General features: G+C 34.6%; 1 pseudogene; it reads left to right on the top strand.

Moving 5' to 3' along the window:
• The first annotated feature begins 38,007 nt into the window (after positions 1 to 38,007).
• On the top strand, positions 38,008 to 39,354 carry LOC141485105 (puromycin-sensitive aminopeptidase pseudogene; annotated as a pseudogene).
• The last annotated feature ends 32,735 nt before the right edge of the window (positions 39,355 to 72,089 follow it).

Below are 72,089 nucleotides of genomic sequence, written 5' to 3'. Positions count from 1 at the left end.
CCAGAGCTGTGAGGCAATGGCTTAACGAACATTTTCCAAACCGATGGATAGGCCGTGGTAGTCCGTTTATAGAGTGGCCACCCACATCTCCAGACCTCACAGTTTTGGACTTTTTTCTCTGGGGATTTCTCACACAAAAGATTTACAAAAACCGCTCAAGAGATAGAAATGAACTTTGTGCAAGAATTCGACAGGTATGTGCAGATATTAGCCCTCAAGAACTAAGGAACGTAATCAGAAACATTCGTAAGCGCTACGACACATGTATCGAAATACGTGGTGGATTAGTAGAGGCTACTAGAATATGAGTTAGTATTAATTGTTGCACTGAATCGAAACATTTCAATAATTAGTTATTAGTTACGTTTATTAAAATGTTTTGCTTCATTGTTAGTTAAATTGTGTGAATGTAATTCCGTTATTTTCACTGAAAATATTTACACTATTTGTTTTTTTTATCTGGCGGCATTTTATTGTTAATAATGAATATTTTTCATGAAATTTTGATTACACCTATTTAGAGGCACCCTGCATCCAGTGGCGTAGTGATTTTTTCAATAAAAAAATCGCTAATAAAAAATCCAGATTTTCGACTAAGAGAAAATATCGTATTATACCCTGAAACTTTAATAAACATTTCAAATTTTGTCCCAAGTTAGATCTTTTAGTACTTGACTTTTAAAAAAAAATTACCAAAATCGTTTCAAAACTTCAAATTTTAGGGGGGTGTTCCCATTAAAAATGGGTTACACTGTATATACATATATATATATATATATATATATATATATATATATATATATATATATATATATATATATATGTATATATATATAAAATCTAGAAAGGTTAATGCAGTCAAGCTGCTGGAAAATAATTCCATGAAAATCAAAAAATAAATAGATAAGTACTTCTTGATCATTCCCATATTGATTCCAATTTAAGAGCCACCGGTATACAGCTGTTTCAGCCTATTGGGCATCGCCAGTACCGGGCAGGCGGTCCTCGATTGAAGACAAAATGAGAAAAAACCAAGAAACTTGATAAAAATAGCTGCGTAAACACAAGCGAAACATAAGTGGAACCACCTATTGGTGTGACACTCAAGTCAACTTGCCAAGTTTTTATGTCAGTGTTGGTGGTTTGACCAATCAACCGACAACTGCGGTAGCAGAAATTTGGGAAGCTAACCTGAAATGCCATCGGAAAACGAATCCACATGTTTCTAGAAATGATATGGAAAATAATTGCTGGAAAATAATTCCATGAAAATCAAAAAATAAATAAATATATATATATATATATATATATGTGTTGTTCTTCCGGGTGTTCATCCGTTGTGTACTATTCGATAGTGTACTATCGAATAGTACACAACGGATGAACACCCGGAAGAACAACACATCATATTCTACCATCCGTGAAAACCTACATTGTAATATATATATATATATATATATATATATATATATATATATATATATATATATATATATTATTTCTGTAGCAAAATCTAGATCAGGTTCATTGTAGACATCGTCCCATGTTTCATTCTCCAATGATTCTACTAGATTTTTTCCATCAGAATAGTCTTATAAATTACGGTGTTTGTTGAAGTTTCAATCTGTAGAATACAGGGAAAGTGATCAGTGATATTACTTTTCATGACTCCATGGGTAAGAAGATGGTAGCTTCCTGTTGTTTTGTTGGACAATTTGATGATACCGAGTTCAAAATCTAAGTGCCACACCGTCATTTTGATTTACATTGCCCTGATTATATACAATTTTATATGTGGGTATTTCTAATATGGTGAAATTAGAAACGATCCAAGTCTCTGTGAGTACTATCACTTCAAAGTCATTATCGAATTGGTTAAGAACAATTTTCAGTTCATCTTTATTCTTGATTATATACTCCCAATATTTGTGTGGATAGTACTTTCATGCATTCTGTGATATTATTTGCGAAATGGGTATGTATCATTACCGGTTCAAATTTTCTTATATATGGATCCATTTTTTCGAAAGTTAAAAGATACACAATATTGAAAAATAATAAAAAATATGTATTATAGATAATTCAGTTTATAAATATCAAGTAGGATGAAATCTATTTCAAAGACCGTAAACGAGGCTCATCTCTAAGATTAATATTAGAATTTGCTGTCGATGTCGGTGTTTTGGTGTTTTTTGAAAGTGTTCCTGTTCATTGGGAAAGAAAGTTTTTGGCTTTCTACTACTCATCTTGATACAAAAAAAAGGATAAGGGAATCTTCCAAAGAAAGCAAGGAAGTAATCAACTTGAAAATAAGTAACTCTATACATGGATGTGTAGATCATGCAAAGAAGTAAATTTCAGACACAAACTGAAAGAAAGTCTTTCGGAAACAGCTACTTTCATATAAACATTGAATTACACGGAAGAAAAAAATCTTTCGAAACAAATACTTTTATTTTTTTACAGAAGATACTTTTCTCTACTCAGTTTGTATTTCAAATATTCCTGTTTAGTTTTGCTTCTTTGATACTTTGAAAAACGACTTTTCTGTGATTTTTCTCTGAAGTTATTCGGCAGTTGGACCAATCTAAATACCTTCAGGTTCTTCTTTAGATAAGTTGTGATTGTTTTTTTGAATATTAGGGGTAGGTGGGGCACTGTTCGATTGTGCTTGTTCAGGGTCTTGTTTTTCTACGATTTCCTTCAGTTGCTCTACTGTATTCGGGATGATATTGACATAGAGAATATTTCCTTCAATATAAGCCTTCATACTTCTTGCGAATTGTAGATGTTTTCTTAGCAGTCTGTTCTCTTTTCTCTGTTGGTAAGTGAGGTCGTTCACAATTGTGACAGCTGTACCTCTCAACTTTTTGCAGTTTGACATCAATTTCTTGCAGTATGAGATGAATTCTATTTTCACGGTGTTCAAGGACAAATTCTTCAACGGATATATGTTGCTGATATCTGAATTTGTGAGATACTTATCGGTGAGTTCCTTAATTTTTCCCAAGAAACAAAAACTGTTTCAACCAAATAATATTGGTGTTAATTATGGAAAAAATCAGTTTCTTTTACGAAAAGTCACTAGGGTTGCTGAAAAAAAAATTTAAATTGGTGAAATTCAGTTGTGAAATTTCAATTAACTATACAGGGTGTAACATAAGTACATATGTTAAAATATTTGAGTGCCGTATTTCTGAGACAATTTAAAAAAAAAATGTTTCCTCAAGGATATTTTTGTAAAAAATGAGTTATTTGCACGAAATTTGATACCCGGGGTTCATTTGATGTGGAAAATCATAATTTTGAAATCATTGTCAGGTAATATCTAGAGGGTGCTTCGTACGCTGTGAGTGAGAAGTTGCTGAGAATAATACAACTAAGTATGTGGTGGATCTCGTCAAAAAAAAAACAAGTTCTTACTTTGACATGTTAATTGAAAAATCATTTGTTTTCGAGATACAAATAACTGAAATTGTCATAAACCTATGACAAAAACCAACCAAGTTCAGAAAAATTTCAATTTTGTTACAGTCTGTATATATGAAATTTTGAAAGATATTGAATCGACTTTTTCTAAATCGTTTACGATTATCAGGAGTTCTCGTTGAAGATTGGTGAAGGGAATAATTTTCGGAACTTCATTCAAACAATGTATATTTTGGTTAATATCAAATCTTGGAAATTTTGGAATTGATCATGTCTAGCCGTGAAATGTTTCATCGTTTTTATTCATCCTGAGAAATAGACATTATAAAGCTAACATGTTGAAGAAAACTCATCAATGGAACTAGGTAATCCAAACATCAACATTATATTATATAGAGGCATCGAATCTTCTGATTGACTTTGTATTATATGGAAAGATAATATCGCCGTTTCACTCTCACACATAAAATATATCCATTTAACGTCAACCGTAAATTGCGAGAAGGCTTTCAGACACTCATATCATAAAAATTATTTTGTATACCTTTCTAGAGTTCCGCTTTTATATTTCATTTCAGTCTTCTTGTTTTTGTGATTGGTGGAAGATAACCCGCCGTCATTTCCGAGAAAATCCTTTCAGATTCGAAATGTCGCTTTGAAGTTATTTATGGTACTAAGAATGTGCCATTAAAGGCATTGTCTTGACTTCTTTAAACATTTCCAACATCTGAGACCTATTCAAGCATCTTTATTCCATGATTGAGTTCAAAAAAATTATTATCTTCCTTCCTTGCATTTCTTTCTTCAAATAAATTGATGAAAAATTTTCAGTATTTCAAGAAATTCGAAACACTTCTTTTCTCCATTTGGTAGAAAAAACCTATAGACATATTTATTTCTGTTTGGGGTTCCTTTTTTTCTGTTTAGAGATTTAAAACTACCTCATTGAAGTTGAATGGCTGCATGCTCGAATGAAGATTATATTTTCAACATAGAAATATCTGAAATTGATTTAGAAACACCGGCAGTTCTTCCATAGATTCAATAAATTATTTCATAATTTGGAATTGGACACCCAAGGCAGCACTCAATCATTCTGAAAAGAAATGATACAATTTTTTTCATTTGTAGATACTTCATTGATGATGAACACGGCATCCACTGTATATCTCAAATAGAATCCCAACTAGAATCTCAAATATAATATTCACAATACCAATGAAATTTCAAGTGTCCATTTACGAACAGGTAATGCATATCTAGTGGCAAAGACGAACTAAAGTGAAATATTGCCCTCTTCGGTTTTTCCTGAACTTTTTGAAACATGTTTGTGTATACCCAAAGGTTTGTTACTTACTTTGCACCGAAACTTGCCAATCAAATTTCCATTGAACTCAGCTCAGGCGTTTCCTAAGAACTGAACACCACCACTTATTTATTGTAATTTATTTTTAATTTACTGTAATTATCATTTAAGATATACTAACATCTACTATAGACACGAATATGTATCTGAATTGAATAAATTCATTGATTGTAGGATATTACCAAATAGTATACTGGAAACACTCCCATTCATTTTTCAAAAACAATGAGCAAAACTATATGTATCATTATGTGTGCCAATAACAAATGACGGCAACGGAGATGCACATGGTCTTCTTTTCAATGCGTTCGACAATCAACTATGACCAGTATTATACAGTTTTAATTTCGAATGAAGAGGACTGGAGGCTCCACTGATAATTTCAGTGATAGTTAACTATTTGTTCACTCCAGGTTCGTCTGTGGGTGTTTACAGTGGAAAATCCAGAATAAACATATCAACTTGCTTAGGTTCCTCTGAGACCATATATCACGCGAACATCTACGTCACTGATTTATGTTTGGAGGGATTCCTGTGACCCAACTTAATAGGTACATCATTCCTAACTACACCTTCTGTCGAATTTGCACGGGAGCACGCTGCGAGATTCGTTGAATCAGAACCTATAATTGGCATCACTAGATTTTTTCAAACAATGAATACCTGTTTGAGTCTGTCTGTTTAAAATCTGTTTTTTCGTTAACCAGCTGTCGCACACCTACGAACGACAATCCTCAGAAGTCGAAACTTGTGCGAGCTAAGGATTAACGAGGTCTCGTCTTTTAACGCAACCCAAATGATGACAGTTTGAAAAGGAAGTACAAATCTATCGGAATAAATTGAACATTACTATAAAAAAGGCACGAATTACTTTTTATCGGAACGATATTGAAAAATATGAAAGTGAAAAAAACTCAAAATTGTGGGAAACTGTGGGAGAAATTTGTGGGAAGAAAGGCCAATGAAATGACACATATAATAATAATAATAATAATATTTATTTGTAGTTCCATATAAATACAATAAATATACAATCTATAAAAATGATAAAAAAAAATACAAATAAGGCTACAAACAACATATACCGGAAAGGTACTGTTGATCTTAGTTCTAGCCTTGAAGAGAAGAAAACTAAACGAGAGAAAAAACAATGAAAAACGAAGAGAAAAAAAAAGAGGAAGAAGAGAGATGGAAGAGAGAGAGGGAAGAGAGAGAGAGAGAGAAAACATGTCAAATTTATTACTGAAAATTTCTCAGAAGTATAAAATCTATGAAATCAATGGCTTTATAATTGAGCAGCGATGACATATTTTTTGTAACAGCACTTAAATGAAGAAACTTTACTAACTTTATATTTTTGTGGAATATTATTGTACAAAGTATATATATTATAACTGAAGGATCGTCGATACAAACTGGTTCGATGAGGCGGCGATATAAATATAGAAGGAAGATCCACGGATAATATTCCCGAAATTGCTGATAATTTTAATGATCACTACATTAATATAGGCAAAAAATTAGCAAGCGAAATAAAAGTCGACCCAAAATGTCAATGTTTTCAGTTCCTACCGATTCCACCGAAATGAAATTATTTCGAGATTGTTATAGATGACCAACTCAAATGAGAATCCCACATAACCTATGTAATAAAAAAACTCCAATTTCTAATGCACCGTTTCAAGGTCCTAAGAGACATGTTAGACAACAAAACACTCAAAACGTTATATTTCGCTCTCATCCAAACGCATATAACTTACGGGATACTGGCATGGTGATCAAGTGTAGAGACCACTATGAATAACCTGATAATAACACAAAAAAGAATCTTAAAATAATTTTCAAAAAAAAAGAGGAATCAAATAGTGTTTCGTTATTATATAAATATATTTTTAATTCGAAAAATAAACTGTCTATATATATAACAGAATATATAGTGACTGGATTAACTATAAATCGGTTCAATTTGTGAGGTTGCAGTCAATAGCTGGGCTGTTACAAAGAAAACTCTTTGTTATATGTCAAGCTTTCGGTATATTTCACACCTTCGTCAGAACAACTACAATAATAAGATTATATATCTTGTGAAAAATATATAAATATGGAGAACTTTCTAACGTGAGAATAAAATATGAAATGGTTCAAAAACAGATAGAAAAACATTAAATAATGACAGTTGATAAAAATTTTTGGCTGACAATGTCAAGTGAGAAAATTCTGAATGATACTCGAATTACTAGATCTTTTATTTTCTTTATCATATTTCAGTAGGTACGTGTAAATTTAGCTAAGACTATCAATATCAGTTCGTTTATTCATTGAATGTTCTTCGTTATTAATATGTATCATTTCCAAAAATATTCTTTTAGTTGTATTGGTTTCTCTATCTAAAATATTTGGATTTTCAAAATTTATTTTATTAACAGAACATGTTAATTCGGAGCAAAATTTACATGTACCTACTGAAATATGATAAAGAAAATAAAAGATCTAGTAATTCGAGTATCATTCAGAATTTTTCCACTTGACATTGTTAGCGGAAAATTTTTATCAACTGTCATTATTTAATGTTTTTCCATCTGTTTTTGAACCATTTTATATTTTATTCTCACGTTAGAAAGTTCTCCATATTTATATATTTTTTGTCAGTTGTCCTGACGAAGGTGTGAAATATATATATTATATATATTTCACACCTTCAACTGCAACTAATTTTCCTTTATTTTCAGTATTTAAATATTAAATTTCACAAAAAAGATTTGAAGCTTTATATCTACTATTAATTATCTGCGAGCGCTTTCGACAGCTGGTCGTACTGTCATCTTCTAGGCACTCCTCAAACTGAACTTGTCATCCTGTCGTCTGTCTCTTTATACGGTTCGAACGTCTCAACTCAGGTATTTCAGGTACTTTAGGTAAATTTGCCTGTGTATGGTTTTGTTCAATATATTGTAATAATTAATGTAAGTGTATATAAGATTATATCTAGGGTTGAATATGAATGTTGTATTTTTATTATATTATTAGTATTGTTTACGTGATTTTAACTTTCTGATTGTAATTCTCACAGTCACACACAAACTGGAAACAGTTTATGTGACTTCCTCGTTTATTAACTTAACTTATTTTTACTATGACTTCATTTTATATTTTATATTGTACCTGAAGTTAATGAATAATAATAAGAAATAAAAAAAAACCGTGTGATTCCTAACACGAGTTGGATGATAGCGAGTGAAAATCTACCGTTCAGACTAGGGTTTGAACCACCGACCAACACGGCAGTCAATTCGAGTGATGAAATCTATCAGCTCTGGCTGATGAACTACGTCATCCAACAGGCCCGCTTGCAAATCATTTTCGTCTGAATAACCTCTTGAGAACAATAGGAATACCGGAGCGATCTCTGGCTCTGGCGAGCTATCTCTGTTTGGAAGACGATGAAACATTGGAGCACAAAGTTTGTGTCGGACACGCCACAAGCTGAATCAGGTTCTAAATCTTTAGTACAGTTCAATTTTGATCGAGCAGCATGTTCGATGTGCCCTAAATTCTCTTGAATGTGTGATAATTGAGTTTCGAGCGACGGTTTTAATCCATTTCAAACTTTGGTAATGATTTTCACATTGAATTAGTTGATGAGATCACCTTGTGTGATTCTGTTTCCCTTTCATTATTATGTTTCTTCAATATATGCACAGACCATCTGATCAGCAAATATTGAAGATACGGAGGAGGTGTTCATGAGCACTATCAGGTAGATATTTTAGGAAGATCATGGAAATTATCTGCACCTGGACTCAAAAACTTGATAGTTTCCAATAACGTTGACTCATGACTGACCTCACGAGTGTAACAACTAGACTTACTCTTATTTATTTGTCACCCTTTGAACTCCTCTGGCTATTGCCGTGTTTGTTCAATTTGAATTATTTTGGCAGCTTGTGTCACCAGATGCTGATTTTTCCACATCAAATTTTGAATATTGAGGTAATTCCGAAAAAGGCACGAAGACCTCCTGCACGAAGAGAAGGTCTTCAGTTGCAATGAAGAAGGTCTTCAAAAATTCGCAAACACTTCTTCCAGAAATGTTAATCTCTTAGATTTTGCAATAAATGCAAAACTACTGCAAATGCAAAACAATTCACCGTGTTAGGAATCACACGTTAAAAGGTAAGACCTCGTTAGTCCTTAGCTCACACAAGTTTTTCAACTTCTGAGAGTTGTAGTTCGTATGGAGGCGACAGCTGATTACCGGAAAAACAGATTTAAATCAGATTTTTTTCAATGATGAAGGAAATGAAGGAAACTGATACACTGAAATTGACAAAGTAAAACACCAGAAAGAATATAACAATTTTCATGTGTTCAATTGTACCTAAATGATTCAGACCTCTAATAAAGCTCTTGAAAACCAAAATATTAACCAGAATGGATAACTTGAAGCCACTTGGTGATCTTGCACAGCAGGTGAAATGAAGTTATATTTTCAGATGTTCAATCAACATAAGGAGAAGTACTTTACCTATTGCGAATGCTTTCCTCATTCAAGATACCAGTTGACCCCATTGTACATTTTCAAAGAGGATCCAACAAGGATTTTCCGAGTCTGCAAAATGAAAGTATTTGTAAAACCATAAAAAAATTGTCATAGGTTTGATATTTTGAGCATCCAATGTGGATTTCGGTTATCAACTGACCTTAAAAGTTTCCTGATGAAACTCTCCGATGAAACTAAATTTCCTTTATTTTCAGTATTTTATTATTTGATATATTGATTATTATTGAGTTATAACAAGGATTTAAAGCTTTATAACTCCTATTTAATTATATGCGAGCGCTGTCGACAGCTGGTTGTGCTGTCATCATCAAGGCTCCATTGAGTAGAGCCATACTGTTAGGTTTCAGACATTTGACAATTCAATTTGTGATTATAAAATCAATCAACTGATCGACCGTGGATTCGTAGAGTTCAAGAGTGCGTTCCGATATTCAGATAACGATAGCTTTCGGAAACTCTGTCCTAGAAAGGTGCCGTTGCCTCATGTAAATAGTGCTTACCTAAAATGGAGAGTTGATAAATATTATTTTCGAAATTTAAAGTTTCCATATATCATTTCAACCATCTAACTCACCGCGGTGTGTCTATCTCGTCCTGGCTAATCTTGCAGGTTACCCAAAAATATATCGTAGCAAAACTTCACCACAATTATAACTCGTTAATACACGGTTTCGGCCTACTAAATTATTATCTTATTTAATTTAGGCACTATACTGCTCGATTTTGTCTCGAATCTTACAGACATCTTTATTTTAACGACATAATGAATGCAAAATCGCGTCAACCGCCTCTCATCCTCTCAACTCTTCAAAGATTCAACCCAGGTAAACTATCTCCCAAAATAAAATAAAAATACTGCTCGTGACCGACTCTCAACTGCAACCGACCGTCGAAAAAAGCCTTCAAACTCCAAGTGCTTGTACCTTCCTCAAAGTTTAGGAAAAGCTACTTCCAAAAAATTCCTCGCACAATTGACTTTCCCCAGATTCTGGACTGTGGCGTCGCCTCAGTAAGATGGTCGCTAATTTTTATTTCGTTACCATCAAAATGGACCAATGCGCGACGAAGATTCAACAGGAAAGCCTAACTTGATTGCCTAACTTGCAATCTATAGATTTCACGATTCGTAAACTGATATGTTTGTCTGCCAGTGTGTTTGAATTCCGATGAGTATTTTCCATGACGGTGTATCTAGCCAATAAACAAGCAAATTAATTTTTCATAAACACTCTCACAGTCTGGGCGAAATGTTACATTGTATGAGTCACAGGACCGTCGTTTGATTTCTGAATTGAGAATTACTCTATCTATTCCGGAGCTAGAAAATACTCACATCCCTAGTTTGCTTTCTTGCTAGATATTACATCTTCCATTCAAAGGAGCATCGTCTTTGACGGTAATAAGAACATTATAACCTTCTTCGTTTTGTTTTTTATAGTCATTATCACTAGAGTTACTTTCGTATGTTTCATCGTATGAATAATCTGTGATCACGTAAGGTGAGGTTCGAAACAGATGTTTTTATGAATGGTCGTTGAACCTAGTCTTTATTTCAGTCTACTGTTGAAGTTGAAGTCTACTGTCATGATAGGAGAGAAAGTACTTGATCAGCCTGTTTCCTTTGATGATTTAAGAAAGATCCGCTAGAGGCAGCACTAGTGCGGGTAGATATGTCTTGATTTCTCTATTGACAGTTACGTTCAACAATATCTCATCATTGAAATAAATAAATTCATGAAACGAATCAAAACTATGAAAAATATTATGTCCATTGAACATCATCGTGCATTCGCGAATTGCACTTCTAACAGTCGATATATGCAAGATGGTACTGGATTTGCGCTGTTTATTAAACCTCAAGTGAATACGGAAAAGTGTTTGTAGTGAAGTCATTTATCGCAAAGAACCGATTCAGTAACTGAAAAAACAAAAAAAAAATATTTATGTATCTACTAAACATTCCATAAATCCAAATGGTACAACAACAGAAAATCGATTAGTAACTAGTCATATCGTGAGGTTACACTCTACATGTCTATCTATTAATATATAATGATATAATTGATAGGAATATGATCCAATATATATGGCTTATTCAATTAATTGTGATTTTTTCGAATCCAGAAGATCGTATAAAATGGGAGAGATGTATTAAAGTCTGTAATACGTGAACGTGACTTGTCAGACCTACTGATGAATCATGTATTGAAATAATGTGAATGATGTAAATAATGTAGATATGTTTAAAAATCTGTTCAAAATCTGTTTTTCCGTTAATCAGTTAATCTAAATAATCTAAATAATGTGAATAATTTAGCTCTATGTCCTCTGAACATTCATCACCATTGATTCCTATAAAAAAATTCATCATTACCATTTGCAACACATCCTTCAATTCTCAAGTTGAAAATGGAATTTTTCTATTTACACAATGTACGTCTACGTTACCTACAGGATGTCATCTTGAGTCATTTGTGTATTGGGAGAAAAGTAAACGTTTCAAATGTTCAAGTTGGATTTCCCCAAAATAGAAACGGCTATGGTTTCAAGACTAGATTCAGTTGGTAGGACTCTGGTAGTGAGGTTAGGTTAGGTTAGGTTAGGTTAGGTTAGGTTAGGTTAGGTTAGGTTAGGTTAGGTTAGGTTAGGTTAGGTTAGGTTAGGTTTGGTTTGAGTATTGCTTTAGTTTTTATCGAAGTATCGTCGATAGGTCGGTAGCCGGGCAGTTCAACGTGGGTGCTCTGTTCACGCTCTCAATCGACCGGTGTGTGAGTCGATGGTTCAAGTCGCAGGCTGAACGAATGATTTTCACTTGCTATCGTCCAACCCGTATTAGGAATTACACGAAGCTGATATTATTAGTCTTCTGTATGCAGACTTCGTTCTGAAACTTTGATTTTCAAGCATGGAATATTATGCTCCAATGGAGTTTGAAATTGATTATTGCATGAGAAGATGAGAAAAAAATGTATTATTATTTTACGTGTTGTTAAGAATCACTTTCGATCTCAGTAGAGACGTCTTCAGTTTTCAACATTTAATTTTTCTGCTTTTTTCTTCGAAATTAACGCTGAGAATTGTGGTTTCTATCACGTTCAGAGAGTCTGCAGATTTATAAATGATCAAAAATAATTTTCATTTCCTTTCATAGTTCAAGACTATCCATTTTTTGTGTTTCTTGTTCCATTTCTTTGTGGATTTTTCCATTTGTTCAAAGGGTGTAGCGAATATATCGAATATTGGATCTTCTATTCTTTTTTTTCATAGGAGTGGAAAGTTTGTCAATTGATAGGTCAGTCAATGATTCCGGTAAAGATGCGAGAGAATGGTGGATAACTGCAAATGTTTCTAACGCTACGATTATTTTTGTTTTTTTTTATTTGAAAATAACCGCATCAACCTTATGGTTATTAGCGGCGAAAAAGATATTTACAAGCAGTAACTATATTGATTTCAATATTATATTTTGTTAGATAAGTTCAGAGCACTTAAATGATTCAAAATCTTGCTAGCAATAAAATAACCGAAGTTTTCTGCGAATCCGTCGATATTTTGCACATTTCCCTTTTCAATTGAAACACGACACTGCACTATGATGTGATGTATGGTTAGTGCAACTTCACAAATGTGGCACTGTGGTTGATCTGCTAGAGATATCAAGTATTCGTGGGTTAGTTTGGTGTGTCCTAATCGAAGACGGGTGATTTTAACTTGTTCCCTTCTTTTCTCTGGCTATCACGGGAAAGAAAAACACGATAAGAAACATCATCGTGGAAAATTTCGATTGATTCTGGGATTTCAGAATGTTCTGGTGGTGTAATATACATTTGTCGCCTGAAAATGTGGCCATATTCTGGGTTCTGAGAATATCATGTGGAATTGTAGGACTGATATTGGAAATGACCAATCGGTCTGAAGGAGATATTAGTCTACAGGCTCTAATAATCTCTCCGCTTATGTTCATACATCCGTGTTCCTTGAGAAATCTATCGACGATGTTTTTGCTAGACAGGTAAATGAAAATTCTATTGTTGGAAATTCTAGATGAGAAGATAACATTTTTTGGATGAACGATAGGTCCTAACTTAAGAAGGTATTCATGTAGTTTGATATTATCGATGGCATTGAAGACGATAGCTTGGTCCTTCGTAGGGAAATCAATAGGTGATGGTTTACTCACTGCCGATGAGTATGAATGAACATTGGAATTTATGCTAGTTGGAGAGTTTTCTGCAGTGGTTGAGTTGTTAGGTGGAAGTTTGTGGGTGGACAAAACACCCGTCGTATCATCGATCATCTTATTCCCAAAATAAAGAGCATCTTTTTGGGGATAAGGATTCAAAGCCTTGTTTTATATAGTTGATTTCCGCTATTTATAGTTTTGAAGATGATTTTGTACTCACAAAATTATTAGGCAGTTGGCTTCTATGATTATATCACACACAGGTTAATATCATTAATATATATTACTTTTAAATCAGAGATACTCGGACATGAACGTACTAGCTGTTAAGCGTGTCGCAGTCAGGACCGAACTTCCCAGATTGTTTTTGTTGTATCTGAATAACTTTTTTCGAGATAAATTGCCCTAACACCAAACTGATATTTTTGCACTCGACGCGCGTTTCGTCAACAAAGTTAGTATCCTCAGGAGAAGGTTCCAATCTCATCGTTATTTGTTGTATCTGTTAATTTGTGACTTGAGGCAATTTGTTTGTTTTTCTACAATTTTAACAGATGATGTTATTTTGGAATAGGAATCTATGGTGAGGTATGAATAAGAAGCGAATATGGAATTTTCACTTCACTCACATTAATGTGTGAGTGAAACAAAGTTTTGATTATATTGTGCTTGTGTTGAGCTGATTCCTAGGAATATCATTGAAACAGCTGGAATGGTGACGTAACAGAAGATCACGGGGATGGTTGAACAAACGTTTAAAAAAGCTAACTCATATGGTCCATAAGGACTAGTTCTATTAAAATCGAAGTTCAAAAAAAACACACGGAATGTAATTGATTGAAAGAATTTCTTATGTGTTTTCCGAAATTGCGAAAATATCATATGTGTTTCATTGATGGTGAATCTTGCTTTTCATGTTACAGTCTATTTGTTTCAATTCCTCATTCATTAATTGATTGAGACCTGCTTGGAAACAGGTTAATTTTTCATTCATATTTCACGACGCTTCATGAGTGTGTTATATAGGTAGACAGTTTTGTAATTGTAATTTATGAAATTGATAAATTTTATAGTTTTCAAAAGTATCAATTCCCAAACTAATTCAACATTTCGTGTTCCAGATGGGGCCAATTTTTCCAAGGGAACTTTTTCAAGGAAATGAGGTAAGATTATATTAATTTTCGAGAACTGTAATATGAATATTTCGCATGTTGTTACTATTCCATTACAACTTCAACTATAACTCCGTTTTTCATTTCGTCATGCTGCAAATTTGTGATGAAAATCATCACACAGGCTTACACAAAAAAAAATTTTTCGAATCTATTCCTGCAAAAATTATATATTTCCGTTCACCTCTACGATACGCTACTGATATCAACCAGAAAAGCACCCCGTCACGTTATTTATAGACCTTATTACCTTCATGATTTTATTTCTTTTTATGAACCGAGTGAAAAACTCACTGTTCTGAGGGATTATTTTAACACACTCTGAGATCTCTTGATCTACAAGTCTACACTACTGAACCTCCTCGACTGAAAGTCGAGGATTGATTTTGTGTTTGGAAAATTAGTGATATTCGTTAAGATGAACCAATCAATTGTTTAATTTTTTCACTGGACCTCATATATGGTAGATTTTACTCTTGCCCTTTTGGGAAATATCATTTTCACTGTGTAAAATGAATAGAACATTATATTACGTAATATTTCTATTGGGTGCCCGTTTCTGATACCAAAGTACCAACAATGTAAACTTATAAACAACATTTGAATACTTCTCGATGATTCATTTCATACAGTGGCTCAATGTTCATCCTCCACTTTGTATAAAATAATGAATCGATGTTAAATCGTTGGAGCTGGAATTATTCAAATATATGTCTCTGAAATGAATTGAATTTGGTTGATGGCAAAGTAGTTACAACAAAATCTCTCAGACTATTCCACATCTTCTTCTAAGGAAGACTCTTCCTAATTAAATTGGATTCAGCTCATCAGTCATCAGTCATCATCAGGATATTCAGACCAATATTCAGAAAACTGTGGATTATAACCCATGGTGAAAAACAAATCACGTGATTTATGCTGGTCAACAATGTCAGATTGGATTCAGGAAAGTCCAGCTGGTAACCGAACAATAATAACAGTAGCAAAGGAAATTTGCCAAAAATGGCACAAGAGTGAAGTCAGACTCAAATGCGATTGTCTCCTTTCTTCTCCTAGAATCAAAGACAAGGTATCTGGATCAAAAGTTAATCCAATTAGTATGCCGAAGATTTTTCACAAAGAAACACTTTTGCTGAGTAACAGGACCTTGTGCTCATATTTCTGTTTTAATTTATTTGTTATTTGCTGATATATGCACTAAAACAAATATCTATCTACATAGCTACTATTGAAGTCGGCCACATATGAGATTTTTTTAATAAAATCTCAAATGAAATTGGACTTTGGCACTAGTTTATGCTTCAAATAGGACTAGGATTGTCAGTCAGTATCTATCAAAAGTGAATAATGAAAAATTCATCAAGATTATCTTTTCTTCACGGAATTCCAGAAAAAATGCATTTGAAAGAGTTGTTTTTTCACAGATTATACACTAAATTTTAACCTATGTATGATTTTGAATGATTAACGCGTTCATTTGGACAAAATCGATATATTCATTTCATGATTACTCATTCGTAAACATGTCATGTGGTTTGATTTCAAGTCAATTCACATCATTTGGGAGTCAGTTTTGAAAAAAAGTAGAATGATAATAAAAATAATCTAGCAGAAGTGTCACAAATCCATGACAGTTCCACCATTCTTTGAAAAGGTATGACTAGAAAATTGAAAATTCGTCAAATGAAGTGATGAATTTCAAGTGACAATATGACTGAAAATGGAATTTGGTACCTGATTGAATAACACAATATATGTATTGTTCTGGAAAATGCACTGCCTATTTTTCAATATGTCATTCTTCAGGCCTAATACGACGATTGTTCTGCATACGTCTTCAATGGGAATCCTTATAAATTTGGGTTTCATATTTGTATACCACTGTTTGATTGTATTCTCCAAAAATTCTGAACGTCAGTAAATGGTCTACTTTTATGAAATTTCTTCTTCATATAACCTCATATGAAAATCCAATGCTGTTGAATCGGGATAGCAAGTAATGATCCCTATGCTATAACTTTACATCAGAACATTTGACTTATGCATTACTTCACAGCGACAGCTCGATATATTGGTGCACAATGAAGCTGGTACCATAAACTTTGAAGACATACAATTGGATTGTCAAGACTCCACAACAGTCGTTGGTTTTCAATGACTACTGATTTCGGCATTCGAAAACAAAAACTAGAATTTTCTTAGGACCACCATCGGCAGTTTGGATAATTCATTTGTACTATTTGAAAAGAAGGTTGCTTAATTTGTTCACAAAGTGTTACTTGAAACTCAATTTTTTTTTCTCTTCTTGAAACCAAGAAAAAACCATAATTGGAAATCTGAATTACGTTCTTTCTGAGTATTCATGAATTTAGATTTGTACCTAACCCCTATTTTTTTTTGAATAAAATTTTCCTAATACCCTCCTTCTTATAAGTGATTCAATCAAAATTTAATATTTTGTCTGGGAGAAAATATGATATTACGGGTTGATATGATGTGATGATACATATCCCCAATCGATTTGATTGGGGATATATATCAAAAGTTCCAGTACCTCAGTAATTTAACCAAGTAGTATTTAATTTTCTTCAAGATAGAGCAATACAGTTGAGATTAAGGTTATTTTTTTAGTTCTTTTCAATTCTCCTGAGTTTTTCAGTTATATGCACTTAAGGAAAAATTAGGACTTTGCTATAAAAAAACATAAAGTTATTCAGACTTGACACAGTTGTACTCTTATTTATGAATTCCAATACAAATATTTTTTCAAATCACAATTTTCTTGTGAATCATATTTCAAATAATAGAAATTCACATTTAAAATGACTCGCTCAATATGTTGCCTACGAATAAATTAATTTGAACTGAATATATCGATGTTTTTTCTAAATGATTCATCATAAATCGATGAACTTTGGTATACTGCCATAAAATTGTAGAAGCAATAACTTTTTTGAATGACTTTTTTTGAAATTGTGTGAAGGAATAACATTTCTGAATTGTCTTCGAAAAAAATTTTAATTCTGACATGTACTGACTAGTCTAATTTTGAGCACAAACCAACACCAAAATACAGTTTTATGTGAGTTTGATGATAAAAAATTCCCATATGTTGCAGATTTCAATGGTGACACTGTGTTATTTTCAGAAGGCTGGGTAGCAGGTATATTAAAACGCTTTCTATGACTGAACAGATATTCTGTTAGGTTCTTATACAAACAAAAAACGCCCTTTGTGTTTGTCCAGAACAAAAAATGCCGATTGTAAAAAATGCATATCTTCAATCAAAAACAATGAATATCTATGATGGAATTGGCCGATGAAAATCCATAGCTAACGTATTCAAAAAACACTTTATTGTGAGATTCCACTATAGTGAAGACATGTCCGAAGAAGCCATTGTATGGCGAAACACGTGTTGCGTTTTTGTAAAACCGTTTAGTTAAAATCTCACAATGAAGTGTTTTTTGAATACTATGAATATCCAGCAACAAAATCGAAAATGAAGAATATAGTTTTCTTCATGTCCTGAAGACACCAACTTGGTTGGTGATATGCATTTCGAGAAGCGTGTTGCATTTCTGGTTTTTTACCTATCATGAGATGAGCAAAATTGAATAATAGCAACTACATATACTTATGAATAATGAACAAACTATTGAATTCGTTTGAATATTTAATTCGCTTCCTCGGATGTGCCAAGCAGTTTCAGAACAGATATCGTAGAAATGAATGACTGGAGTGTACGACGTAATGCAGGAAACTCATCGTGATTGTTCAGTATAAACTGTATATGACTTCATTGCGAGATTTTCACAAAACCGTTTGACAAAAACGCAACACGAGTTTCGCAATACAATATCGTCTTCACTTCAAAGACACGCCTGAAGTAGCCACTGTATGACAAAACACGTGTTGTATTTCGATGTGAAACATCTAAAGCTCCACGAGAAACCGATTGCCTGCGTAGCGACGCATGCCGTGGCGACGGGTCGTCATGAGCAAGCAATTGTGCGATTATCTTCCCACTGGTTCGGCGTTACGCTATCTCCCTTGCCACACTAAACTCAGATACCTATACTGTATACTGTGACAAATTAAAGAATTCACTGTCTTTAACAAATTTATTTCTAACAATATTTCACTATCACAAACTAATTTATATTCAACACTTAGCAACTAACGTTTGATTTATTTCCACTAATTGAATTTTATTTAAACTTTATTTAACAGCTCGATTCACTTTCTGAATTCAACTGGCCACTCTGAACGAGAACCGGCCTTGTATATTGGTAGAGATCCATGGTAGAATTCTGTAGTCTGTTCGGTACTCGCCTAGAATTTTCCTGCGGTTTCAGACTGCATTCTTTCGCGGTGGGTCATGTATTTATCCGATGAATCGGTTGGCGTATGGGTCACAAGTGGCTTCAAATTCGTTATATTGCCCCCTTCTTAAAAGCGATTCGCCCCGAAATGTCATCCTTGTCTTGTGTCGATACCTGCAAGACTCTCCATATCTGCACTGTGAAGTTTGATGGAAGTAACACTCCACAGTATTCATGCTCGGTCGTGGAAGATGGTTACATAACATCACAATCTTGATGCCGCTGGATCTGAATATGGTTTCCAACATGCTTCTCACAATTTTCCAATCCAGCCCGTCAAGCCCAGAGGCTAATTTCGTGATCGCCAAGTCCACGAGATTCTGGTCGAACATCGTGTCTTTCAGTTTGGTAAGACTCTTTCAGACATCTTCATAGGACAGTTTTGTTTCGAGAATGCTTTTTGGTCACCAAGTAGAAGATGTTTCTCTGACCCTTCTTCAACTGTAGCACTCCTCCGACTTCAGGATTCTGTTCTCGTAATGTTTGGAGCTGACCGAATTTCTTGTTGAATACCACAGCGATACTTCTGGACATTTGGAGATCATCTGCCATGCAGTGAGCTAGTGCTCAATCAACTGAAACCTTGAAAAGGTCTCATGGCTCTTCTTGAGTTACCCCATTTACGACCTTCTGTCCGTTCGAGTATAATGACATGAACTTCTGAAACGTCATTTCATCCTTTGGTGGTCTGAGGGCGCGAACTTGGTCGTGATTTCCAGCATAAGGAGCCAGTCTATTGAAATGGACAACCCTAGGCTTTCCTCGAGGTGGCTTATGGATTCGGTAGACGAGGTCATTTTTCATCTTCGGTGATAAACCACGGCGTCGCTTAGGGTTGTACAGTCAAACAGGGTCACCGGTTTCGAATCCTTCAACATTCGCCTTGATGTCATAGGATTTCTTCATCCTATCGCTAACATTCCGGACTCGTTCATGGATGTAGTCCATTCTCTGCCGAAGCCGGCTGACGTACTCTTCCCCCGCAGTGTCTTGTTCTGGCGGCGACCCAAATTTCAGATCGCAAGGAAGCCGCAGCTCTCGGCCCATTATAATACTGGCAGGGGTTTGGCCGGTTGACTCGAATGATAGGCCAACAGTCTCTTTGATGGTCAGAGACTACCTTGGACAAGTGGCGGTTTATGGTCTTATTCATTCGTTCCACCATCCCATCGGACTGTTTATGTAAGGCTGTGGTTCTGGTTTTTCGAATGTCCAACAGTTTACATATTTCTTGGAACAGGTTGGACTTGAACTTTCTGCCCCGGTACGAATGTAGCTCCAATGGGACACCGAATCGACATATCAATTCCTTCACCAGCACGTCAGCGACGGTGAAGGCTTCCTGGTTGGGCAGTGCATAAGCTTCTGACCACTTACCGAAGTAGTCCATGGCTACCCACATTACACTGGCGCATTGGAACTTTCGGTCGAATCCGAGGTCCGTTACTGGCAGCACATGCAGCACATTTTCTGCACCAGTCCTTGACGTCGGCTTGATGATTACCCCAGTACAACTGTTGTTTTACTTTCTGGAGGGTCTTCGTTACTCCCAGATGTTCTTCAATGACTCCATCATGGATTTCTTTGAGCACCTTCCGTCGTCTGTTTCTGGGTACCACTGTCTGGCGCCTTTCTTCTCCACCGTCTTCAGACTCTAACACCCGCTTCAGAATTCCGTTTTTCAAGTTAAGGGGATTCCATTGTGCCCAGTAGGACTTAACCGCTGGCGAATAGCCTGCTAACTCCTGCCACGATGATCTACGATTACTTTTCTTCCATCCGAGGACTAAACCAAGATTTGGGTCATTCCCTTGGTCTTTCTTGGTCTAATTGTCCTACCAGTGGTCGTCTACAGCTTCTTTGTTTTCTGCTCGTTTGTAGTGTGAGCAGTCATCGAGGCATATTCTCCGTGACAGGGCATCTGCGTTTTTATGGCAGATGTTCGATTTCGAAGTCGAATTCTTGAAGTATTTCAATCCAGCGCGCTACTTGGCCCTCATGATTCTTGAACTGCAGAAGCTATTTGAGTGCTGCATGTTCCGTTATCAACAGAAATTTTCTTCCATACACGTATTTGTAGAAATGTTCTACACCTTTGACAACGGCCAACAGCTTTCGTCTTCTGACATAATAATTGCGCTTTGGTTTACTGAACGTTCTGCTGAAGTAGCCAATAACTTTCTCCTGTCCATCTGAAGAAGGACTGCTACAAGTCCCACGTTGCTGGCGACCGTGTCAAAAATGAACTTTACGTCCGGTAGGGGATAACTCAAAACAGGGGCGTTGATCAAAGCTCTATTCAACTTCTTAATTGAGTCTTGGACCACTGGAACGGGATCTGTCCTTCTGTAAGGCGAGTCAATGGTTTGGCGATGTTGGCAAACCCCAACACTTATAAGCGGTAGTAGGTGCACAAATCAAGGAATATCCGGAGCTGATGTATGTCTTTCAGAATGGGCCAATTCTCAACTGTGTTTCAATCCAGAACTTCTCAGACGCATGAAAATCTCCTCCAGATTTTTTAAGTGATCGTCGAACGATTTTCCGATCACGACTATATCGTCGAAGTGCATTACAAAGCCCAAATGGCATAACCGTGAACTGCCACAATCCTGAGCCGATGGTGAAAGCTGTCTTTTCTCGATCTTCTGAGGTCAATTCAACTTGCCAGTATCCACACTTCAAATTCAAAGTCGAGGAAATTGTGGAGCCGGCTAGCGTGTCTAGGGTGTCGTCGATTCTTGGAAAAAGGTAGCTGTCTTTCTTCGTCACGTTATTTAGTTGGCGATAATCCACGCAGAACCTTGTCGAGCCGTCCTTCTCCTTCGATAATATGACTGGAGAAGACCAGGGGCTGTCAGAAGGTTCGATGACTCCTTTTTTTCCATATCGCTGACTATCTCGTCTGCCTCTTCTTCCTTGGCAAGAAGGAATCTTCTAGGTAATTGCCGGATTGGTCGGGCATTTGGTCATTTTTGTGCTGAACCACATTCGTTCTGCTGCCTTTTTCTTCTCCAGTATCGAAGATTTCCTAGTACTTCTTGTCTAACTCCCTTAATTTGTATCGGTGATTTGGTGGTATGACTTTGGAGGAAATGTCAATCAACTTCTCTAACTTTTTAGGCAAGTGGTTGGCTTGGCTAACCGAACTGCGAACACTCCGTATCACAGAGGAAATGGACGAACAATTCCCCAGCATTGTTTCTTCCTTCCAGGTCACGGGAAAGTAGTTGACATTCATGACCCTGACACCTTCATCAACACGCAACAGAGTCTTTCCCAGCGCGATTCCTCGTCCAATTTTCTCATCATGTATCTTAGGCTCGAAAATTAACACCTTGCCACTGCTCGCACTTCCGTCAAAGAGAGCCTCCAGGATGGTTTCATCCCTCTCAGGTACGCATACGTGTTCTGCCAGCAGGACCGTGATCATCTCTCCGCTTCTTCCATGAAGCACCAGCTCTTCTCAGCCGACACGTAGGACGCCGACTTAAAAATTCAGCTTGAACTCTCTGGAATTCATTATGTCCATTCCAATAATCGCATCGTCCTCGATGTCCGCCACCAATGCACGATGGTTCAATTTAGTGCTGCCCAACACCACTTCAATTGGTAGTTTTCCAAGTACAGTGACTGGCTCCCCTGTTGCGGTGCGTAGCTTCCAACTTGACAGTTCCATTCAGCCGGTGTTTTGGCAAAAGTTGGCCCAAGAATGGTTCTCGTCCCACCTGTATCTAGTAGCATGGTGCAAGGTTCGTTGTTGATGAAGTCATCTACGAAAACGCTTTCGTTTTGTCGTTGGAGAATGGCAATATATGCGTTTTTCACGGGGGCTTGCTGGGTTCAGGCCGACCGTTGCCCCTTCTCATCGACCCCCTCTAGTTTTTCTGTTTTGTTGTTGGTTCTTTGAGAGCTGAACATTTGCTACGCACATGCCAAATTTTCCTACAGTAGCAAATCTTCATGTCAGTAGAGTGGACCCAAAGTGTAGAAACACACTTTCAGAAGTCAAATGTGAAACTTTGAATCCTAAGTATCCCAACAGTTATTATTCATTCAAAGTCAGCATTTTTGAAGATAACTTCGAAAAGCGATGAATCCTGATGTTTGGCCCTATGGAGCTTGCTTTAGTCGATATTTTCAGAGGAAGGAGCAAGAACAAGTGATACGGTAACGTTCAAACCTGATCTTCTGTTGAATAATATAAACACCATGAACAATGACAAAATCAGTCATTAACTGACTGATATTAATGAACTTGAACATATAAAATTTCTTTGCTTAGTAGAAACAGGCATTGAACAGAAAGTTGTGAATGATTTTTATATTTATGGGTTCAAACTTGTCAGTTCTTATTGTAGATCTGCGTTACAATGTGGAGGTGTAGGAATTTGGGCTCGTTCAGACCTAGTAATTGATAGTATTGACTTGTCAGATTTTTGTCCAGAGCAACATTTTGAAATATGTGCATGTATCTATAAATGTGGTGGAACAACTTTTTGTATCTTGAATTGCTATAGGTCACCTTCAGCAGACAAAAACATATTCTCCACAAAAATATCAGATGTGTTGGATGTTTTATATAAACTAAATAACAATTTCGTTTCATGTGGGGATTTTGATTTTGATGGATTTAAAAATACGAACTTCAACAATTTGTTATTGATTTTGTCGTCATATCACCTTGCACCAATGGTAGCGTGGCCTACACGTGTCACAGACACATCCTTTACCTCAATCGAATAAATATTTTCAGATGTGAATTATGGAACATATTGTGTGATAGACAATGTATACTGTGACCACAGAACAGTACTTTTTGACTTTCTGCAAAACACAAAAAATTAAATAAATTATTCAGATACGAGAAGACACTTTAGTGAACAAAACATTGGTAATTTTAAAAATGCATTGATGAAAGAGGATTGGAAAGATCTTCGCGAAATTTCAAATTTTAATGCTAGTTTTGAATATTTCTACACTATATTTTCATATTATTTCGATTTGAATATAAACTAAATATAAAAGTAATAAATGTCCAGTAGCAAATCTTCATGTCAGTAGAGTGGACCCAAAGTGTAGAAACACACTTTCAGAAGTCAAATGTGAAACTTTGAATCCTAAGTATCCCAACAGTTATTATTCATTCAAAGTCAGCATTTTTGAAGATAACTTTCGAAAAGCGATGGATCCTGATGTTTGGCCCTATGGAGCTTGCTTTAGTCGATATTTTCAGAGGAAGGAGCAAGAACAAGTGATACGGTAACGTTTAAACCTGATCTTCTGTTGAATAATATAAACACCATGAACAATGACAAAATCAGTCATTAACTGACTGATATTAATGAACTTGAAAATATAAAATTTCTTTGCTTAGTAGAAACAGGCATTGAACAGAAAGTTGTGAATGATTTTCATATTTATGGGTTCAAACTTGTCAGTTCTTATTGTAGATCTGCGTTACAATGTGGAGGTGTAGGAATTTGGGCTCGTTCAGACCTAGTAATTGATAGTATTGACTTGTCAGATTTTTGTCTAGAGCAACATTTTGAAATATGTGGATGTATCTATAAATGTGGTGGAACAACTTTTTGTATCTTGAATTGCTATAGGTCACCTTCAGCAGACAAAAACATATTCTCCACAAAAATATCAGATGTGTTGGATGTTTTATATAAACTAAATAACAATTTCGTTTCATGTGGGGATTTTGATTTTGATGGATTTAAAAATACGAACTTCAACAATTTGTTATTGATTTTGTCGTCATATCACCTTGCACCAATGGTAGCGTGTCCTACACGTGTCATAAACACATCCTTTACCTCAATCGATCAAATATTTTCAGATGTGAATTATGGAACATATTGTGTGATAGACAATGTATACTGTGACCACAGAACAGTACTTTTTGACTTTCTGCAAAACACAAAAAATTAAATAAATTATTCAGACACGAGAAGACACTTTAGTGAACAAAACATTGGTAATTTTAAAAATGCATTGATGAAAGAGGATTGGAAAGACCTTCGCGAAATTTCAAATTTTAATGCTGGTTTCGAATATTTCTACACTATATTTTTATATTATCAATAATTATTTATGAAATTATTACAATGTGTTAAAACAACGATAAAAATTAAATAAATACAACAATAAAAATTAATTGGCGCTCCGGGGCGACTTCATTGATTCCAGTGGCGCATTTGCTTTTTCAGCTGCAGGAAAACCCGGAAAAACCTGCAGCACCACATCATCTGAAGATCTTGATCTAACAATGTCCTCTCTCATATTATTTCGATTTGAATATAAACTAAATATAAAAGTAATAAATGTCCCTCCAAGAATTGGGTTACCGAGGAAGTGAAAATATCTAGTCAAAAATTGAAAGACCTTTTTGTCCTAGAAAAGAACTGTGCTAAAATTATCCATATTTATAACCAAAAAGAAAGAGAACATAATAAATTAGTGAAAAAAACAGAAAAATATTACTATAAAAAAAAATTGTTAACTCTGAAAATCAGTCAAAAGCAAGTAAGCAAGTTGGCAAGTCATTTCTGAATCAATCAATAAACTGAAGGAATCTACTAATGTTACATTAAATATTGAAGGTAGAGTAGTAGAACACCCAGAGGAGGTTGCTTCAATTTTTAATGACTTTTTCATTAATTCAACAAAAAATTTGATTGGTCAAATGCCTAACTCAAAGGTATATATAGCTCAAAGTTCGTTGAATATTAATTCAAGTACTTTACATCTCAATCCATTTTGTGAACCAGAATTACTGAACTTATTGTTGAGGAGAATGAAAAATAAGTATTCTTCAGGCTTTGATGATGTGCCAATTTTTATTCTTAAAAAGGTCTTATCATGTATCATAAAACCTATTACATATTCGATAAATTATTCATTCACTTCAGGAACTTTTCCAGAGAGTATCAAAATCGGAAAAATTATGCCAATTTTTAAAAAGGGTAACGTTAATTCTCCTGAAAATTACAGACCAGTCACAATCCCATGTAGTTTTGAAAAAGTATTTAAATATGCTTATTTAGATCGATTCATGAAATTCATAGACAAATTTTCAATTTTGAATGATAAACAGCGTGGCTTCCAGAAGAATAGGTCGACAATAACAGCTGGTCTGGATTTTTTTAAAAAAATTGTAAACCTGATTGAGGCAGGCGAGAGCCCTGTTGGAGTCTTTCGCGAAATCAGTAGGGCTTTCAATTGTGTCAATCATAATAAGTTATAAATGAAATTAGAGACATATGGAGTCAGGGGTGTTGCACTTCAATGGATTTCAAGTTTTTTACAGGATAGAACTCAGTATGTGAGCATAAAATATAAATGTGATGATGGGATAATAACAAAAAATTCAGCTAAAATCATACTCGATATGGGAGTGCCGCAGGGATTAATTTAAGGTCCAATCCTCTTCATTCTCTACATTAATGATATAGAGAATGTTTTAGGGAATGAAATGTACACAGCATACGTAGACGATTTTACGTTCATTCTATCAGATTTTGATGATGATCGCCTTGAAGAAAAATGCAATGTATATATGGAAAAGTTAATTGCCTACTATAATAGTGATAATGACCTAAATTTCAACCAGTCGAAAACACAAATCGTAAGGTTTCATACTAGGCAAAAAACGTTTCAGCAAAAACTCACTTTCAGAACTGATAATGAACCGAATGGCAGTACTGCAGGAACCGTTAATTTTTTAGGTGTATATGTTGATGAATTTCTCAGCTGGAAATCTCATTGTAAACAGTTAGTGTCAAAGTTAGGTAGCATTACATTTCTTTTTAGGAATTTAAAAGAGGTACTGGAACAAAATCAGTTGATAACTTTCTATAACGCTCAAGTATATTCAAGACTGAGGTATGGGTTGTATCTTTGGGGTAATAGTATCCACGCACGGGATGTTTTCATTAGCCTAAAGGAAATTTTGAGACTAATGGCAGGAGTTTCCTATGATCATTCATGTAGAAATATTTTTCCTTCTTATAAAATTTTTTCTCTAGCAAGCTTATATATTCTTGAAGTATGCGTCTATATATTTATGAATATTGACAAATTTTATAAAAATTACAACATTCATACATTGAACACAAGGCAAAAAAATTATATTCACGTTCCATATGCGAGACTCAATATTACTCCAAATTCTCCTAATTGTATTGGATCTAGGATATATAACCATCTTCCTGAAATTATAAAAGCAACAAAGACATTGTTTTGCTTCAAAAAAGCTTCAAATGACTTCCTTTTGGAGAAATGTTTTTACTCACTAAATGAGTATTTCAAAGAAAATTTTTGATTAACTTGTTTGTGCTTGTTCAATGTATTTTCAAGCACTTTTATTGTGTCACCCAGTTTTTGTGGTATTTTGTTTCGTTTTGTAACCACTTTATTTTATTGTATTTCATTAATTCTAGATGTCAAAAGGAAAATAAATATTATTATTATTATACAAGTGTTATCATTCGTATATTTAGTCAATATATTTGTGAAAAATGTTTTTACTGAAGTAAAATGAAAGAGTTACAATTTTTATCCTTCCTACTATTGATAGAAATCATTGATCAATACAAATGCCACTTATAATTTCATTACACGGTGATAACCACAATTTCTGCATCATAGCTCGATGTTCAAAGTCATAAATAGTGAACGAAACTCTATGCATCACATCAACCTACTTCTATAATTTGATTTTCTAATGAGGAAAGTTATATTATATTATGGAATTATTGTTGTGGGTTATAACAAATTTGATAATTTCGGCAATCAAATTATGATTACATAATTTCAAATACTGCTCTAATTGAAGCAATGCTCTGATGGGGAGAACCGTGAGATACTTTCAGGGATAGAAAAGTATAGTTTCATTGATAAATGTTCACGTGAAGATCATGACGAAGGCCAACATTTCCATTTTTGATAACTACATAATTGGATCAAGGTTATTGGAAGAAAAAATGTGTCTGTAAGTTCGAATTTCAATTCTGCAGAAAATCATTACAAGATATGTTACGTTTTCACCAGCCTCCAGAAGTATTTGTATGTGTGGAGTACCTTCTGCAGAAGATCCAAGGAACTAGACGAACTCAAATACGCCCTTGGCCAAAACGACGCGACGATCTGAAGTACCAAATTCAAAGATCCATTCATCTTCAGCAAATCGTACCCCTACATCTCAAACAATCCGATAAATAAACGGACCAACGCGATTTTTTTTTTATTATTTTCACGGTGTTACCAAAAAGGGTGCCAAATTCTGAAGAAGCCCTTAAATTGATATCAAATTGCTAATGATCAGAATAGTTCTCATCTATTCATTTTGATTTGTTCAATCAAAAGTATAGAGAAAGTAGTGCAAAAAAGCTCAAGTAAGTATGGCCGGTGTCAATAGATTGACAACTTTTGAAATTCTTAAGGAACTTTGAGGAAACAACAGTTTTTTGGAGCCGAAAGTATCCACTGACAGAAAGTGTTTATCGATGAAGAAGTCTAGATTTTTATTAGGAGAACAGTACACTCTTTTTACGTAAAAAACGAAATACCGACAATAAATAAAGTTTTGTCACGATCAGAACATCAAAACTCTGAAGTGTGTCTCTAAGTACAACCACACTTTTCTACTTCTTGAAAATAGCTTTAAAGTCGAAGCTGAAACTTCGAACAATGCAAAACTTTGAGCGCAGTTCAACCCGAAATTCAGATGTTTAAATTTCTAACCGCGTATACTTATCTGGTGACGTTTCGAAGACTTTATCCATCTTCATTATCAAATCAGTGTCACTAATAATAATAACTAACTGATTCACATCAAAAGATGGATTATACCTACAAATTATAATGTTTTGATTTGAATAGGTTCAAATAAGAAAATGGATAGTCTTCAAACCGTCATAAGATTATACATATTCATTTTCATATGTGAAATTTTATAAATTCAACTCAATAACAAAATAGTTTTCTTCCAAAAAACATTTTTATCAATTTTTTGCCCATTCTACATTTGAATTCATTTTTAAATTTAATATTCTGATTATTTTATAGATCTGTAGAAGGCAACAAACCTAAATAAATAACGATTTCAAATGTTTATTGTCCTTCTTAAAATAAAATATTCAAAATAATAAATCATTGGAAAACTTATATTGATACCCCTAGTTCGACGTCTATTAATACTACTTTTAACGCAATACGATAAACACTATCGGCCGCCTCTTTTGAAGTTCTTTGTGGAGGTCACTTTTCTGATGGCTCCTTAGCGGCGTCCACAAGGGGCATAGTGGATAGAAATGTCTTAGTGATTTTGTGGATGAATTGCAATGAATTGCTTGAGACAACTATGTTGTTTTCTTAGATGTACCGGCAAGTTTGCATTCTTGAACTTCTTTCACTCTCAGTTGATACCGAATGGACTATAAAAAACTTAAACTATTTGCAATATTCCCACCCAAAGCATTCGTTATCTAAATCAACAGTTGATTGGCGTATTATGATACATTAGATAATTCGAGAATCGAGGTAAAAGTGTCCAGTACGACGGCAAGGAAAATCGATACGTACCTTAGAGCGGAGACGGAAATTTGCCGGATTTTAGATGTATAACTTCGCTGTGTCCCGAGGGAAGAAATACAACTTGGGAAGCAGCTGCGTTCACTTTGCAAACAGCAAACGAAGTCGAGTCCGCAAAGCAGTTCATCTTGCGTTTATGTTCGGCAAAGGTACGGATATTGGATGAATATGAGTGAATCATTCGATCTTTCCGTTTTCTGTACCGACCTCTCCGTAAGTGTGCTACTGGAACGGTTTCGTTCGCACATCATGAATTTCGTCTCTGTGAGTGACGATATAGGTCGTATCCTGACGAACCTTCCAGAGAATTGAAAATATCATTATAGGTTGTTACCAAAGCAACTTCTCATACTTCATAAATATCACAACATAGAGCTCTTTCTCCAAAGCTGGTCTGCTACATAAGCTCAGTTTACTTTGATCCATATTTCTCAAGGAAAACTTCCTGATGAATATAATCATTAGCAATTCAAATGCATTTTAGAGTGTTTTAAGAATCAAATTGATTTCAGGAGCTTCAAAGGTATAAAATTTCAATGTTTGATTTTCAAATGGAAAAGTTGAAAGGCATTTTTTGTGAAAGTGTCATTGCTTTTCACAATTATTTGTGTCCTTAACTTTTCACAATCTTCAGTAAGAAGCATTGAGTTGAAATATGTAGGTCATTCGGAGATGTTTGTATCATATGAAAACGTACATAATAATTAAAATGTGTACATTCTTTAGAAAAAAAAAGTGACGACATAAAAACCACCCACAAAGATCACACTCGAACTGGACCAGAGTGTGAGGTGGAAACAGTCGTTTTCAATTACATATCAACAATATTCCGAAAAGATGAAGAAACAGAAAGGCAAAAGTATTTTCTTGTAGTGCGATTGCACCATTTACTTCGTACATTTGAACAGGGTCTTCATAATATGCGAAATGAATAAAAGATTGAGTCAAATAATTCAGGCAGTAATTAACTTCATGATACCATACTGAAGTTCTCATATAAATCTAAAATTTAATTTCTAGAGCAGTTGTAAAGAAATTACATTATTTATCATTTGAAAACGATACTGAAAAAGTTTGCTATAGGTTGATTAACCATTCTCATAGATTCATATAATACCACATCCTTTGGTAATTTCGTAGAGTGGATTCATGATTTGAAACAAATCATTGCCTTCAAAAGTGTCTTGATATTTATTTTAGTCATACAGTACATATTTTTCAACGGATTTTTCCTAGGAAATATTTTGTTTCTTATTGCTTTATATCATCAATTACCAATTCATAAAGAGTTTCTTGTACTTATTGAAGGGCTGAATACTTTCATCTGTTTTCAATGAATTTTCATGTAAATAAAAAAGGATCCACCGGTAATTTACCTTTTCTTTTTTTTTGGAAATACAAAGATATACCACAAATGACTGACATGGCTTGTCTGTATTAAAATGACACTATTTGGATGCGCAGGCCTTATGGTTGTCTAAACCAGGCTTCACCCTTCGAATCAAACAACAAGGCAATTGGCATAAAATGTTTGTTTGTAAAAAGTAGTGAAAAAATATATATCGCAATCGCATATTGTAAGGAGAAGTATGGAAAGCTTTTTCCCCACATTGGACTGAAATCAGTGTTTTAGAGTGTTTTTAAATATCAAAGAGTAATAATTACTTGGTTCCACCTAGTTAAATCGTGTCCGATTATTCATATGATTCTCTGTTAACAAGTAGTGGAAAAAAAATCCTATCTTTTCCTTTCTTCTCCTCACCTTTCATCACCTACCTCACCAGAGCGAGAGAGAAAGACGAAAGGAGAGAACGCTTGATGCCGACAGATGGCTGAGTTATCATATACAGTTCTGATCGCATCTGAATAACAATTTATTTACGCAATTATCAATCGCACAAACATTAAATGGTCCTTCGAGCCGGATTATCGTGGAAGTAGTTCTGTGAAAATACTTCTCATTGTTGAAATTATCAAAAATTTGCATTTTTCGTATAATCGAAACAGCATTTACATTCCACTCGTATTCAGTTATTCTGAACTGTTTTGTTGTTCCTAGTGGTTGAAATTGTTGCTAGTTTTATAGTGACATATCCAGCCAAGAAGAAAAACAATTGGGTATTCTCGAAAAGAAAATAGAAATGTATTTTGGAAAAATGCAAATCATTTATGATCTTTCAAAAAACCTCTAAAGATGAAAAACGAGTTTATGAATTCCAGATTAAAGCCAGAACGATGTCAATTGTTCGTAAAGAATTCATTGAAATTATTGATAAGATAAATTACCTTTCTTTTGAAACTAAAACCATTTTGTTCCGTCGTATGTGTTGCCAATGAAGTTTTTACTTCATTAGAACAAAGAGTGAATGAAGAGAACTTTCCTGCAAATGGGGGTTCTAGTATTCAAGGTTTGAATTCGAAATTTCAATCTATTGAATTACCTAGACTCAGTGGCGTACGGGAAGAGTGGCCAACTTTCTAAGAAATTTTCAAAAAATTAATTCATGAAAATGTAAGACATACTAATGTTGAAAAAGTTATTCATTCAGTTATGCAATCAATTGGAGGGTTCAGCTAGGTCAGTTTGTGCTTTTATTTCATCAATTGAAAGCGCTAACACCTAGATTTGATGATAAGAGAGCACTTGCTTTTCTTACATAGAAAAAAATTTGAAATTTGAATCATTACAAATTGAATCTGAAGAAGGATTAGAAAAATTTCTCTCCGGTTTAGTAGAACCAATAAACGCACTCAAATAAGTGAATTCAAGTGATTTCGATGAAGTTATATTTTTACATTTGGGTTTGTGGAAGTTGGATGAAGTAACTTCGAGATTATTCAAAAACAGTAATCGTTCTAGCTCAAAAATACCAAAATTTGAATCACTTTTGAAATTTGTTATGGAGCAAAAAAAATTATTGGGCGTATTGATAGTTCCAAATCAGTTCCTATGGGGAAATCTCATCCGAATTCATCAAATAAAAATGTTTCACAGACAAAATCGGTTCCCAACGTCAACTACACATTATTAGCGCGAGAAATAAAATCAAGTTCTGACGATATACATAATATGACCTCACAAAAACCCAAGGTTAAGGTTTCTGGCTGTCAATTGTGTACCTCACACGAATTCCATGTTTTGTATTACTGCTCTACGCACAAAAAAATTAAAACTGAAGATAGATGGACTGACGTTGAATCTAAAAAACTTTCTTTTGATCGTCTGTCGCACTTTCATACCAGTAACTTCTGTCAGTCTGGTAGGGGCTGTCAAATACAAGGTTGTACTAGGAAGCATCACAGCACACTTCACTATTTACACAACTCCAATACATCCAATATCGATTCAAGGGCATCTTGGAATGAACATTCTTTAATTTTCAATTCTACATCCGCTCAAGCTATTACATACTTCAATTGAAAATACTTGTCAAACATTTTGTTCTACTGGCAGTTTTCATGATATTAATGGGCCCTCAACAATTTTACTTGCCACAGTTACTGTTTTAGCTGAAAATTCACATGGTGAAACCCACGAACTTCGAAATATCCTTGATTCGTACTTCATTACACACAAGACTCGTCGCAAATTAGGGCTCGTAACGGAATTATACCGTGTGTCGTGAAAGGTATTAGTTCTTATCCTCTGAATGTCTCTGCCAGCACAATCCTCAAATTTCATTCACGCCTTGACAGTACACAGGTATGTAGCACATGTACTTGTAGTCGAGAGTTTGAGTGAACACCGATTACACCTATATCACTAGCATACCTCAAGCACCTGAGAGGTCTAACACTTGCTGATACGCATTTCAATGAACCACTTGGAGTAGATTTACTCATTGGAGCAGAACTTTGGCCATTCATTATTGGCACACATAAAGTAATAGGTTCAGCAAATAGTCCTGTAGCTTAAGAAACTACACTAGGTTATACTTACACTCGCAACGCTGATGGAACATTCATTGTTCATCTTCCCTGATGAACTTTTGGGTTCATGTAAGGATGCTTGTGTAGCTGAATTTACTTCGCTTGAACGCCGACTTTATAAGAATCCATCATTAGTATTTTCAGGGTGGAACTGCATCACCAAATGGACAGATACATAAGGTTTCGGTTGAACGTGCATGCTGTGCATGGAGTCCATCGTCCTCATGATCCAACCACACCTCTACGCATTGTATTCAACGCCTCTGCACCAACAAGCACATTATTCTTCTTAAATGACTTGCTGTTTATTGTCCCTAAATCACAAGCAGATATTTTCCATGTGTTAATACATTTCAGACTTCATCAATTCGTGTTGACAGCTGATCTGAAAAGAATGCTTTTGCAAATAAGAGTTGACCAACGAGATCGTCGTTTTTAGCGTTTCATCTGGAGACCAGATCCCAGCCAACCATTGATGGTTTATGAACAAAACAAGGTTGTTTTTGGTAAGACAAGTTCTCCTTATATAGCGAATAGCGAATATATAGCGAATATTTATGTTGATGATATTGTGACATCTGTTAATTCAGAAACAGAGTCAATATAGCTTCAATTCCATTTACAAATAATGCTCGCATCAGGAGGTTTCACACTTTCTAAGTGGTCTTCGAATTCCCATATACCGATGCATAGATTCCGAAAGAATTTCGTCTACATTCAACATTTGATTTTGATCAAGTACAATATTCCAAAGTCCTTGGTGTCCAGTGAGTAACCCACAAAAATATATTCACTCACAAAACTATTAGGTTTATGAATAATGAATAGAAATTGAAACTGGAGGTAACACTATTTTGCACAGTTTCGAAATATAAATTTAATACTTGCCTCTGATGCATACGTTGCGATTTTCACTGGAACCACATTTCATCATTGAAAATAAGCCCGGAATAGAATGAACAGCAAGGGGATATTTTTTATTGAGTGTTCATGTTAGATAATAAAATCTCTATATATCAGGGATTATCTTTTAAACGATGAAATGAGATATTGAATTATCGGTTCATCATGATATCCTCTGCAATAAGGTTCATTGCAATTTGTGCAGTTCATCAATAATTTGGTATTCGAGTCATTAAATTCATATGTTATGTGAATATTGAAATATTTTGAGAACAAATTATCTAAAGGAACAATTCGTCCAGGCCAATCTTGCTCTCCTGGCTAACACACGAAGGTCGTTGAAATATCAATTTTGACAGTTGTATCGCCAGAAGCATACGCAGGAATTTTTTTTTGTGGAGAATCCTGCACTGACAGCTGTCAGAGTAGTTGTTTTTTGATAGGTGGCAGTCCATATACCTATTGTGTGGGTTAGCAGAGACTGACCTGAAGGAATCGTTCCTCCAGTTCTTCAGCCAGTCTTCAAGTATGTCCACTTACTACGGGTGAAATTTTGAGAACAGTTACCTAATAAAAACGATTATGAAACTCATCAATAGAAGAGGTACAGTCATGAAAAAGCTGTCTTAAATCATTATCTCGCTAAAAGTATTTGATAGGGTTACATATGAACAATGCTTTTGAATTATGTGTGGAGAGATTGAAAGAATCCAACCTCACACACAAGTCAATAAAATGTTTCTCTGACAATCAAGCGGCGTTGGAAGCTCTTGGCTCCTACCGAGCAACTAATCGGCTTCGTCAAGAAGCTGGGTTTATTTGGTCGAGTTTGGATAGGTGTGAGCCACAATGAACCCTTGCTTGTTGCGGTGGAGGAATGAATAGGCCCACTTACTTTTTACATAACCTAACCTACATATAAACTAGCGGTTATACTCATGCCATCTAGATAACAATTTTGACTGAATGCCAATATAATTTTTCAAAATTACAAAAAACTGGTAGAGAGAGTAACTGACGAGTATAAATTCCAATTAGTCTAGGTGCCAGTTTCTGAATTTTAGAGGTTTCATTCCAAATATATCATCGCTAATGGCATGAACAGCTGTTACATTGAGAACTAGAAGTATAACTTTCAAGAAGTCAGCAGTTATATCGACCAGACTTGATCAATACTTGGACAGTATTGTGAAAGTTAACAGTAACAGATAAATATATAGTGCATTTCCTCCCTCCTTTCATTGTTTGAACGGCTCAACTCAAAAAATTGAAATTTGGGATAAAGAAATTATTTCATGAATACTTTATTTTGAAGTGGAATTGACAGATAAAACTTTCAAGATCGCGAATGGGCGCAATCTGGGAAAAACATAAAATGGAGAAGGTGGTCTTGTGATACATATTTTTGAAGCTCCTGACAAATGCTTCACAACCCTAAAATATAATGTCAATATCTTCAACTATTACAAAATGGCAGAACTTCCAATAATTGTCTGAATACTAACATTAATACTAACATAACTACATAATATGAAGTAATAAGCTCGAGATCAGTTCAGAAGATGCTCGACATGGTTGCTTTGAACTTCTTGACATATGAACAGCCTATCCGATATTTCACGCCGAACATTTTCGAACACAGTAACGTCAATATCTCTACAAATATTTATTATCATCTGCCGTATATTCAATATTGAAATTGGTTCAGTTTCGTATACCTTTTGCTTCAAATAGCCCCATGAAAAAGTCCAAAGGTGTCAAATCTGGCGAGCGGGCTGGCCATTCTGTAGGACCTCGACGACCAATCCAACGACCGGGAAAAGTAGTATCCAAATGGTTTCTTACTTGTCTGGAGTAATGAAGTGGTGCTCTAACTTGTTCGAATACAATATCCATTTCGAATTCATTAAGATTCGCTTTGACGATTTCAGTGATGAGAGGGTCAACAGTAGTTTCCAGCATATTCAAACAGTTCCCATGTTGAATTTTGATCAATAAATAAAGGTCCTACATTATGGTTTTTCAATATTCCTGCCCGCCCAAACGGTAATTTTTTTCTAGATATTGGGTATATGTTTCCTGGAAAACGTTAGGGTTGGTGTCACTTCAATTTTTCATGAACAAAAAATAACTTTACGAACTTCATCGGGTTGAATTGCCATATGGCAGATAAAAGGGATTAATCTATGTATTGTATGTGATGTATTAATGTATCAATTTCATTATCCAAAATCTCAATTTTTTGAGTTGATTCGCTCAAAAAATAAAAAGGGGGGGACATTAAAGAAATGCACTGTATAATCAAAACTTGATATATTTCAGAAATGCTGAATGCCTATTTGAACAGACTGAAAACAGGTATTTTGATATTGATCAGGTTATCTAGTCTTACTTGTCAAAAAATATCGAGAATTTGTTCAATAAAACGAAAAATATGTATTATTCATTCGAATTGAGTTCATCGCCTTCGAAACAGTCTCTTTTCGAAATGATATCTTCACGCCATCAAAGAAACCAATTATCAAAACATTTTTCGAACGTATTTTGTTTGATCTACTTCAGGACTGGCTGAAAATTCCCTTTCACCTCATATATCGAAATAAAAAAGAAGCCTCGAAGTGATAATTTGAGTTTGAAAAATGTATACCATGAAAAAAGATTCAGAACGGACAAAAATAATACAAATATCAAATTCAAGTCAATGTTAACTCCACCAAGTCACTGAACAACTCTCTTCAATGGTACGTTTACTCAGTATATAACTTGGCTAGTGAATATAATTCCATCTGGAATTATATTCTATAGGATGACCTCAATAAAAATAGGGTTATAAAGACCAATATTCAACTTCATTCAAGGAATTTGTTGAAAATGAAATTTTGAAAAGATCTCTTGCAATAGAAATCAATTGAAGCATCTTCTATAAAAAATTGATTGATTCAAATAACTGCATCAGCATCTCGCATTGATACACACGTCCTTTTGCGCATCTACTTGAAATTCATATTGTATGTTTGACTGGAAAAACTCTTCTGTGGAACAGACTTGAACTCTGCCATTTAACTGACATTTTTGTCTACAGACTTTCATATTTTGTTTTGTCATATTATCATGTATTCATATAATTTGTAATTAAGTATATGACAACGATGATGATTATTAGTTTTGTTGAGTCTTTGGACAGTGTTAACAGTGTTAACAGATGGTACGTCATCGTGGGGCAAAATCCATGAATTTTATTTTCACATATCTGGTTTTTTCAACGAATTCGGTTCCTTGAACGCCGTATAATTCTAAACTAATATTTTTTTTTTTTCAAGGACAGCATACAAGCTCTATAGTAAAAGTCTTTAGGGCGCTCTGAGACCGGTCCTGTGCAAAACTAGCGATTCTCGTTGGATTTGAATTGCTGGAGGTTTAATTTATTTGGAAAAACGTTCTAAGGAATTATATTCTACCTACACAAAATTCTCCAAATGAAAGATTTCTTATGCAGTGAAGTTCGAGGTGAGTCGCGTGTTTCTAACAATTAACGCTTTTGGAGGAATCGAATGTGCGAAGTCACTTGAACACCTTCCATTAAAGTATTTATAAAAAAGTGATAAATCTCCAACCTTGCTTCGAAGTTCCAGACTATCAAGATGCAAGTGATGTTCGCGTTTCCAATCAGGCGGATGGCTTTTCTCTGAATGGAATCTAGTAGCTTCAGGATATGCTTAAGGGAGGAGCTCCATATATGAGAATTTACCAAAAATAGGTCTGCTCTGAGTTTCATAAAGAATGAAAAATTGCTGAGGTATGTACAGTTTTTTGATTCGGAACAGTGTTCCAATCTTTTGAAAAGCAGCCTTTTCAATTTCAGCGACATGGTTGTGCTAAGACATATTGGTGTCCATTTTCAACCTCGACACACTTATGGAAGTAGAAATCGGAATTGTCTGTCCTAACATTATTGTATCTGGTTCTTCGAAGACATTTATCTTCTTGGAGAAAACGGACGCCAGGGTTTCCGTGACATTGAAATGAACCTGGTTACTCTCACTCCATAATAGTACAGTTGAAACACTCAAATTGCCTAAGGCTTATAAAAATGAACCAGATTATAATGTATGGACTTCAATCAATAACAAACTCAGTAGAATTGGCCAACTTTAAGGACATACTGATTATGAATCGGATTATAAGCGGAATCAAAGGTAACTTCTGAGTAAATTATATCAGAGGCTTGGTTGGATTTGGGTCGATTTGTTTGGCTTGATGACAAAGATTCAATATTAGAAGCACAAACCAGATTTTCGTCTCATTTGAAGTCTGAGCAAATCTTCTCAGCTGACGTTCGTAGTACTTGTTATAAGACCATTCTTAGAGCAGGAGGTGAAGAAAAGTATCAGAAATTATTGGAATTATACAGATCCACAGATTTGCATGAAGAACAGGATAGAATAAGTCGATCTTTTGGAGCCGCCAAAGATCCAGAGTTGTTGCAGAAAGTTCATGAATTTGCTATGTCAGATGAGGTTAGATCACAGGACACTGTATATGTAATTGCGTCAGTGGCTCTAACAAACATAGGAAATAATTTCGCATGGAAATTTTTCAAAGATAATTGGTGTCAATTAGAGGAACGTTTCAGTGGATATCTCCTCACAAGATTATTGAAATACCCCACAGAAAACTCTGCAAGTGAAGAAATGTCCAAAAAAGTAGAAAACTTTTTCCAGACCCATAAGGCTCCTGGTTTAGAAAGAACCGTTCAACAATCAGTGGAGACAATTCAGTTGAATACGGCTTGGTTGAAAAGGGATTCAGAAGCCATTAAATAATACCTCAGTTCTATTTGAAATATACTTGATGAAATATTGTTTCAATTTACAATCAACGATATTCGAAATCAATTCTAGATCATCATTAAAATATACAGCTTCCTGCTGCCGGTGAAGATGTGCATCTGCAACCGCTGTCCTGGAATTCAAATGAAATGGCGAGTGTTATCGTCAGCAAAGCAATATATTGGATTCTTGGTTTATTCAATAAGTCGTTGATATACAAAAAAAAGAAGGTTGGAGAAAATATGGACTGATGGGGAACACCAGTGTTGATGGTAAAAGTATGTGAGAGATATCCATCGACGGCCATTTGCAGAGAAGGTTTTTTCAGGAAGCTGGGGAGTCATATACAAAAATGACACAACAAGTTCCAAAGTTTGGTCAGCAAACTCTCATGCCACTTACGGTGAAAGGCCTCAAAAATATCAAGCGCAACAGCTTTCGACTCTCCATATTTCTTGATTGCGCTATTCCAAATATAGGTGACATATGACAGAAGATCGCGTGTTGATATCGATTATCGCTCAAGATGTTGAAGAGCCCGATGACGGGTAGTTCATTAGGACCAAAATTTGTAGAGTTTTGATTACCAGCGTGAGTCTTATGCAACATATTTAGCGCTTCTTCACACGAGACTCCATTTGAAACGCAAAATCTAAGAGAAACTATTTGTTCGATAATTGTATCGATTTTAAACGACGGATTTTTGGTACTTTCTCGACAGAATAAATGAACCGACAATAGAGAAGTTGTGAAGTAGTCTGCTATTAATTAGGAAGGAAATTTGAATTGTCATATAGAATGTTATAAAAAACTGTCATGAATTAGAACAATTGGTCTGAAATAAAACAATAAATGGAGTTGGTGGGATTCAAACCTCAACTTTTCGAAATAATAAAACCTAATTCCGTTAAGGAATTTTTTCAAACCAAAATATTAAATGATTCGCAGATGCGGCGATATCATAGTTGAGTGAAAAGTTTATTAATTTTTCTGTGGAGCAATTCATTCAACTCTTGCGAGCTCTGTGCAATTGGAGTCATAGTCAATAAATTTGGAATTTACTTGTTTTCTTGATTTCAAACTCTCAATATTTCATACCCACTTCAAACTTTGGCGAAGTTACACACTGAATTAGAGAATGCGAATGTATTCAATGTCCATGCATAGATGCAATTCCACTGAATTCAAATTCACAGCTGAAAACGTCACAGACGAATCGGTTCATTAAACTTCCAGCATTTAATACATTTTCAGTAAATTAAAATGCTGTTTGTTCGACTGTGCGCCGTGTCTCCCATCCTCGAGAAAAGACCAATTTGAATTAAATATTCAGCAGCGAGAAACCCAATTAAATCACAGAAAATCTATTTTGTGTTAGGTTTCTCATTTACAGGAGTCAGAGAAAGTTATTTACTATAGTCCAAAATCGTATTCTGTAGGTACACTTTCTGACTTGTATATTGAGTAACATTGCACTCTAGTAACATTGCATTCCCCATCAGTATTTTCACAGTACACCTTGAGCTGATACGAAAACCATTAAAAATTCCATATATATATATATATATATATATATATATATATATATATATATATATATATATATATATATATATATATATATATATATATATATATATATATACACATATTAAAACTTTCTATGTTTTTTACCACTTTTTTCTGTAAATCAGAAATTAAAATTCATGGACACAACACTCCAAAATAGTCGGCAAACCGCGGACACGTGTTTCTGGCTATTGGCCTCATCAGCGCGGTGCAGCCAAGTGGAAAGATGGGCAACACTTGTTTGCCGAAAATAGGAAGCATATCTACACTTGACTGCACCGCGCTGATGAGGCCAATAGCCAGAAACACGTGTCCGCAGTTTGCCCCACTTTTGGAGTTATTGTGTCCACTAATTGTTTCATTTATATATATATATATATATATATATATATATATATATATATATATATATATATATATATATATATATATATGATGAGCTGTTTTCTCGGGTTTCGCTCCGTGTTCTGTGTATTTTCTCCCCATATAGATTATTTTCACATCGTTTCGGCATATATATATATATATATATATATATATATATATATATATATATATATATATATATATATATATATATATATATATATATATATATATATATATATATATATATATATATATATATATATATATATATATATATATATATATATATATATATATATATATATATATATATATATATATATATATATGGTAAAATGGATTAACAGGGTCTCTCAGTCAAAAAATCAAAAATCAAACTCTGCTTTACTTTGCCAAGCTTTCGCTTCTAATGGGAAGCTTCTTCAGGGCAGTAAAAATGAGTGAAAAACAATAAATTGAAGATAGAATTGACATAAAAGTTAACATGTAAACGATTTTTTTTTGTGGGTTTGACAAACCCACAAAAAAAAAAAAAAAGCTATTTTTATCAAGTACTTTCTTGGTTTTTTCTCATTTTGTCTTCAATCGAGGACCGCCTGCCCGGTACTGACGATGCCCAATAGGCTGAAACAGCTGTATACCGGTGGCTCTTAAATTGAAATCAATATGGGAATGATCAAAGAGTACTTATCTATTTATTTTTATATATATATATATATATATATATATATATATATATATATATATATATATATATAGAGAGAGAGAGAGAGAGAGAGAGAGAGAGAGGTAGTCTTTGCTGACTAGTTACGAACAAATCTTTGGAGTTATTTATTTGGGATAGCAGCGAAGCGCAAGTGTACTCTTATAACATTATATTTCCAATATTTCGACAATGGTTATTGTCATCATCAGGGAGCTAAGATGATAGACTTTGAATTAATACAGAATTTAAGTTAATAAATGAATACTTACAATGTTAGTGAGATTGGTCGCAATTGAGTTGAGTTAAAATTGAAATATGAATGTTGTAATCATGATAAAAACAAGTAACAACTGTACAAATAGAAGACATATCAATTAAATGAAAGCTACATATATATATATATATATATATATATATATATATATATATATATATATATATATATATATATATACGTTAAATAAGGAGTAATCATGAACTTTTTTCATTTGAGAATGAACGTGGTGATCTTAGGTTAGAAACACATAACTTGTCAATTTATTAAAATTTTCAAGAAGAAGTAGACTTGGCATTTGCCGCTGGTGCAATTAATCAAAGAGTTACAGTTGTTTTCAGAAGAAAGAGTTTTGTTATATAATTCCAATTCCAATTTTTCCAATTCCATCATTACCTCTATAAATAATCCTACAAAATCTTTGGCATCTTTTTTGACGGATATATTGACAAAGGCTTATGATTATGATAATCCATATTACATTAAAGATTCTTTTGAAGTCTCTTCAAAATTCAATAGAATTCAACTTCCAGAAAATTATGTGTTAGCCAGTTTGGATTTGGTTTCACTATTCAGTAATGTTTACCTTGATATTTGCCTCAGAGCCATTCATAATAATTGGAATCGTATCAGTAATTTTTGTAATATTCCTGAAGATGATTTCATGTATCTTCTGACCTTCCATTTCAATAATACATATTTTTCTTTCAATAACAAAATATTTAAACAAAATTTTGGTACACCAATGGGAGCCAAAATAAGCCCCATTCTAGCTAATGTAATGGATGACCTGTTAGACAATGTCCTAAATGTCCTTCCTTACCATGTTTTTTTCATAAAAAATATGTTGATGACATAATCCTTGCCCTTCCCTATACAGGAGTCACAGAAATTGTTGAAATATTTAATAGTTATGACCCCTAAATAAAATTTACCATCGAAAAGGAAGACGATGAACAAAGTGTTCCATTTCTAGACACTAAACTCATTCGCACTTCCACTAATACCGTACTTATTGACTGGTACAGAAAACCAATACATGAACTATTGGTCACTACATAAACAATCAATAAAAGTCAATTTGGTCAAACAAATGAAACAACGTGTTATCAGAATTTCGGACTCGTCCTTTCATTTAAAAAATTTCAAAATCCTTCTGAACCTCTTTTTACAAAACTCATATCCTGAAACCTCATTAAACAAGATATTGTTTAACACGTCCCCAAATGAAATAGATTATAACGTTCGTCCTTCAATCTCTCCAAGTCAGGACAATCATATCAATAATAATAATAATGACATTCAGATAAATAATTATCTTTTTACTTCCTTACCATATACCAGTGAAATTACACCCAAACTCACACGAATTTTCAAAAATATTGATAATATAAAAATTGCACACAAACCTATTTCAACAATTAATTCCCTCATTTCAAACTTGAAAGATAAAATCCCAAAAAAATTTCAATCTCAACTGGTTTATAGTATCCCTTGTATAAGTTGCAGTGCTGAATACATTGGTCAGACTGCCAAATTATTAAAAGACAGAATATCGGCACACAAAAGTGATTGTAGACTTCATTCAGAAAGGTGTGCCCTTAGTGAACATGTTTATAATAATGGACATGTAATGGATTTTAACTCAGTAAAAATCTTGACTAAAGAGAGGAATTTTTCTAAAAGATTATTCCTTGAAATGACTTACATTTCGCAATCACGAAATTGTCTAAATAAAAAAACTGACTTACAACATTTAGGTGAAATATATTCCTATTTACTTTTTATTGACAAAAATTGGAATTCCTTCAGAGACAACTCATTTGACATTACTTGAATTCATTTATCAACTCATCAACAAAAATTATATAACAAAACTCTTTCTTCTGAAAACAACTGTAACTCTTTGATTAATTGCACCAGCGGCAAATGCCAAGTCTACTTCTTCTTGAAAATTTTAATAAATTGACAAGTTATGTGTTTCTAACCTAAGATCACCACGTTCATTCTCAAATGAAAAAAGTTCATGATTACTCCTTATTTAACGTATATATATATATATATATATATATATATATATATATATATTGTAGCTTTCATTTAATTGATATGTCTTCTATTTGTACAGTTGTTACTTGTTTTTATCATGATTACAACATTCATATTTCAATTTTAACTCAACTCAATTGCGACCAATCTCACTAACATTGTAAGTATTCATTTATTAACTTAAGTTCTGTATTAATTCAAAGTCTATCATCTCAGCTCCCTGATGATGACAATAACAATTGTCAAAATATTGGAAATATAATGTTACAAGAGTACACTTGCGCTTCGCTGCTATCCCAAATAACTCCAAGGATATATATATGCGAAGCGCAAGTGTACCCTTATAATGATTTTCAGGAAAAATAAAAAATAAACACAGGGGGACACATTTTGATATATTCACATTTGATGTTACTTTTCCTATCGCACCTCTAGAGCAAATCACCAACTTTTTTGTAAGTGGATCACCCTATATCGTTTCGCATTGTCAGATGCTCCATGAAGAGCAGATTTCAGAGCAAATTATTTGAGTTGAAAACGAGCCACCCTGAATAACTAACTTTTGAATAAATGATTTGCATGAGAAATAAAAAAAACAGATCAACAATCATACAGGAGGCCACATTTTGAAATATCCATTCTAGAGACAAATATGGGAGCAACAAATCAGAAAAAGAGATTTTTTAATAATTATTGAATCAAAATCCGATGATTGGCCAATGAGAAAAAAAATGTCTATAGTAAATGTTCAGAAATGTTTTCAACAACTTCCATAGACTTCTAGAGACAAATATGGGAGCAACAAATCAGAAAAGGAGATTTTTTAATAATTATTGAATCAAAATCCGATGATTGGCCAATGAGAAAAAAAATGTCTATAGTAAATGTTCAGAAATGTTTTCAACAACTTCCATACAGTGGTATAAACGAGCTTTCATTGCCGCCCTCACATGTTTGATAATCTTGGGAGTTATTTCTCTGCAATGCATCATGATATTCTCTCTCAAATCTTCTACTGTTGTTGATTCCATCTCATACACTTCAGACTTCAAGTAACCCCATACAAAGAAATCTACAGGAGAGAGACTTTGGTGGCCATTCTGTGGGACCTCTTCTGTCATTCCAGCGACCAGGAAAATGATTATTCAAAAACTGTCGCACTGGAGCTGTTTGATGGGGAGATGCACCATCCGGCTGACAAAATAGTTCGTTTCGAATAAATTTATATCCTCCCCAATTGCCTTATTGTTGCACGGTATTATTCGATTCTCCAACATTTCCAAATATTTATCACCAGTCATATTTTCATCAATGAAAATGAATCTATGATGTGGTCACAAACATTTAGTTTTTGATGTCGTTGGGTATGAACTTGACGGTTTAAATGAGAATTCGTATCACTTTAATATCAACAATTTTGCCGATTCAACTCTCCATTTAAACTAAACGTACATTCATCTGAAAAACAAATTTTGAACAAGAAATTCTGATGCAAATTGATCTGTTCACTGAGACTTTCACAAAACTCGATATGTCTATCAAAATCATCTTCGTTCAATTCATGAACCAGTCTAATCTGACATGGATGAAATTTCTACTTATGTAGGACTCTGAAAACATTTGTACGACTGATTCCTGATTTTCGGGATAACTTATTAAGAGAATGCGAATTTTCCATTAGTCCAACATCCCCTTAAACTGCAGTACAGATAGCTTCATCGTTGACAACTCCTGAACGGTTATGCTTTTTATTATTAACAGATCCAGTTTCCATAAATTTGTTCATTAATTCTGAAACCTATTTGTGTCTCACATTTCTTCCTGAATGATCTTCATCTAACACATGGGCAGCAGCTCTAGCACTATTTCCATTCTGGTAGTACAAACTCACTATTCCAATCCGTTTTCAAAGCGTATAAACCATTGCTTCTCAAGAATTCACAAAAACAGAAACACCAATTGTAACTTCACCTGGTAGGCAATCGTTATTGTAGAATGAGACAAATACAAAATGAAGAGACTTGGCAAAATAAGACTATTCTGAAGTATAATTCACATAAAGACCTATAAAATCTAGATAACATATTGTACAGAAGTTCATTCAGGGTGGCTCGTTTTCAACTCAAAATTTTTAGCTTCCAAACTATGAGCTTCAGACCATAATGGTGACATGCTCTGGGGGTGCGATAGGAAAAGTTAGATCAAATATGAATATGTCAAAATATGTACCCCTGTATACTATTGTTGATGTGTTTTTATTTTTCCTGAAAATAATTGTTCCAGAAATTATTCAGTGTGGCTGGTTTTCAAGTCGAATAATTTGTAGCTCCCGAACCATAAGCTGCAGACCATATGTTTTATACTATCTTGAAACCTGTGCAACAAACCATTGAGGCCCTTGTTTAGAACTTTTTTTATTGAAGATAGCTGTGTTCATACATCTGCTTTTCTCTAGTGATATTGGTGATAGATCCCAACAGCTCTGTCTGGTTATGAATTATAATGCAATGCTTCTAGGATTTGATTTTTTCCAGTAGTCGAACGTGTCAAAAATTCAGTTTTTTCGCTAAACACTTCAATAATAACAGTTCAAAGTTAGTTTCCAACGCCGTTTGGAGCAAAAATTCATCGTCTCGTATTGAGTCTCATATCGCTGGAAAATGGCAAAGTACCGCACCACTGTTGCTTTCTTTAGTTCAATATATCAGCGTAGCAGGTTAGTGTTTGAAAAATTTTAGGGCAGCAATGTTGAAATGTCCTCAGCAGTACTAGGAATCGCATATTGAAGGTTGAGACCTTGTTGATCCCAAATCAGTTTCAGTCCTCGATACTTCAATGAAAACAATAATACAAACGCGATATACCAGTCAAGAAAAGTACATTGGTTGATGATGAAAGTTTCTTTGCAACTTATATAAGGTAAGTTTTTCTGAAATGATGTGTATATTTACTCTAAGCAATATAAATTCAACAAAACATTATTCTCTGTCTCTCTCTGTTACCAATTTCTATGGCTTCTCATTCGAGCGCATCTGGCCGGGCTTCTCCTGTCCATAACTAATAAATAATAAATGTGAGGTAAATTCTCCAGCTACTGAAGACAGGTTCAGGTTCCATGATGACAAGTAAAAGACAATGATTAATCCATTTCATCACATTTAACATCTCCTTATGGTTGCCGTGATGAAGAAATGAAACTCACATCTCAATACATTAATAGGCAAGCAAATATCAAAGGGGTGAATGTGTTAACAGGGCTTCTAGCTATGTGGCACGGATATAACGGTTTCCGTTTGTCACATATTTCATTAAGTCCCTATTAAGAAGGAATATGTTCGCTCCTATGTACAAGAGAATATAAAATCGAACTTTCATTTATAATAATGCATTCACTCCATTTTTATGCAACCTGGCACTGAAAATGAGACATAAAATATTATCTCTCAGCTGAAAAACAACAAAGCTCCTGGAATCGATGAAATCAAGGCAGAAACATTGAAATTAATATACGAGTATATTATAAAACCATTCAGGTTCATAGTCAACACGTCACTAGAGCAGATATCATTTCCACCAGCGTTAGAAATAGGGCTAGTACATGAAAGTGAAAAAAAAACTCACCTACCAAATTATAGGCTGATACCATTGATATCGAACCTAGCTAAGATCTTAGAGAAAGTTACTCAGAAAAGACTGAACTAGACTGAACTAGAAGACCTAGCATTCCCAGGCATCAACTAACATCACCACATAGGCAGCTATAGCCACCTGCTTGACTTCCAAGTCCTGTATATAAATACAGATATATAGATGTCATTGAGTGTTTATGAAACCACAAATGTGCGGTTAGCTTCTGTTGGTTGACCCCGTGCATATGTGATGTTTTTCATTTTTGGTAACCAGTTGTTACCAGTTGTTGTCCAACAATATATATATATATATATATATATATATATATATATATATATATATATATATATATATATACATATACAATATATATATATATATATATATATATATATATATATATATATATTGTGTCATGATGATGTATTGTATCACATTCATATTTAGTAATCACTAATGTTATTTACTCTCACTGACAGGGTAAATCGTTTCAATGTGTTATGTATTGTATTGTAATGTTCAATTATTCAAATGTTTAATTTGCTCCCAATTGTATGTTTCTATTTAGATTTCATTCTTATCACTTGTTTACTTACAGACAAGCAGTTGCTCTGCTTCGTATGTTTGAAATTCATTCACAATTGTATTATAATTCACTGATGAAGAGAAATTATTATTATAATGTGAATTTTAAATTTGAAATACATTTTTGCAACCGAATCTGTTCTATATTCAGTCATTTTCTAGAAGCGAATACACAAAGTTTTGTGCAATATTTATATAGCCTACCAATTCGACCTCATCAGATGTCAATGGATAATGAATATCGCTGGATTCCGGAAATATCCTAGTGTACCGGAAGTAGCCTCGTCACAACCACTCCACCACTATAGAACTCCCTTCCGCCCCTTTATCCTCCAGAGATGAAAGAGCCGGTTAATTTCGAACAAGTCGAAAGGAAAGATATAGGATTGCCGTTGTTGAAGTTTTGTTGAAATCGAGGAGTTCCATCTAATATTGAGTAGAGTATCAGTGGCGCATCTGCTTAGATAATGATTTGAATGTCACTTTTGAGATCTCCGATAAGAGAAAAGGTGCAATTATTGAATAGAAAAATATGTAATTTTTGTTCAACAATCGACACTTTTACGAAGAGATGTAGGTAACACATTTTGTTCTCATCGTGTATTGAATATACTGGAGAATGAGTGAACCGAAACTCCTTTGATACGTAAAATTTTTAACGACCTGCAAAAAATTAATGTAATGAAGACACTCTTTCCACACCGGGACTGAAGTAATATTTTACAGCACGTATTCAAGTAACCAAGTAAGCATCACGAGGAGAACATCTGTTAGAGAATGATCAATCGACGAAATAGTACCTTTCTTGCTGTCCTCAAATCTCATTCGACCTCTTTTCCACATACCGATCTCTAATTTATCAGTTGAGTTGAACTAGATTTCTCCGGTGTACGAAACCGAATATGTGAATGAATAAACCCCTGTATGACAACATGCTTTTATACACTCTTGAAAGATGAGAAAACTAAACAAGTGAAATGATATCGATGAACAATGACAAATATCCCTTCTCATAAAATCTGTTTACTCTCACACGTAGTGAAAATCCGAAGGATATCATGAAGAATAGTTGAAAACATATGAAATAGAATACATGGACTGTTACAATTTTACTAAAATATTACAAATTCCAGGATGATCAATGTAACATTTAACCAACTTCTGGAGCACTACGAATACTCCTTTTCTTCATACACTGATGCATCTGAAACGGAAGATAGAGAAGAGGCAGCTTTCACCAGCTCTGATTTCAGCTGTTCATTTGAATTATCGAAAGAAAACACAATATTCACAGGTGAATTATACGCTATTTGGAGAGCATTAAAGTACAATGTGGAAAAGAACGTCTCAAAATGCTTGATTGTCACAGATTCGTTGATCGCTCCCGAAGCAATTACATAAATTTAAACCAATCATCCCATCTCGCTTCTCATAAAACAGTCTCTCTACTCACTACATCAAAAACATATTTTCATCCAGTTCATGAGGGTCCCTTCACACATTGGCATAGTTGGAAATGAAAGAGCTGACAAATTAACTAAAGAAGCAATTACCAACCCTCTAACAAATAGAGTATCACTTGCCGTTCATACGGATCTGAAATCTCTACACAAACAAACGATCATCAATAGTTGGCAATCCTAATGGATTAGTTCGTCAGCGAAACTTTATGAGATAAAAAAGTCAGTATCTCCTTGAAAAAATACCCCCAATAGAAGAAAAACTCACGTCATTTTATCTCGTCTTCGTCTAGGCCAAACTTGTCTCACCCATGGGTATCTACTGTCTGAAGAAGAACCCCCAGTATGTGAAGTGTGTGGTAGTTTCAAAGTGTGAAACATATTCAAGTCATATACAAGTCGCTAATGACCATAGCGGTCGATGAGACTGTAAATAAATAAATAATAACAAACACAATAGTTGATGTTAAGAACTTCTCAATGGTTGATGATAGGCATTCCTCAACTAATTCTTATTTGGTGATGTCGTGATGTTCAGTTTCATGTGCATGGAAAGGGTTAGTTGGTGTATTCGATTCGTTTTGGAAAATGATAATTCTGATGTGTTTGTTCTATGCAATGAACAGCAACTGAAACATTTTTAGCAGCGTGGATATTAAAATTCACTATCCACATATTTACATGAATCATTTTTTTAATCGAGCAGAGAATACATTTCTAGTGAGAGAAACGTTTATTGAACAAGTTCTTAATTCATCTATTCATATTATTGGGTTGTTTTAGAAGTTTTTTCCGTTTTCATTATTCTATTTCAAATTGTAATATCTAAGTATTCTTCAGCATAAAAGTCGTGTGATAGGAATTCGATTGAATCGACGAAGGCCTTCCCTGGCTGATTCTGATTGGCGAAGGTTTCACCGGTGAGAAAAATATCGAAGTGTTCGAAAAAATGGTGGTCGGTTGGCGAGAGGTCTACAAAGTATAGTGAAAGAGACAGAATTTCGACACTAAATTCGTTCAATTTTTGGAGGATGATTTGTAAAACGTGCGGAGGGGCGTTGTCGTTGTGCAAAATTAGACTCCTGTGTTTACCAGTGCCGGTTGCTGCTGGCGCAATTTTTGGTACATTTCATTGATTTCCTGCCGTGATGGTTTGACCCAGTGGCAGAAAGTTAAATTTATTCACATTAGCCGCTAACTACCATACAGTAGGTAAGGTTAGATCCAAAGTGAGTGGGTCTATTCGACCCACCACCGCAATTCGCAAGGATTCATTGTAGCACACACCTAATCACATTCGACCAAATAAACCCAGCTTCTTAACGAAGCCGATTAGTTTGTATGGTGAGTGGTCTAACAGGTCAGATGATAAGAGTAGGCTCTGCCGAACTCGAAAAACCTGATTTCGTCCCCTGCGAGGCAGGAACAAAGTATGTGCTTTGCTGTTTGATCATTTTCCAAACACACTGTCTTCCGACAGTCTCTGCATATGATGATTCAAATGACAGTGACTTGTAAGAAGGCCTGTTAGACATCGTGGTTCATCCCTTCTGTTATTTAACAACTGTATGGTATCAAGCTTCGAAGGGTGAATAAACGCCTTTGAGGGAGCCAATTCTGGGAAATTCTGCCAGAAGTTCATGAATATTCTTGTCATCTAGGTGTTCAATCTTTGTTTGGCAAAGCCTGAAGCAATGCCAATGACAGTTTCTAGTCCAATGAAGCTGCTTGCAGCACACTTCTCTGGTAGGGAGTCAGCAGCCTCATTGCCTTCCAGGCCAGTACAGCAAGGAATCCAAACTAGAGACAATATGTTAAGTCTTCCTATCAAGGAGAGTCATTTTTGGAAATTTGCCTCAAATTACCATACAGTAAACCATGGCCTTTTTTCGGTGATGGGTCAGTCTTCACCAGAGTCCTCGAATCCTTGTTATGAATAACTGTAGGTCAACCAATTCGGGGCTCATTTTCGAGGCTAAAATCTCCGGAACGAAATTTAGCAAACTAACTTTGAACAGTGCGTTCTTCAACACTATCATTGCCAAATGCCTGGTTAATTTGTCAGGCTTTTATAGCAGCGCCATGAATTTGAATTCGTAGAGAAAAAATTATCGAAAATTAACAGGGTAACGTGTTGAAATGGGGAGAAATACTGAAATTCAGAAAACAATAAGCAATAAACAATAAAAAATACATAAAACTCCAGTGATCAGTATATATCGCGGCACAGTAGAATGAGGATTTATTGCGATATGGAGCTATGAAAACACATGATCTTTATACGAACAAAACCTTTGAAACAACCTAAATATGATATGAAACGCTTGGCCAAAGACTCACTTAAATAACTTTATTCACTTGCTGACATCAAAATACATATTGTTTTCTTGCTTCTGGTCGGTCGGTAGCCAAGCGGTTCGACGTGAGTGCTTTGTTCACTCACTCGAATTGACTGCCGTATTGGTCGGTGGTTCAAGCCCCAGTCTGAACGATCGATCTTCACTTGCTATCGTTCAACCCGTGTTAGGAATCACACGTGAAAAGGTAAGACTTCGTATTCCTTAGCTCGCACAAGTTTCGACTTCTGAGGGTTGTCGTTCGTAGGGATGCGACAGCTGGTTAACGGAAAACAGATTTTGAACAGATTTTTTTTGCAACAGTAAAATCATATAAACTGTGTAATGATATAAATTGATGTGTCTGATTTGATTAAAAGTTAGTTTGTTTTTCTAGTGCATGTGAATTAAAGCTTGTTTTTAGGAAGAATTTTGAGTATCCATAATTCTTTCTTTTTTATTCATCGCTGGACATGTTTTTGAGACTCTTCATTTCAGTCAATGTATCGTTATCGTATGGTCGGTTTCTACAATATCTATTCGAGCATCACCAATCTTTCCTCAACTTTCGCAGATTCAACTCTTCAAAAATTTTTGACTTGCGACTTACGGTTCCATAGAAAAGTATTGTGCGCCATATTGGATTTAGAATGACGACACCTCCGTATCCTTTTTCAGCAATCCCTTCCATTCGATTGATATTTATGCCATGGAGTTGTATTAAAAAAATTGTCCATGATTTTGGGCTGCCCGTCGTATAGGATGTGAATGGCTTCATTCAGCATACAGCATTGTCATTCAAAATAAACGTGTATGCACAATTTCAGCCTAGTCGGTTAAGGGTGAGTGCCTCAAAATTCAGTTGATTTTCCGTATCGTTCGAAGTTTGTAAATACAGATACAAATTATATAGTTCGGCAACCGCGCATTTTTTAAAAAGGAAAACGAACCGTATTGGTACGAAAGAGTAGTATTTTCCTTGAGTTTATGAAAGAAGGAGCTCATTATATATTATTCTTATTGTTTCATCGGTTCGTGATACATTTGAATTTAGTTATTTGTTTGTTTAAGAACAATTTTCGGAAGATCTTTCGATTAGAGTTCATATTTTCTTCATTTTTCTATTTTACCTTTCTATTTTCCCTAATTGCCAACGTATTGGGTGAAAGAAAGGAACTAGCGACATTTTTTGGGGTAAGTTGTGAATTTTTAACCGAATAAGGTAATATTTGCAACAGATGACATATTCAACCCGAATTTGTATGAAGCAAACATTATGAGAGATATGAAAGTAACAGAAGTGTAACATAAAAATGAATTTTCTAGTATGTAATCCTGCCACACCTTATCCGATTATTTTATGTGAAAAAATTACTAAAGTTAATCATATTCAATAATTTTACATATAACCAAGTTTGGACATCATGAAAAACTCTCTTACCATTATAACATCAGAGCTGCTGCGTGTTTACGGTTTAATTATTTAAAAGAGCTCGAAGAACTATAAGGATTTTTGTATGATATTCCACGTATTGAAAGTTTCGATTTGATTCAAATATCACTATACTTTGCTTCATTCAAGTTAAGTTACGGAGCATACATATTGTCAATATTGAAAATATCATTTTTGGTTATAGGTATCTAATATACTTTGTCAATTTACAATTCTGACTGATATAAGTTGAATTAGTCTTTCAATGTATGTATCTAATGAGACCCGAAGATAGATAGAAAAAATTGAAACTTTAAAAACATTCAATTCTCATCAGAAACTACCATACAGATGTCTAAATGAACTTCACCAGTTTATTCGGACTTCTTGCAGACTATTTCACCTCTTTTGCTCCATTATGCAAGCTTTGCAGTTGAGGAATGTATTTTCAATATGATAACAGAGTAATACATTTTTCAATTCAAAGTTTCCTAATCATTGTATAGGCAGGAAGAGATAACATATCTGGCGTGCAATATTGATCTAACCCAACCCAGTCGACTACCATATTTGAAGACACAGACGTTATCAAAATTTCATCACACATAAGTATTGCAAAAAGAAAATCAAAAATTTCATCAGGAAAAATTCAAAAATTATTTGATGAGGATACAATTTAAACTTTTTACTCATTTTACTTATTTGCAGTCGAGTCAAACTATTATGTAGTAGAATTATATGAGGAAATACCGAAAACATTCAAAATATCGTAACTTTCCAAGATGCAAATAAGTCAAAAATTGTGTATGGTGTGGTTTTGAAGTGAATAATATTCGTTAATTTTCTCCAAGTCTGATCTAATTTTCAATTTCCATTTATATGCTATTTGGGCCAATATATTGGCCCAGGTATTGTGCTGTGTACTTGATAACTATGTACCGATTGATTTCAGAGATGAATGTCTCCGAACCGGATATAATAATGTCAGGTCAGACAATTCCACTTTCTGCTTCGATAAGTTTGTTGGTGGTTAAAATGGACACCAATATGTTTTGGCATAATCTTGTCGCTGGAATTGCAAAAGCCGCTTCTCAAAAGTTCGGAACCCTGAGCTCAGATCAGATCTTCTTTGGAGTATTGTTTTCATGTATGGAACTCCGCCTTAAGCATATCCTGAAGCTACTAGATTCTATTCAGATTCTATCCTTGAGTCTGGAACATCGAAGAATGGTGAAAATTCGTCTCTCTTCTATAGATACTTTCACGGGGGGTATTCAAGTGACTTGGCACATTTCATTCCACGAAGAGTGGTACATATCAAAAACACGCGACTGTGGCTGCTCATCGTTTCGGAATTCAACTCAGCACACCTCGAACTTTACTGTTTGAGAACTCTTTCATTCGGAGAACTGCGCTCGAGTCGAATACACTTCCTCAAAATGTTATTTCAAATGGATTAAATCTCCAGCGATTCAAATCCAATGTGAATCACTACTTTCGCACAGGAACCGCTCTTAGAGTGTCTTAAATACTTTTCTGTAGTGCTTGTGTTTTGTCCCTTGAAAAATATAAACAATTATAATCCAATTCATTTACGTATGCTGCAGAGTCGGATTCAACAAGACGGATTTCAGATCGACGGCAGAAGACGTTTAAAGAGAAGACACATGCAGAGAGAGAGAGCAGATTCCTGCGGCAAGAACTGTAAACCTTTCAAAACCAAAAACCTATCTGGCAGGAATCAACATAAAAGACCAATCTGCATGGAAAATGCTGAAGGTACTCTGAAAGGGCCGCCAAAAACCATGTCCTGCAATACACACATACATCCCAAGACAAATCCAAAGCATCTGCCGATAATTTTGAAAGACAAAGGTGAAAGATATCGAAAACAAATAACCCCCAATCTCTGAATACTACATTTCCGTGAGACAGATACATCATAAAAAACATTCAGACCATGTATAAACTTGTTACAAAATATATGTCAGTTACTGTGAAATACTTGGTGTTACTTCACGTGTGCATTTTGAATTTCAAATATGGATCCAAGTTGATATTCAAAGAGAATTGAAGAGTAAGTAATGTAAATGTGAGTCAAGAAAAGCTGTCAGATGCATTACATGAAAAGAGTTTGTTAGACTGGGGTGTATATATATTTTGTAATGTATTCGAAATATAAACTTTTCTGTAACTTATAATTTTTCTTAATATCCGTCTAAAAAGATCATATGCATAAGATAATTTGGTTGTTTTTTTCCGTAATATAATATATTTCATGATCATAGCAAAGATTTTCAGTAGTGATCTCATGGTCTATCTATTTACGTGAACCCTTACGAAAACTGTTGAATCCAAACAAGACAGTGAAGCATCGGATCAAGAACTTGAAGACATAAGTTATTTGCCAAGGGAAATTCTAAATCAACCATGTAAAATTTCTTTCCATTACTCCAATCATGATGTCGAATTTGATATCAATTCAGATTATGAAACACTACCGTTATCAATCCTTCGAGAACCCTGAAATTCCAAAGGGCTGGCCAGAAAAAGCAAGCTGAAAAAAAGCAAAAAGAAATAACATGTCTGAACCGAAAGTATAGGGTTTTCTAACAGGAACTGCTGAACTTTGACAATTGATAACGGTCATCTTGGTAACAAATCACCATAGACAGAAATAGCATACAATAACACGTGCAAATAAATATAGTTATTCATTATACTTACTATTTCGAATTACATAGCCATAGTGGCACAATGGAAAGACAACAGAGTTGTGACCGTTATTTCAAATTTTGAAGACAGACCAGACAATATCAACTCCACACCTGAAGGTGTGGAGAAATCAAATAAAAATATTTCACAGACGGAAACAATATACATTTTAACAAATATATGGGAAGTGTTGACAAAACTGATGCCTTGGTTGGTGCGTACCAATAACGAATAAGTCAGAAAAAATTATACTGGTCCATATTCCAGTACTTATTTGATGTGAGTATTGTAAGCGGATGTCTACTCAGCACAATTCAAATTGTGCAAATTTATTATCTTTCGGAAGGTACATATCTGAAAGGTTTCTTGAAAAATACAAAAGTGAACCAATCAGATACGAAACGCAGCTCAAGAACAATGTTGATACTGGATTCGGTAGTGTAGGTTATTTGATGCAGTATTCTGAAAATGACAGAAAATGTGAAGTTTGCTATGGAAATTCCCAAGTTAATATGGTTTAAATGCAATATCGGATCACATCTAAAATCATGTTTTTTCAATACTATGCTAAATAAGTTTCATTTCTGCTCTCCTTTCACATAGAGTTCGTTTGAAATGATGCCTTCCTCCAAATATTTCAATAAATATTCTGAAAACAAATTATTGAATATTGTTCCTATCTCCAACTTTTTTGTCTATATACTAATGTGTTTCTTACAGAGGAAACAGTTCCATCGTTATTTCATATATTATTAATAACTTTGATGTTTGTGTGGTAGTTATGTGAATATTTAATTACCTGTTTGATATTGATTGATATACCAAGATTCAAAAAAAACCAGAAGAACTATATTTTTATATGAATATCATGCATATTGTTGAAACAATATAAATAATTCTTTTTCCGCTTCAAAAAGCATCGAAATCAGAGGTATTACTGAGTACTTTCGAAGATTACCTGTTTTACGTATTTCTTGACGCGACTTTTTAAATGATGGTATTTTATGTATGTATGTTATAAAATAATAACATTGGGAAAGTTTCCATTTCATATTACTCACCTTCTTGAAATTAACGCTTCCACAATTAGAGAAATTTCAGAGTATTGCTAAAAAATTTTTCAAAATCTACTTTTCCAGTATCTCGTATTCCAGGAAAAGCATATGAAGGTTTCTCAATTCAATAAAATCATTGGTTTCCGTTTTGGCAGCCATAATTGTCTAGAGTAGGTAACCATAAATAAATATTTTAGTAATCACCCTTTGGATGAGGGTGTTAATTATAATGAAACAACTACAATAGTGAACAATATCTGCTGTTCCACTGAAGTTTATTTTTCACTTCAGTCATACTTTTAGGTATTTCCCGTCGTTGAAAGAATCCTTCGCTGATCACTGCACATTGTCTGAATGAACAATACAAACGAAAACATGTTTTTCTTTCCCATTTTCCGCATTTCGCAAATATTCCTTAATTTCAAATTGTATTCAGAGGAATAAACTTGACGTTCATTCTGGGATTTATTGTGCACGTCTCCGGTAATTGAAATAAAAATACTCAGATATTAAGAAGAGCAGAAATGTCATAGAAGAAGGGTCGGACTCAGGGTAAAGTTGTGAAATAAAACAGGTTGGATATATTCTGGCAAAACAAAATGATATGTAGAAATGGAGAGTACTGTGAGGTGTATAAATCATTTTCAGTTTACAGATTTCATTGATTTTTCCATCAGTTGAAGCACTATGGTAACATCGTTTCCACTGTCTCTTGACTCGCTTTTCTGTAATCCAGTTAGCAAAATCGAAATATGCCTTGAATATAATCCCACTAACGGCCATCCCCACCACTCTTCAGGGATATCAAAATGAGACAAGAGCCTGAGTAATTATGGTCTTCGTTTGAAGGTAGGCAAGTTGAGACCCTTGCGAAGACCAGTGGCGAGACCTGGTCAGTAGCCACTTCGATACTCCACTGTCGGGTCACAACCAAACCCTTAAATGTATGGTCTATTCGAAAAATTATATTTGAAGTGGTTTGAATAATGTACAATGGTGTTTTGGAAGATCTACCCAAGTCGTGAAGCAAAATATTGGTACAGACTCCGCCAAAGGGTGGTATGAAGTAACTACTTGTTTATGGTTATGATATCCCCCAGTGTAGAAAATTTCATTTCATTCGATGTATATCAGAAATATGTGGGATTATAATAGTCTATCTTCTTACAGTGTAAGTTGATACAAAACACATTCATAGAACTCGGTTATAGGGGACGGGGTGCTTCTTCACCGCAAGCTTAATATTCATGGTCAATCAATAACTCATCCAACGCTCAAATTCCCAATGTAATGTTTTTCAAAGTCGTTCGAAATCATAGCAGAAAGTCAAGAACTCGCTTCGCCCACGCAGTTGAAGGTGTGCATGGTCGAATTCTTAATACTTCAAAATAGCTGCGTGAAATGGGATCTTAATCATGACTGTTTGAAGTCAGACCCAAAATACTACTTCAAAAGGCTTTTTGTCTCCATCGTCTGACGTAATCCAAGGTCATTTAAGGTCAAACACGAAACATTTCCTGAAAGTCAGCGTGTCTACATTATGTCGTGTAGGTTCAAAACTTCAAGAAACCTGCATAACTGGCTGTTCATTCGAGGTCAATGTTACCTTGTCAAAAATATGGGAAGAAACTGAGCCAAGTCATTCGGAGACAAATCCAAAACAATTCTTTGAAGTCATCTTGGCTACGTTGTGCGCCGTATGTAGAGGTCATTTCAAGGTTAAAAGTGGTGAGAGGAGGTTCAGAAATCGGCTCAAACCAACTACTACTCTTCATAATAACTTAGATTACGATAATTATGCAATGGGAACAAAATCATATTCTATTGCAGAAAAGTGAAACAATTTTGGGTCTCAAATTATCTGCCTATGCCATGAAAAAACAACTGAAAACAGGTTTCGGTTCAACAGGAACTGTTTGAAAATATATCAAATTTCAGATTTCAATTTGAAATGAAATAACCTGGAACAAAAAATTCACACACCACCTTCAATAAGCAATAAGTTGAACTTTCTTTATTCATTAGGAAACCCCGATGAGTGAAAACGTTTACAGTCGATTGAAGTCCACTCACACTTCAAGCAATATCTTCCCCTTCCATGATGAAAATGAACTCCCGCATTCAACAGTTGATTTCAATAGTCATCGACCTCAACCAATTACGAATAACTGAAAACCCAGGCGAAAAGCTAGAAAAAATACACGAACTCGAGCACTACCGGAAACATTGTGGAGGGTGGAAATTGTTAAGAAATTCAAGTAAATTAGGTTAAGAGGATTTGCGAAAGTTAATTTTAGTAAGTAACTAAACCAGTTTGGCGAAATTCAGAGACTTTATTTTTATGCTTTGTGATAACAAAGTTATATGAATTTTAACTTTGAACATTCTGTTCAATTTCGCAGATTTACGTACCAACAAAATTTGAATAATCCACTCGTTCCACTGCATACTACGAGGAATTATTGAAACATTTTTGGTTGAAGGCGGAATCACATTGTCATCACCTGAAAATATAATCATTTCAGAAAATGTATACAGTTCGTTTAAATCGTGACATCCAAATTTTCAACAGCACAAGACTAGTTCTTAGTTGTCTTCTTCGACAACTAATTATATTCATATTGACCGGCAGAAATATTTGCGAAATTTTCGAAGTCATACTTGAGTGGAGACTGAAAAATGTTTATTATTTCCGTACTATCAAGAAGCTATTGCTGATACTGATTTATTGAAAATTAATTTGAAAACTCAAAATATATTCTATTACATCATTTTTTTGCTCTTCTTGAGAAACTTCAGACTTGTTCATTTCTTCCAAGTCTCCGAAAATCACTGAAGTCTCATAGATTTATTTTTGGTACACAGCATTAGTATGCTATTCAATAACAATCGAAAAATTTGTAGAAATTCAATTATCATCTAGATATATACTTGTGATGCACTGTTTGGAACCTTTGGTGTAGTAATGAATATTACTGGAGTTTTATCTCAAAACCAAATCGTTTTTTAACACCTAGACAAGTGTTTCAATCACGAAGTGATCATCTTCTAGAGAAAGATTAATTCAATCACCGAGTAATCATCTTCAAGAGGTAGATTGAGTCCTCTTGAAGAAAATCACTTGGTGATTGAAACACGTGTCAAGGTGATGTAATAACGGTTTGGTGTTGGGATTTAACTCCGGTTGTATTTTTTAATCTAGATATATATAAAAAATACCTTAGCTGTAGTAATGAATATTACTGGAGTAGTTTATTCTCAACACCAAATGGTTTTTTCAACACATCGACACGTGTTTCAATCACTATGTGATCATCTTCAAGAGGAAGATTGAGTCAATCACCCAAAGATCATCTTCTAGAGAAATATTAATCTATCTCGGAGATAATCACTTGTTGATTGAAACACGTGTCGAGCTGATGAAATAACGGTTTTGTGTTGGGATTAAACTTCAGTTTTATTATTTTATCTGGATATATTCCAAAAAGACCTTTGGTGTAGTAATGAATATTACTGGAGTTAAATCCCAACCCCAAACCGTTTTTATTAAACCTCGACACGTGTTTCAATCAGCAAGTGATCATTTCCAAGAGGAAAATTGAGTCCATCACCAAGTGATCATCTTTAAGGGGAAGTTTGAGTCCAATTGGAGATAATCACTTGGTGGAGAAGAAGAGGTATAAATTGAATAATATTTTTCCTTGTTAGTTTAGTTGTTTTAGTTTGGGTTTTTCTACAGTTGACTTTCTCAATAGCCATCGAGCTATTCCATATTGATAGTTTCCAATTTGTTACTCCCTTTTTCGAACTATATTTCTAGCCAATTGAATATTTACATATTTTTCCAGAAATCAATTTTGCTGTTTAGTATGACATTATATTTTTGAAATTGGATTATATGAAAATATTAAAAACTCTTTTGAGATTTTCCAGTAGAAAAATATGAGTATTTATGGCACAAAATTCACGAAAATATCTTCGGATAGATTATCGAAGTGACCACAAAATGTTTCGTGGATAAAATAATAGTCCTGAAGAACCACCGTTTGGAAAAATATTACAAAACGAATGCATACAGTATACTCATAGTAGAGACATGCTTTCAGTTGATTGATTCATAAAAAATGGTAGTATTCAATTTTTGATGCTTCTCCATTAAGGTTATTACAGGTATATCAGTACCTACTGAAATTTCTTACTGCTAAGAGTGATATTCTGTATTGACAAGTATTAGAAAATAAATAAATTCATTCGGGTCATTCACAATTTTGGCGCGAGTAAAATTCAATTAAAGTAACCATAAGAATTCTATAAATAAATGAAAATAAATAAAATATAAATACATTTCATGAAATAACACCCCCTTGACAAGTTATCAAACAATTACAATTTGCTGTAACAGTAATTCCCAAAATCAAATATCCCAATTGACTTTAATTTTCACTTTGAACACAATATCAACTACTCGACTGCCATTATGTATCTCTTTTCATAAGCATGCAAATGACAGCTCTAATAAAGCGCAACAGATTCGTGCTCTTCAAAATTAACAATTTCGAATTGTTTCCATTCAGCTACTGAAGCTAACTCTACCCGAGGGTTAACATAAACATGAAAGTTCATTTTTCAACAGGACATATATTTTTAGCTCACCATTTCGTCGGGAAATTGTCAATATCCGCTGCACATTATACCTCTGTTTGTACACGAGTAACAATTTTCGTTTTCACATAGAAATCAATACCCGCAAAGTTTCATTGAACGAAGCGGTAGATATAAATATTCATATTTGAACAGGTGTGTTTTATCCTCCTGCTCCAATATATATCATGATGAATTGTTGGAAGTATTGGTGGTTGAACTAATTCAATCAAGAAACTTGTCACTGTGTTTGAACTTCAATTTATAATTTTCAGTTCATCAATTTAAAACAACTGCAACTGAATTATAAGTTTCAGAATCTTATCAATGAAATTGAATAAGTGCAAATGGAAAATAATTCTTGAAAACGTATTTATTCTCCAAAACCAGAAAAGAATTCGTCAAAAAGACAATACAATCTCTTATGTTTTTTGTAGGCACTTTTCCCATCTATATCAAGACATCGAAATTATCAAAGTAACGATAAAATTTTCATCATGAAGTTCTTCTAGAAAAATTCTAATGCTTCTTCTGTTTTCCAGAACACTATTGATTAAGACTAAACAAAAACATATTTTTCCCAGAACACATCATAAATTTCTATTGGAGAAACCTAATAAAAAATGACTCCTGTACTTCACGGGTACAAATCAAAAAACCTTTCACTGCAAAGAATATTAGAACACACCTTCCATTGCAAAGGATATTAAAATAGAAAGGTTATGATGATTCACTTCAATATTACTTTAATACTTCGGAGATGGCAATGCTGCCACCGAGACATTAAGTTCTTGTCTCTAGTCTTGTCATGTCTTTTCTCGACAAGAATGGGTCAATACGAGACAAGACAAAATAATGTTTGTTTGAAGGTGATTGACAATGTTTCGTGATGAATTTCACTAGTTCGGACTTCCATTGTCTACTATATAAAATGATCTGAAATCCCTGAAACAAGTAAAAAATTAATTAATTAAAAAATTAATTAATTAATTAATTAATAAAAATTAATTAAAAAATTAATTAATTATTCTTTTTTTACTTGTTTCAGGGATTTCAGATCATTTTATATAGTAGACAATGGAAGTCCGAACTAGTGAAAGACAAAATAATACTCTCTCGGTGGAAGAGTACAAGATAGTATCTATTGTTTCTTGTTATCTAGTAGAGAACCACTTATATCCACTGAATAATTTTCATTCCTTCTTTGTATTAAAAATGTTTCCCCATTGTCTTATGTGCACGAAATATTGTAATTCATGTCTGCCGTTCGGCGATCATGTTTTCCTTCACAATGTAAAATGCTTCAAACTTCTACATTCAGTAAAATACTGATAAGTTATTAGAGCTTCTAAAATAGACACTGAACCACAATGACAGACACCAAAACAACAAATTCGTGTGAAAAAATATCAATTTTCGAATAAATGGGGATGAAATAAATCAGGTAGGACTCATATGCAATATTTTTATTCGTCTCATTTTGAAAGAATAATCAAGGTATCCGAGACAGTTTCATTGGAAATTTTTCAATATATAGGTATACACCTACTCTAGAAAGAATATACTCAGAAATATTCAAATACAATACCTATTTTGTCATATTTCCAGTAAGTTTATAATATCGAAAAATAGGGATATTGCCACTGTTTTCCCAAAATTATTCGAAAAATCTCAACAGATTTTGTAACATTTCTGTCAAGTCCCAGCCATTCATGAAAATAATTGAATTCAGTTCTCACTTCAAGAAAGCAACTATTTGACAAAACATGCCAAACAGGAAGGAAGGAATTTGTCATAAATGGAAACATCACCTTGATTATACGCCTTTTCAAATACAGGGTGGGCCATCAAAAACTTGACATGGAGGTTTTGGGTACTAATCTTGCAAATCCTAAAAAACGCTCAGACTGGCTGATTTTTATTGGGAGAGGGACAGATTTTTCCCCATTCACTGCGTGGTCACTTCAACCCCGGAGCAGAGTGGTGAACAACCTTTGGAATTTTAATAGTGAATACAAGGCGAGTCGCACATCGTTTGAAAGATCTTGGAATTCTCTAAACAATGATATGTATTTTTTTCAATCAAGACGTATTTAAAAGAGTTCTTTCCTGTAATTAACTTTTTCAATATTGTTAATAGCAATAAATTGTTGTACGCCACTGCTCAGTTGGAATGTATTTGGAACTGTTTCATTTGTTTCTTACGCTATGATTTTGTTAATTTTTCAGTTCCTCTCTGGACTATTACAATTGAGAAACGGTTAAGAATGCTGTTTCTATTTCTCATTTTCATGTTAAAAGTGAAATCTACAATATTACTAGTAAGTGCCGTAAAGTTTTGCTGAAGAAACAATGGTTTACACAACTGCAGAGAGAGTTGAGTTGATTGAACTGAACTATGGAAATAGACGTTGGACTGCGAGTGCCGCTGAACTGTTCAATCAAAAACATGGGAAGAATACGTCGCGACAGTATATTTTCGATCTAATTGCAGAATTTGGCGCAACTGGATCTATAGCAATTAAAAAACGGCAAATCGAACGACCAGTAAAAAATGAGGCGACACAAGTGGCAATTCTGGGCCATGTTGAGCTTGACCATACTTTGAGCACAAGAAACTTTGCATTTGTTTCCGAGGTGACACGAACTTGCATTCGGCGTATTTCAAAAACCCACAAAATGCATCTTCATAAGATTAAATTAACGCAAGAACTGAATGAAGATGATTTCGATCGACGCTTGCAATTTTGCTGCGAGTTGGTTAGTGAGCGAGCGGTGGAAAATCCACATTTTGTTTTCAACATTTGATTCAGTGATGAATGTTCTTTTTTTCCAAATGGCACAGTTAGTCGCCATAATTATCGCTATTGGGCTGATTCAAATCCTCACATTTTTCATGAAGTACATACTCAACGTCAACAAAAATCAAATGTATGGGCTGGAATTTTTGGTGACCGTATTGTTGGTCCATTGTTTTTAGAAGGCTATTTATCCGGACGGGGAGCCTCTGGAAGATACCATTAATCCTCTTCTCACTGATATTATTGAAAGTGACCACAATTATCGGGAAGATCTGTTAATATTTCAACAAGATGGGGCTTTTCCGCAATATGCTCTGCCTGTTCGGCAGTATTCAGATCAGAGTTTTCCTGATCCCTGGAGTGGGAGACGGGGCACTATCGAATGTCCACCACGATCACCAGACCTTTCGCCGTTAGATTTCTTTCTGTGGGGTCATTTGAAAAGCAGAATTTACTGTACTCCTCCTACATCACTCGAAGATTTACAGCAACGAATCACGAATGAATGTCGCCAAATCACTCCAAAAATGCTCCACAATGTTCGAGAACGTTTCCAGCAGAATCTCCATTATTGCATGGAAGCTGGAGGTTCCCATTTTGAGCATATGCTAACATGATAATAAAGTAAGTAACTTCAACTCTGAATTCAATATGGTTCATCCAAATTGAAAAAAATCTACACCTTGTTTAGAGAATTCCAAAATCTTTCAAACGATGTGCGACTCGCCTCCAGTTCCCTATCAAAATTCCAAGGGTTGTTCACCCTTCTGCTCCGGGGTTGAAGTGACGACGCTGTAAATGGAAAAAAAAGTATTTTCCTCCCAATAAAAATCGACCTGTCTGAGCGTATTTTAGGATTTGTAAGATTAGTACCCAAAACCTCCATGTCAAGTTTTTGATGGCCCACCCTGTACATAGTTTTTGTGTTAATATTACTTTCATTATTTTTGTTCCATCCGCAACATGAACATTATTAATTAACTTTTGTACTTCATAACATTCCGGCTCGAATACAATTTTTCCACCGCAGGATGCCTGGAAACTCGATAAGGTAACGGAAACGGGCCAGTGAATATTCCACGCACAAACAATTCGGATGATGTGCTCTAGGCTGGAATGCATAAATTAGATTTTCCAAAGTTGAGTAAATACCTACAGAAATGTTGTGCTGTTTTTATTCCATGTTGTTGTTTATAATACATTAATGTATCCTTGGAATAATGTTCATATATTCGTATAAGACGAAATATTTATATTCCTTCCAGAGAAACAGGGTATTGTTATCATTGTTCCAAATTATATAACTCTCTTCCTTTCTTTGTATGGCTGTTGCTTCCCTCTCTGGTGCATTTGGCCAAGTTTATACTGTCAACAGTTGACAAGAGATTTTCAGTCAGATAGTTGTTGAAGATACGCATGGTATTGATTTCTTCGAAATGCGGAGGCAGTGCATTATATATTTTCATATAGTTATAGTACGGACCTTTCTCGAATAGACTTGTTCTATGTAGTGGAATGCGTAGATGTTTACTTATATATATATATATATATATATATATATATATATATATATATATATATATATATATATATATATATATATATATATATATAGGAAAAATCTAGGGATATTTTTAAAAATGGCAATAATTTTTTTTTAGATCGCTTCAGAGAAAAAAAAGTTGACGGGTGATTATTAAACGAATGTAACTTACAACAAAATTTATTAAATGGTCAAAAATACTGAGTGCGCATATAAGCAAAACTAAAAAAAATATGGCTCTTCTTTGGCACCCCGAAAAAAAATCATAATACAAAAAAAATTGGAATCAGTACAAAGTATGACCTCCACGCTGGTTTATTACGGCCCTACATCTATCGTGCATCGACAAAATGAGATTGTCAATGTCTTGTTGAGGTGAATTTGCCCATTCAGCGATTAAAAGCTCTCTCAATTGAAACGTTGTGTGAATGTTCCCCATATACGGAGTAATTCTTCGTTGAAGCATGTCCCACACATGCTCGATGGGATTCAGGTCCGGTGATTTTGCTGAACATGGCAATACATCAACTCCTTCGTTGGTGGACGACATGTGGACGAGCATTATCGTACATTAGGTGGAAGTTTTCACCAACAGCACCAGTAAACGGACGGACGATAGGTAGAAGAATGGTGTCGAGGTGTGAGGGAGCGATTTGGAAAAACGAGATCGGTTCTGCCGCCAATCATGATTCCGCCCCATAGCTTTACTGTACCACCTCTGTATGTGTGGACTTTCTGGACGTGTCTCAAACGTTTATTATTTCCAGGTCGTCTCCACAGTTTTACTCGACTTGAATCTGGATGAAATCCAAATCTGGATTCGTCTGTAAACAAAACTGTGGCTCAATCATTTGCATCCCAGTTTTGATGTTCTTGACACCACTCTAATCTTCTACCGCGATTACCTCTCGACAAAGGTGGACATCTAAGTGGCCTTCTGTTGTGGAGATCTGCTTCATGCAGTCGATTTCTGACAGTATCACGACCAATGGTTACCTGGTGCGTCTGCTGCAATACGTTAACCAACTCAGGTGCTGTGATTGTCGGTTGTCTTCTTGCGGTTAAGATCAAAAATCGGTCATGAACTGCAGTTGTAGCGCGTCCTCGCCCTGGATGTTGTTCGGCTGGACTGCCAGTTTCACGGAAACGCCGCCACAATCGACTGATAACACTTTGGGAGACCCCGAAACGAAGAGCTACATCATTTTGTCGCATGCCACCTTGAAGAAGCCCTACAGCTCTAGTCATCTCAGCCAATGGTAGGTGATGGCGTTCCATGTTATCTTTGTCTTCTTCTTTTTCATAGTTGTTTATTTTTTGTGTTATCTTCGTGTTCGGCTTGTATGTGATGGTGTCCTGCGTACGTAAATGCTGTCCATCGTTGTGATGTTTTGTCTGTTGGGGTGGCTTGATCCTTGTTTTGTATTTTTTGTTTGATTCTGTTTTCTAGTTTATCTATTGTCTTTTGGGTGTATCCGTTTTCGTTTGTTTCGGGCTTCATTGCTGAGTGGTATCCTTAACATTTTATATATGAATGCGTTATAGGCAGCCATTTTGTGTGATGGTGGATGGTTTGAACTTGCGGGTATGGTGGAGCTTGTTTGTGTAGGTTTCCTGTATATTGCCATTTGAAATTGTGTTTTGTTGTGATTATATCCTATGGTTATGTCCATGTAGTTAAGTTATGAATTGTGTTCTATGTTTCAGCATTGAGGAAGAAGAACGTCTAAATGATTGGCCAGTGTAGTGTTTTTGGGTTTTGGTGATTTCAAGAATGTAGCGATTTCTTTGACCAATTCACCAAACTTATTGATTTCCACAAACTGGGAGGTAATTGGTAATTGATGAAAAATCTGTTATTTGTATCGATCATGGTATTGGAACGTAGATTAACGTTTTTTTATATATTTCATAAAATGTTCCTGCAAATCAAAACATACCTTAATTAAAAAAATATTTTTTATACGGAGCAGTCTCCATGAATTGTTTGATTCGCTGTGAATTTAAAATATTTGATTTATTTGATTTATATCCGTCTGAGCGTCTTTTGAGTACCGCTATCAATTTCAGGTGATTTCCAATATTTATGTTATGTTTAGCTATCAAGGATGTTCGTACCGTAGGCAGTACTTGCCTTGTAATCATTTTCTTATTCTTCTATGTGAGTCAATGAAACTACCGCGTAGAAGCTTTTTGCAATAAAATTATAGATCGACAAATCATACTCCTGTTTTGATTTTTCTGGCAGTAATTCCTTCGTTGTTTCGTTTGCTTAATTGTATACTTCTGGGAGAGTAATATCTACCATTTCTTCGTCGGGTGACATTGTACCGAAGGAAACTGAACAAATTATACTATTCGGTACCTATACACCCAGTAAATCACATTGACATTGTGATGTTATAAATTCGTTTGTCATTTTCATTGTCACAATTACCAATGACTAAAAATTAAAGTATATGTTAACTATATCAGGTAATCTCACCAATAGTAGAGCGAGGAGACCGTGCGCAATATTCATTTCGCACTTGTCATATAATTGATCAAATGTCCGATACACATATCACTTCACCACCTCCCCTTGTATATGTCTTGTGTGATTGTGGTACTCGCATTCTCTCGTGCCACAACTCCCACACACATGAATTCAGAAGGAAAATAGACGAGGCAACGAAATATTACCATTCTACTTCTTCGTTAATAGAAAGAACTAATAATAATAATATCGTCTTCATTATCTTCTGATACATTTAAAGCAAATTAATCAGGAACAGTTCATTCATTATATGAAGATGAAAGGCAAAGTTCAATTTATATGATGACAAGTCATCATTCAATTGCTATTCCACTCAACCTCATTGTATTGCAACAATTAGTATTGCTACTCAACGTGGTAATGCTTCTTTGGTCCTTGGAACTATTCCTCCTCCACATAATTTTGATGAGATCATGCATTGCCCTCACTTCAGTACGGAACTAAAATATCTTCGAAATAAGCCGAAATATGTGTATATTCATCAGTTTCCTATCAAGGTTAATTCGCAAGTGACTGATCCACCTTCTTCCTTTTCAGTGCGGTTAATGAACTAAGGTCATTCTTGCCCCCCCAAATGTGAGCTGCAATACTCGTGGTTCTGGTTACCTTTCTGTGGGAGAGCTTCATGAAGCAAGAGTCGAATCAATCCCTCTATGGAACCCTCCATCACTTGGAAGGATCGGTTGCAGCTTGAGAAATGGTTCTAATACAGATTCTTCACGAATCAGTAGAAGGTTGTCCTGAAAATCTTGGGAAAAAAACTGAATTAGATAATCCAGAAAACACTTTTTTCAAGTGTTGTTCATGACAAAGAATTTCAAAAACCATGTTTTAACGATGAACGAGAACGAAAAGGTTTTCTAATTATTCACCAAACTCAAATAATTGTTCATGAGGCTGCAGTTTCGTAAGAATGTATCATCTTTCTCACCAACCGATTTTCTGGAGTCTTTGAAGTCCACTAGATACTCATTAGTACAACAACATTATTACTTCGAATTCTTGGGGTTCTTGTTAAATACTCTTCGTGAGCAAAAATATAGCAGAATCAATACTTCTGACCGCTCTGGATTGAATGATTTCGTACATTCTATCCCGTTTTGTGTTTGTAGATATTTTGCTGGAAAAATCTTCACTTGTTTACTTCGTAGTAAATGTTCAAGAGGTAGCAGAAACCTATGTGATTTTCTGGAACTTCAACTAGCGTCTCCTAATATGACAGATAACCAGTCCGTGCAAAGCTCATTGTTATATCATCTGAAAATGGAACTTTCAACGGGTGATGATCAACTGTATTGCTAACCATGCCCTAAACTAACTGACTATTATAAGAAAACAAGTATAGCTGAGGCACGAGACCTCTATCATAATCTTCATGCAGTCATTGTTCACTGTGGTTCTGGCGTTGAATATGGTCATTATTTCGCATTGGTCAAAGACAAAACGGACTGGATAGTCGTGTGACTAAGTATTCTGGCGATGTCTTTAATTTATTGGAGCCTCTGTATACACCCTACATTTTGTTTTATTTAAGATAGGACATTGGCAGATGAACATCTTCAGATGATGTGGTGCTGCAGGTTATTGCGGGTTTTCCTGTAGCTGAAACAGCAAATGCGTCACTGGAATCAATGAAGTCGCCCAAGAGCGCCAATTAATTTTTATTGTTTCATAATTCAATGATTTGCATTACTTTCTTCTTTGATATATTTATTTTTCAAAAATATCTGTCAATAAATTGCAATAACCAATGAGTTAGCACAAAAAACAATGTATTTATGATTTGTTCTCAATTGTCAAGTGAAAATGAGTGCTGAATCTACTACCTGACGTTTAGTGTCCCTCACGGTATTTACGATAATTTTCTGCTCATTCACTCGAAGTGGAAATCTACCTTCCAAGTACCTCACCCGTCCATAAATTGTGTGATATCGATTGATGGACGTTTTAGTGTGATGGCGTTTTGCAAACATGTTCGATATAATTGTCATTCGTCGCTCATAATGCTTTTTCAAGGGAGTGTTCACCGATATTCATCATCTAGATTGACGGCCCAGCCCAGTGTTTGCAAACCGTTACCGCAACTTGTTATGACAACTTCTTATTCAGGTTTACGAAGATACGTAAAAATGTTCTCGTGCAGTAAAATGCGTATATGACAGTAATTATGAAATGGGATATAGCAGATGACTAAAAAAGACGTTTTATGCTCTAAACGTCACTTTATAGATCAATTTCATACAATCCAAAACAATCACTGATCCCAATAGAAATACACTAGGTATACTTTCCGATACATATTTTACCAAATTGACGTTTTCAGTCTACTTCATCTTCTGATGGCGATACTTGTTCGTGAAACGCGAGTTGAGAAGAGTTTTGCAGTTCTGGTGTTTGTTTGGGATTAAGTCTACCCCATAGTTTCTAATTCTAACTTTACAAGCGAAAGTTCGTCAGAATCATTTGATGACTAACGGAAATATTCAATATTACTGGAGTTTTTCCCATCACCAAACCATTATTTTAACAATTCGACTCGTGTTTCGATCACCAACTGATCATCTTCAAGAGGAAGATCAAACTTATCATACCTACGAAGTTATCCTCATTTATACCATAGATATCTCTTCTAGGTACCTGTGCCTAAAGTGTCTCAAATTAATTTCACAATATTGCCTTGTCTACTACTCTTAAATTAATTTAACGATGTGTCCTTAAGTAACAGGTAAATCTAATAATCAAAATATTATTTTTATTAGTGATATAAAATAAATTTCACAATATTGCCTTATCTACTAGTCTTTAATGAATTTTAAAATGTGTTCTCATATAATAGTCAGGTAAATGTGATAATTAAAATATTATTTTAACAAGCTATACGTATTGGTCCACCATCGTTATTCATGATATTATTATGTTTACTTATTTCGACACTAGTAAGACATCTAGATGTCTAACTAACTAGATTGTCTAACTGATCTTAATGAGATGAGGTCTATGGAATGGTTTTGTCGCAAAATATGGCGGG

This window comes from Leptinotarsa decemlineata, unplaced genomic scaffold (assembly GCF_025532065.1).
Source record: "Leptinotarsa decemlineata unplaced genomic scaffold, Ldec_3_MD MMD2_tig00026307_RagTag_RagTag, whole genome shotgun sequence".
NCBI classification, from domain to species: Eukaryota; Metazoa; Arthropoda; class Insecta; order Coleoptera; family Chrysomelidae; genus Leptinotarsa; species Leptinotarsa decemlineata.
This window is presented reverse-complemented; position numbering and strand designations above follow the sequence as displayed.